Source organism: Stomoxys calcitrans, chromosome 3 (assembly GCF_963082655.1).
Source record: "Stomoxys calcitrans chromosome 3, idStoCalc2.1, whole genome shotgun sequence".
Taxonomy (NCBI): domain Eukaryota; kingdom Metazoa; phylum Arthropoda; class Insecta; order Diptera; family Muscidae; genus Stomoxys; species Stomoxys calcitrans.
In genome coordinates, this window is record NC_081554.1 from 159,849,917 (window position 1) to 159,922,005 (window position 72,089).

General features: G+C 39.2%; 1 protein-coding gene across 3 annotated transcripts; it reads left to right on the plus strand.

Annotated features, from left to right (window-relative positions):
* The first annotated feature begins 4,608 nt into the window (after window positions 1–4,608).
* Window positions 4,609–33,423, plus strand: LOC106091584 (lysosome-associated membrane glycoprotein 1). 3 transcript variants are annotated; one of them, XM_059364856.1, is made up of 5 exons: window positions 4,609–4,863; window positions 4,974–5,061; window positions 27,933–28,286; window positions 28,355–28,576; window positions 32,064–33,423. In XM_059364856.1, the coding sequence occupies exons 2-5, from the start codon at window positions 5,001–5,003 to the stop codon at window positions 32,399–32,401; spliced, it is 975 nt and encodes a 324-aa protein (XP_059220839.1). In that variant the 5' UTR covers window positions 4,609–4,863; window positions 4,974–5,000; the 3' UTR covers window positions 32,402–33,423. The 3 variants fall into 3 exon arrangements, with proteins under 3 accessions (XP_059220839.1, XP_059220840.1, XP_059220838.1); XM_059364857.1 differs by having other exon boundaries at window positions 4,609–5,061; window positions 27,936–28,286; XM_059364855.1 differs by having other exon boundaries at window positions 4,610–5,061.
* Window positions 33,424–72,089: the final 38,666 nt, after the last annotated feature.

Sequence of the window (72,089 nt, forward strand, 5' to 3'; positions counted from 1 at the left end):
AGGGGAGTGGCATTGAAAACAATTAAGGATTTTGTAAGTAGCACGGAATTCCTCAGGATTCACTGAATAAGGTTAAGCCAAGCGATCAGCCGATATACTTTTTTTTTAATATTTGGCAGTACTTGGCATTGAGGATGTCAACTTGTTCTCTTTTTACATTCATTCTTTGTTTACGTTTTCTCCTATATGATGAGGATGTCAGATTTGACATCCTTAATGATGTTTATGGGGCCTATCCACTTTGTGTTTTTGCATGTGACCTAACCTTCTATTAGTGAATCCTGGGAATTCCTAACTTAAAATTTTCTTTTTAGAGGTTACTTTATAGTTTTTAGAGCGCAAGACAAGTCGATTACTGGCTTAGGTGTATGTCCATAGTGGCATGGGGCGAATTAATATCTGCACCCTCTTTTCAACCTAACCTTACCCAACATATGAAAATCAGTTTTCAAAATAGCAATGTAATTTTTTTCGCTCTATTCCTTCTGACAAAAACATAAAGAAATCAGCTATTTTTGTTGTCAATCGAATGAAATCAACCTTAAATTAAATTATGTTCACAAATTTATGATTTAACTAGCTTTTTCACAATTTTAACATTTTTTGCGCATAAAAAAATCAGCTTTTGCTCAAATTTTTAGGTTATGTCATACGAGAATAACATACAGGTGTGATAGCAAAAATGATGAATCGTATATAAATTGACAATTTTGACAAACTTTTTCAATTATACGTGAATACAAAAAGTGACATATTAACACTTTTCCTAATTAATTGTGCATATTTTATTTAAAGTTTTGATTTGTATACCCTCCACCATAGGATGGGTGTATACTAATTTCGTCATTCTGCTTGTAACTCCTCGAAATATTTGTCTAAGACCCCATAAAAATATATTCTTGATCGTCATGACATGACAAGTCGATCTGAGCGCCTTGATGTCGCTACAAGCGCCATCTACCGAACATTGACCGAACATAGTCAGCTGCTTAGGCATGAACCACAACCCCTGTCTGAATGACAGTAGGGGAGTTGGTTGTGTGTTGTCAATTGTCCCATCTGAGGAAATTATGGCTGGGAAGAGCGCCATGATGGAAAAATTGACAACGCAAGCCACTGGAACAGGAGGAAAAATCTTTCTTTTTCCTTTTGAGACGTTGAAGCAGTCGGAGGTGAGAACGAAGTGACTACCAATAAAAGTGCAGTGCCATTTATCAAGTGACAACAACAACAAAACGCGTAGAAGAAAGTTAAAAAAATAATCTTACCCTTCGGTCGACAATTTTTTTTAATTGTTGATGCTTGCTGTTTGCTAAATAGCAATACAGTAATCCAATCTGTGGATTTGTAAATTATTCGTAAACGAAAGTAAGGAAAGTAAACGAAAAAAGTGAAATTAACTGAACTGAACTTGAGTTTCTGCCCTTGTATATAAGGTTCCGGCCGGGCCGAACCTTATATACCTTCCACCATGAATCGCATTTGTCGAGTTCTATGGGCGGTATCTCTTTTTAGGCAAACATAGAATATTGAATAAGAACTGTTATGCTATTGAAGCTATTTCAAGTTATAGTCCGATTCGGACCATAAATTAATGCTGAACATTGTAGAAGTCATTGTGTAATATTTCAGTTCATTCGGGTAAGAAATGCGCCTTGCTCAAGAAGCAAAATCGGGAGATAGGTTTATATGGGAGCTGTATCAAGCTACTGACCGATTCAGATCATATTAGACACGTATGTTGAGGGTCATGAGAGAAGCCGCTGTAAAAATGTCTGCCAAATCGGATGAGAATTGCGCACTCAGATCGGTTTATATGACAGCTATGCCAGATTTTGAACCGATATGAATTATACTTAACACAGTTGTTGAAAGTGATACCAAAACACCACGTGCAAAATTTCAGTCAATTGATTTCAGTATTGCGCCCTCTAGAGGCTAAAGGAGTCAAGACCCAAGATCAGTTTATATCGCAGCTATAGATTACGAACCGATTTTAACCATACTTACCACAGTTGTTGAAAGTGATACCAAAACACTACGTGCAAAATTTCAGTCAAATCGGACGAGAATTGCGGCCTCTAGAAGCTCAAGAAGTCAAGACCCAAGATCGGTTTACATGGCAGCTATATTAAAACATGGACCGATTTGGCCCATTTACAATCCCAACCAACCTAAACAAATAAGAAGTATTTATGCAAAATTTTAAGCGGCTAGCTTTACTCCTTCGAAAGTTAGCGTGGTTTCGACAGACAGATGGACGGACATGGCTAGATCTGTCCTGCCCTGGTCCAATGATTTCCATGTATTCCGGTGCACTACTAGCAAAGCTTGTCGCATTTGGTGTCGGCAATGGATTCGTTCGAATTATTTCGAGCTTTCTCAGAGATCGCACTTTTCGACTCGTTATAGATGGCTTCTCATCCAATAAGCATAAATTGACCGCAGGTATACCCCAGGGTTCTATTCTTCCTCTTTTTCTTTTTCTTATTTTCATCAACGATCTGTTGAGTCAGACATCGAATCCGATCTAATCATTTGCGGATGACAGTAATCTCTGTCATTTGTACACATTCGACCATAGGCCGAGTCTTCAAAGATTGAGGATAAGAAGCGGGTTATGGATAATACACTCTTCCAGGATTTGCTGGCTATTTCTGAGTGGGGTCGAATGAATCGAATAGATTTTAATGCACGGAAGACTCAGTGCTGCTTGTTGTCACACAAACGAGTCGTTGACCCATTACGATCTTCTTTGTCTATTAACGGTATAGATGTTGAGCAATCAGAAGTTCTTGATGTTTTGGGCATGAAAATACACAGTGATGGGCTAAACACATACTGTAACTGTCGAAATAATCGTTCAAGTGTTAAGGCTTCCTTAAAAGGTTCCAAGAACTACTTCACTTTTTCTGATCTTCTAAACATCAATAACAAGGAATTGGAGGAGAATATTATGCATATGACTAATGACTAATAAGAGGTATGATCATGTGGGGATCGAGAAGTGTATGAATCAGATCAAAAGGCAATAGTGGTTCTTGGGCATGAGGGACAAGTTGAATAAGTTTATAGGGAATTGCTTGAAATGCATTTTTTATTCGGGGCCCTGTAGAAGGAATGAACGGAATTTTTACAATATTGAGAAGACTCCGCGGCCATTCGTGACTTTACATATTGATCACTTCGGTCCACTGCCGTCAGTGAGGTCTAGAAGATAGTATATTTTGGTCGTCATAGACGCGTTTACGAAATTCGTCAAGCTGTATGCGGTCAATACACCAGGCACGAAGGAAGTCTGTTGTGCTTTGAGGAGGTATTTTGAGTATTAAAGTCGTCCCAGGCGCGTGATCAGTGACATGCATAAGACCATCTTTTTAAATCCACCTTGCCCCACAGGCAAGTGCATGACATAATTAACAGGTAGTGCACCGAAAAACAGCTGAGTAAAATTTTTTCTTGCGAAGTGCACTATCCGTCAAAGAGTTTTGGTTATGTGTGCATTACAGTTAAGAACCATAACACACAAACGAACAATGTAAGATGGGGCGAACTATTAACATACCAAAAATCAGAGTTGCACTAATCACTGATTTTGACAGAGAGTGCACTCAATATTTTGTTGTTGGGCAGCTGCCACTACGTGTAAATGAATATATCTTGTGCAAGTGACTTAAGTCCTGGTTAAGCTCTCATAAACGTACCATAATTTTAGAATACATGTATCGTAAATGTAAAGAGGCAATTATGGTTATTATAAAACGTAGCATTTGACATTATAAACGAAACAATTTTATTAGCAAAAAAGACTTGACTTTATTAACAAAAAAACTTCAGGCATACCTCAAGTGTGGATGAGTGTTTGTCCTTTCAGACAGAGCTCTGTGCCATAACGATAGCCGCAAAGGAAATGTTGGGGAGGGATTTACAGTTTTCGAAATCAGTATACATATATGGCGCCCCTCAAGACCGTGGGTTCTAGGACAGTGAGGTCGAAGTTCTTGGCGGAATATGTGGATTCCCTGAACAGACTCCAGTTTCACGACATAGTGCTAACATGGATTAGCGCATACAACGTAGCCGTATTGGCGCTTACCTTCTTTCTCTCCTCTTGTAAATTCTTTTTATCACAAATATTAAATCTTTTCATTTTCTTTCACCACAGTTCAGACTGGCCACCGAACGAACTCACCTTTTCATGGTGGGCTAGCCATTCAACCTAAACTATTAACAATAGATTGTGATAAATTCCACAGAGTAATCTTAAAGTAGGAAAAAAGCAGTTTTCTAAATAAAATTTTTGGTTTCGAAATTTGTGCAAACTTCAAATTTTGTCAGCTGACACGAAAACAGAACATAAAATTTTGTTTTTACTGAATTCTACTTTCCGGTTACGGTCGACAGACGTGTATGTGTATTCATAAGCCAAAACAAAACAGCTGACACGTTTCCTACATTTACGGTATGTTTACGAAAGCATAACCAGGCCTTTAGCCTTCTTAATTCAACCATGACCTTTTCGTGAATAAACTCATATGGCAACACTCTCTAAATTTCGTTTGTCATCAATTAACGCCGTCAGCACATATCATAGAACGACTTTGCTCTGTGGAGGCCACAATCCATTCATTTGCATATATTTTATTGCTAATTGTTATTTTAACGAAATCGCTGTTGCACATCGCGTCGTGCTGTGAGAAGAGACAGAAAAAAGAAAATAAAAAATAACTAAACATATATTTTTTTGTTGAAAACGCAAAAACACGTACTATTATAATTTAATTACAACGCATTAAATAACTGTGAAAAACACGAAGGAATAGCAACGACGGAATACACACATCAAAGCCCAAGTCTGATTTGGTGCGAAATAGTTTTTTTTTCTATTGAAAAGAAAACAGAAAGTTCAAAGAATTACTTGAAATTGTTTATTTCAAATATATTTTTTTAAGTAAATTAGTATTCAATTTTAGCTGAAAAAAGCAGCGCCAGCCGCAAACATGTTTCATAATAAATCAACGGCGATATTTTTACTTTTGTCATCGGCTTGCTTAATTACAGGTAAGTTTTGTATGAAAAAAAAAACTTTCCAGAATTTTAACGACCCAAAATTGGGGGAAAAGTGCAAAGTAATTATTTTTTTTACAGAAATTCTTGTTCTTTGTTCGCCAGTTCCATATCTATTTGTTGTTGTTGGTGTTTGGTATTTTTTTTTATCTTTCTACAAAAAAACTAAACTCTTTGTGTGGATAAAGGGAAATGATGATGAGAAAGGTGAAAAGGGGTTAAATAATAAAAAGGTTCTCTTCAAACTCTCTCTTCATTTTTGTTGTTGTCAACCAGCTGTTAGTGAAATGCATTCTATTACTTTTGTTGGTGTCGTCGTGTAATTTCAGTACAACAACAAATTCAATTGCCATACGAACTCAACACTTCTCTATTCTTTGTCATTAAGGAACAGCAAAAAGTAATTGACGACAATTGAGGGGCTGCACAAACAACAACAAAAATTTAACTATTGAAGTTAAAACAACAAAATTTCCAGTTATTTTTTATTCGTTTGCTTCTCTTTGTTATTCTGTTTTCCTTCGTATTGCCATTTGCGTTTGTTTTTTAAACAGAAATTAAGTTTCGATGAATTTGTCATCACACAGCTAGGGGACTTACCAATTTTTAATAACTCCTAAAAAATGAAATCATTTAAATACATGGTCCGAAGTGGTAATTTATTATGTTTTTTAACGCCATAGATTTGATACCGATGGTTCTTGTTCTTTTGGGTGGAAAAAATTCGTACGTACAATGTCTATCGACGGACTCGATGCCAAGATGTACATAATGGCTGTATTCATTGCTATCAAGGGAGCTTTTTATAATTTATAATGTGGAGACGATCGAATTTCTTCGAACAATTTGATCAGGCTCTCATTAAGTAGACGGGATATCGTAGAGCTCCTCGCAGGGGCTTATTTTATCTCAGCTCCTGCTGATGACAACTATGAACGGCCTGCTAAAGATCGTCAGCATTCAAGGCAGATTTTAAAAGGTGGTCTCACGCGAACAGCTGTTAACAGCCGGTCGGGTTTGACGGAATTAAGATGTCAGATATTTGTTTGCATTCACTTTGTTGTTATCTTCTTTCTCGCATATTCTTCGCTCATGCACGCACACGTATACATACAAAACGACGATCACCTTGATGGAAAGATGGCGGATTGCACCATATGATTTGTGGTTGTTGTACGAATGAGACCACCTTTAATTGTTTCGCCATGGTCAGCGGTATTGAATTTGGACTATTACGGCATTATAATAGGTTTGTTTGCGTAATTTTCATGTTAAAATTTACAGGAGAGTAAGAAAAATTTTTACTCTCCTTTGCTATTTATTTGCATTAAACAGCTGGATTTCATAAAACAGCTGTTCGATGCTGCAAATTTTTGCTAGGAAAAACATCCAGCAGAAATTTTCAAGCTCTCAATTAAGTTAGGCAATCTCCCGCTCTCTTCTGCTGGCAAATAAAGTACACGAACAACTTCCAGTAACAGTTTGGCAAATTTTCACTAATTTTTGACTACGCGAACACTCTTAATGCATCTATGGGCTAGAAATGTTTTTGCAGAGAGGTCCATTGGCTTTTGGGAAGGCATGTCACTGGGACAGTCCGAAGGATAATATCGATAATTATGCAATGCACTGGGACTAGTTGGGCACTCAAATAGCAAACCTCGGCTTCGCACAAGACAAAAGGTAGGAACTCAGGTGGACTAGAATGGCAAGAGGAATAAGTGCTTGGAGGGATTACAGTCTTCTAGCAATTGTAGGGGTGTGAAACAAAACTGCTGACTGTCTGAGGCTCCTGCTCGTCATCGCACACCTTGCTGAAGTCTGCATCACCTTGTGTCCATCACAATTGACCGTACAGGACTCCTATTAGCAGTCCGAGCAAGCTCGCACAGCGGAGAGCGACACCTCTTTGGAGAGAAGTTTTTTTTACATTGCATAGTACCTCACAAATGTTGCCAGAATTAGGAGAGGAAAGCCACCGCTAAAAATTTTTTTTTTAAGGTCTCGCCAGGATTCGAACCCAGGCGTTCAGCGTCATAGGCGGACTTGGTAACTTATGTGCTACGGTGGGCTCCATAGAGTATAATAGAAACTAAGTATTTATGCGAGACCCTGTTCCGCCCGGACCCTCAATGAGACTCTACTCGATACTGCTGATTGTTTCAGTTTCGTGAAGACCTGCGCCGGAAAGATGCTACATTCTTCGAGAGGACTGTGCGATTCTCTGATTTCAAGATATTCAAAAAAGACTTATCTCGGTCCACCATATGATTAAAACCCATCCGTGTATACAGAAGTTCCCGAGAAGAGAAGGGTACTTTCAGCCCAGACATCTCTCTTTTGGTATATAATTAGTCACGCCGAATATACGATGCCTCCACGTCCTATCAGCACCTTCCAGCAGAAAAGACACGGGATAACCGTGCACCACAAGGTTATAAATTTTTGAGCTCCGATCTGTGTGGTCTTCATTGTTGTCACGAGAAGCTTAGCTGGGAGCAATAGGGCGCGCCCACAGGTGGAGGATAGTGTAATGCTCCATTCATCAGATGGAGTCTCGGGAGAGGAGAGCCGCCTCCGGCTATTGCTTATATGGTCGAATTAACAAGAATAAAGTTAACAATAGCTATCACTTTCCACGGCGATCGGTCTTATGGACTTCCTCATGCAAATGTGGCTACAACAAGAACAACAAGAGAAAAATGCCCAAATTTTGAGCAGCCCCAAATACTTGACCCCCTCCTTCTTAGGGCGATCTTCGTTGCCACACATTTAATATACAGCTGTGAAGGCTTAAGATCGAGAATAGCATACATCGCCTTTCTCGGCCAGAGATCAGCACCACAGCGGTACCCTGCACCTTCTCGATCATCTTGCGGAGGGATCATTGCACAAAGACCAAAGTCACACATCCATACCCCATCCAGGACAGATCTCTTTCTGTTTTTCTGTCTTTCCCACGTCCACCAGGGCTACATGTATGGACTCAAACTTCACAATATTAAAAGCCGCTTCAATGTCCAAGAAGGCCCCCAAAGTGAAGTCGCCTATCATCATGAAGGGCACTGTCAACCGTCCAAAGTTTAGAGTGGTGATAGCCTCATACCAGTGAACGGCTCGAGACGGTCCCTAATAGTCTTTTCGGTATGAGTATTAGTCTTTTCGGTATGAGAGACTGATATGTCTGTAGATCTTTGGCCGAGAGTGGCTTGATTTCCCGGCCTTTGGGGTAAAAATCATCCCTTACTTCCCGTCGCTTAATCGTAACAAAGTCCAAGGGTCTTATGGCTTATGGTCCTGAATTTTGCAACATAGCAGTAGTACACAAAGCGGTTCCGTTAACTTGTAATGTTCAAACGAATTCACTGTCCAGACTACCTTCCTCCCCGGTATCATGTCCCCAACCAAGGACTGTGGCTCGGCATTGTTGTTGTTGTAGTAACAGTGTGTGGTACACAGAGGCGGCAACCCTTGCCGATGAATAAATTCATCGGATCAATCTGGTACATACAACCGGCTTCCATGGGATTGCACTGTGGTATGTCAGAGGGACATCGATATCATTTGGCTACATCGTCGTAATGCGTCGCAGCCGTTAGCTGAATCGTCTTAGGGCTAAACTCCGCCCAGGTTTTACTCTTTCAAAATGCTGCCAACAGGTTTCGGATCCTTAGAGACCAGCTTGCGAAACCTGGATGACTAATTTACCCCCACTACTAGACTCCGTCGACTTTCAAAATGCTCCATAGTGGTTTCAGATCCTTAGAGAGCTTTCTGCGAAAACTGGAAGACACATTTAGCCCATCCATCGACCCACAATAACAGACCCATGAAGACCTCTTTCACAACTTTGCCTCGCTCTTGTTGTTGTTTGGGGATTTCCTATATACTTTTCCATTGCCACTTCATAGTCTGTCTATCCATAAGTATCTGTTCCACCAAACAGGCCGCTATCTTTTACCAGGATAGGTCAAAGGGTAAACTCCTCATAACTACTCAAGCTGGCTCCTGTCAGCAACTACTGACAATTCACTTAAAAAGGTTTATTCACCCGATTGGGTTTGTCGACTTTCCCATAACCCCTTCCGTTTACCCAAACTTGCTCAGCACACATGCAATTAATCTGTTATATGAGAGAGTTGTACAAAATCTGTTCTGTACCCTTTGATGATTAGTTAGTTGGTGACTTGTTTTGCATTCAATGATACCAACGATACCGCAATTTGCCAAACAAACAAAAAAAAACATCTGGTATTTACATGTTATTCAACTGCGATTAAACAACTGAAAAAAAGGGAGAATTAAAATAAAGTTTTACTAAAAAAAATTAAAACAAAAACTTTGTACCAGCCGCAAATGGTGGGTATATAAACTGAAAACAAATGCTTGTGTATGGGGCTTATCAGTCATTCATATTGCCTGGCTTTCTGCTGGAGCATGATATTCATGTGAAAGAAATATTTTCAAAAAGCAAAAACTATGGAAAAGTTTTCGATTAATAGCCTTTACAAGTCTTAGAACAAAGTCAATGGACAAACGACCTTAGGGATCGATTGAAATGTACTGATTTGGCCACAAAACTTTTATTTGAAAAAAATGGTGGGGAAAACCTTTTAAGAGCGACACTCTTTTTGTAGATACACACAACATATTTTTTTGCATTCTCTGGAATATGCAGAAATGACTATTAATTGGATTTAATTAAGGTAGAACACCGAGGCCTCTCTCATATCAATGTATTTTGCCTAATTCAAATTATGGTCCATTGATAAGCGGCGGCATAACGACACCCCTTGGTAGAGAAGTCTTTCAAAACCAGTGTGGAGAGACTTTTCTATGAGTATATGGACTTGTGTTTGTTAGAAGTCAATATAATGGATCAGCTGTGCATTGCCATAAATGCCTAGCTTCAATCTATGCCATTAGTGGAGGTTCTTGTGGAAATTTTAGTTTTTAGTTATTTTCATAACATAGTTTATCTTTAAAACTAATTTGAAAACTTTCAAAAAAAAAGATCCGAAGTCTGGGTATACACAACACATATGACAAACACCGGCATCATTAGCTACCCTCATCTTGCATGACCAGATGGAGGCAAGCAGATTAAATAACACAAAAACCAATTATGTGTTAAATTTTGTTGTGAGGATTTGTGCTAGGCCAGAAAGCATGCAACAACAAAAGGCCAAACATTGTTTGCTGTTTTTCCCCATGTTAGACAATAGACCACCATAATTATTGCAAAGTATCTGTGGCGGGATAGTCATAACATTTTTTTTTAGATAACTTAGAATTAGTAGGCGTTTGTTTTGCTTGATTTGTTTTTTGTTTTTATGAACCTTTTGCCAAGTTCAGGGTGTATTGATAAATAAAAACAAAATTTCGAAATATTTTCTATGGCGGTGTTTGATGGAAAATATTCACCATATTATTGTCAGACAAAGCAAGCGTAAAAATACCAATAAAAAAAACAATATCTATCCGAGTGGCAAGAAAGAATTTATTTCTGTTTTACCACCCCACAATTCCTCACAATTTTTCATTAATTTTTTTGCTAACATTTGATGAACAGTCATGCAGGTTTTAAATTACCTACCTCTTTTAGCCATATCTAATCGTTATGTCTTATTCTGGGCTATTTTTTTTTCCTTTTTTTTGCTTATAAGTTGAACCTTGTGGTTTTTTCACTTGTCTTGATTTCCAACAAGCTATTTTAAATGTCAAGCTTTGTTTTTATTGTTTCAATGAGACACAAAGTGACGTCAAATGTGGTTAGACTAAGGTTGCATATAAGGGCTATACTTTTTACAACACCATTCACAATGAACAGTTTGATGAATTGTTGTTGTTGTAGCAGCGTTGTACACTGAGGCGGCAGCCCTAGTCGATGAAGGCATCCATCGGGTTAATCCGGTACGTACAACCTGCCATGGGATTGAAAATGAATTGCAAAAAATCAAAGCAATTGTATCTGAGTGTTATTAAAATTAGATTAGATTAGAAATTTAATATAAAAGTATGTATTTACCTATTAGCATATTGTATGTCTGTATTAATAAACCGTTAACTTCAGTTATTGTTCGGCGCTTTGTTTCTTCACTTTAACAACATGCTGCAGCATTTGTTGTGAATATCACCTCATCCTCTATTGTGAATGGTTTCTAGACAGCTGTTGTATTTGCGACTACTACACTCACTTAAGAGCCCGCAAGCAAAGTTTGAAAAATAAGAATAGGACAATTCGTGTTTTATTAAAGGCGAAACATCGTCATGGATTGATCATTTAAACAGTGAACAACTTACAGTACCGGTCAAAATAATAGCACCATTAGGATTGATTACCTGCATAATGGACAACAATATACACATTTAAACTCTTTTTATTGCGATTAATGTGATAGGGAAGTTAGTTAAATATGGTAACCATTGAAAACATATACATTTGTGCACTGTGCATTACCGCAACCAAAATAATAGCACCAAAAGGTGTTTCTTTCACAAATGCCATTATTTTTATTGTATAAATGCACGAATCGGTAAATTGTATTATACATTATTAGCGTTAAATATAAAACACTTAAGCTTTTCATTATTTCCCCCGGCACTGGATAGCTGTGTGCACTACACAAGCTGGAACTTTGAGGTCCGATCTGTGTGGTGTTCTTTGTTGTCACGAAAATATTAGCTGCGAGCTACCGGGCGCGTCCACAGGTTCCGGTAGTCGAGGACAATCAGCAGTATCGAGCGGAGAGTCTTAGTGAGAGATCGGGTGGCACCGGCTCTTGCAAAAATACTGAGAGCCTATGATGATCGATATGACAAGGCGAGTTATTGGCGCCTTTAAATAACCAATGGCCACTCTGTTCCCGCGGCGATCGGTCGTTTGGACCGGAATGATCTCACCTTTGGGCGAAACGAGATTGCTCACACAGGAGCTTGATGAGAATCGCCACCTCAACATTTAGACATGTGACAACAACCATTTCACATTGTAATGGCACATGAAAAGCACCCCAGGGATGAGAACCCTAAATTTTACCAAAAAGCTGGTATCTGACGGAAAATAGACCTAATATGTTAATAATGCCCTAAGAGTTTCCTCTTACACTTTTCCCCATCGGAAGCCTTAGCGCTTGTACGCTCTGTTCGCTGCTTTGAACTTTACTCTTAAACTGAGAGATTTTGAACTTCCATTGATTCTGGTTCTAAGTAAGGTCGAAATCGGTCCATAACCTGATATAGCTGTCATATAAACCGATCTGGGTTCTTGACTACTTGAGCCGATAGAGGACGCAATACCTATCCGATTTGTCTGAAATTTTGCATGGCCTGTTTCGTTATTTCTTATAACAATTGTTCCAAGTAGGGTTCAAATCGGTCCATAGCCTGATATAGCTGCCATATAAACCACTCTCCAATCTTGACTTTATGAGCCTCAAGAGAGCGCAATTCGTGATATAGCTCTAATAGCATAGCAATTCGTTTCTTTTAACATTTGTTTGCCTTAAAATAAATACCGGGAAAAGAGATCGACAAATACGATTCATGGTGGATGGTATATAAGATTCGGCCCGGCTGAACTTAGCACGCTTTAGAGCGATGCTCTATTCCTTCTGACAAAAACAGCTGGTTTTGTTGTCGGTTAAATGAAAGCAATCCCAAATTAAATTGTTTTTAAAACTTTATGGTTTAAACAGCTTCCTCACAGCTTTAACAATTAGTACATGCATGCTAGTTTGTAAGCAAAAATGATAAATCGTATGTAAATTGGCAATTTAGACACACATAATGAAATACCAATGATACATAAAAAGTGACATGTCATAAGACAAGAACATATAGTCTGATAACACCTTTAATAACGTTTTCTTATTGACACCAGAGACTGCGTGCGTTTCCAAGGCACCATGGCGCAGAGACTAGCATGCCGGCCTCTGACGCCAAACGCCTGTGTTCAAATCCCGTTGTTGTTGTTGTAGCAGTGTGTTGTACACTGAGATACCTCACATTTGTGAGGTATCTTGCCATGTTTAAACTTTTCAACCAAGTGGTGTCACTATAGGGCACGCCGTTCGGACTAGGTATAAAAAAAGGAGGCCTTTTAACATTGAGCATAAACTTTTATCGGACTGCATTCATTGATATGAGAGAAGTTTATCATTTTCCTTAATGGTAGGTTCATGGGAAATTTAGTTAAAGCGTGAACGAAACGTTTTTCAAATTGAGCTAACGTGATAAAGAATATTCGATGTATTTCCTTTACTGTCTTTTAAATAAATAATAATTGTTACCATATAAAGCTTTTTCACTTTTAGTTTTTGTGATAAAACTAAGCAAACACAAATTTACCAGAATAAATGGTGGTGGTAAAAACATATGATGGGAGGGTTGCCAATATGTCTTTTTATTAAAAAAGGCAGTTTTGAGCATTTCTACTTTTCACAATGAGAGAACGAAATACCTACCTACCTTTAGTTATTAAAATCCGACGTTAGTTTTTCGTCACTAAACTTACCGAAATTATTGATAGCATTTATTTTCTGAATAGCAGGCATTAATTTTTTTAAGTGTAAATCTTCAAATAATTCGACTAATTTTAGATTTTAAGTACATACTTTCCATAAGTGATGTATGTTTGTTACCCCAACCTCTTGTCTTCTTCATCTCTGTGGGATGCAATTATCTTAATTGGACCAATGTAGTTATCTTTATAGTACCCATGTTCTTATCTTTAGTTAAATAAGCTGTTTTGTCACTTAAACTTTGACTAATAAAGGAAGGCGGTGATCACTACACAAAAGTACTAGCAAACAAGAAAGTGAAGATTTATCCAAATACTATATAAAAATATAATAGGGTGTAACGAAAAATAAAGCAAATATGAATAAGTGCATCAAAATATGCTAGGAATTTTATGGGAGTATTTACAAATCTGCCAAAAAAAATCTTTGAATTTTCCCCCACAAAAGGTTACAGTTACATCCTTATAAATGTATGCAATCAATTTAAACACTCTCAATCAATGTCGTTGTTGGTGAGTTGTTTTTAACACCCAATTAATAGAGACCGTATCTAAGTTTTAGTCTATACGTATATGAAATTTTCACTGCAATCCATACCCATCCTCCAAAAGGGAAAAGCAACGTTTGCGTCACAGCGGCCTCTAATATAATATTACTGAAGTATTGAGATGATGCAAAAAAAGACTTGATTTTAGCTTTGTTTTTTTTTCATTATTTTAACACAGTCATCGAGCATTCATAGATTATTGTATAAAACAAAGACATGTTTATAACGTTTGCTCTAGAAATGAACCAATCATTTTGCTGAATCAGTTGCATAGGCAATTTAACTGTTTAGTAATTTTCCAAAGAATTTTTTTCTTACAGTATTATTTGAAATAAAAAAAATCTTAAAAATATACAATTTAGGTTCGTTTTTTAATAAAAAAATGCATTTGGAAAAACATAAAATTCAATCAATGAAAATATGTCTTCTTTATAAATTTTGATGAATTTTGGTATGGCGTTTATGGCTAAATGAAGGTATTGACTTCACTGTGGAAAGTTTTCACAAAAAATAGTTTCCCTTAAGGTGGGTATTAAGTTCAGTTTTCACAGTGAAACTCCATATAAAAAATAGTGAAAAAAAAATCTGTATAAACATTTTCATTTGAGCGGAAATTTTACATGCACCAAGAGCGTGGACGAAACGCTTTTCAAATTGGGCCAACTTTATGAAAAAACAGAAAAATTGGTTGCATTTTCGTTCATTGTCTTTTAAAAAATAGCAATTTTTAGCAAATATAGCTCTTCTATTTTAATTTTTTACGATAACACTACGCAAACAATACATTTTATCAAAATAATGCTGGTGGTAAAACATATGATGGAAGGGTTGCCGTTATAGTTTTTTTATTGTAAAAAAGAAAGAAACGCTTTTGTGAGGATTTCTGTTACAAGGGAATTAATTACTTACTTTAATTGGCTATGACAGACGAAGAATAGCGTTCCAAGCGCCCCGATCTTCTGCGCTCATTCTAAAATCTCTGACACCAAGTTTCGAGGTGTCTCCCACCACTTGATCTTTCCATCGGGCTTTTGGTCGTACTTTCAAACGACTTCTTTGCTGGAGCTTCTTCGTCCATTCTGATAACATCACCTAGCCAACGCAGTCGTTGTATTTTGATACGTGTAACTGTTCTATCGTCGTCATACAGCTCGTGTTTCATACAACGCCTTTATTCTCATTTAACTCGAACTGGTCCATATATTTTACGAAGAATCTTTCTCTCAAACAATTCAAGCACTGCCTCATCTACTGTCTTAAGTAACCATGCCTTAGAAAAATATAACAACACGGGTAGTATCAGTGACTTTGTATAGTGTAATCTAAGTCTGTCCAGGGGTGGCCTTGTTTCTTAATCCAAAGTAGCATCTGTTTGCCAGAATTACTATTCGCTTAATCTCAAAACTGGTGTCATTTGTTTCGGTTACGGCGGTGCCGAGGTAGATAAAGTTACTGACTATTTCAAAGTTGTGGTTCCCAAATTTTTCCATTTTCTTTATCTGCTCGTTTGTACAAGGCGTTTTGGGAGTTGATACCATCCATTTTTGTTTTATCTCCATTTACTCTCAGACCCAATTTCACTGACTCTTTCGATTCTTTCAAGCAGTTACTACTTCCAATGGCCGACCTATGATATCGATGTCGTCGGCATAGGCAAGTAGCATGTGTTATCTTGTGATTAGTGTGCCATATCTATTCACATCTGCATCTCGTATAATCTTCTGCAGTACCATATTGAGGAGATCACACTATAAGCTGTCTCCTTGTCTGAAATCTCGTTTGGTATTGAATAGTCTGGAGAGATTCTATCCTAATCTTACAAAGCAACGTGTATCAGCAAGAGTCTTATTAATTTTGCAGGGACACCAAACTCAGACATGGCTTGAAATACCTTTGAACGTAGAGGGCTGTCGAGAGCGACTTTGTAGATGGTAGGTGTTGATTTGTCCTTCTCGGTCCTTTCCATGATTTGGCGCATGTCCCCTACACAAGAAAGCAGATCAATCCCATGGCAGCAGGTTGTACGTACGGGATTGACCCGATGAAGTCCTTCATCGGCAAGGGCTGCCGCCTCAGTGTACAATACACTGCTACAACAACAACAACAACAACAACAACAACAAGAAGAAAGCAGACAAGACGGAATGTGCCAACTACAGAAGAAAAAGTCTCCTCCTCATCGCATACAAGATACTCTCGAGCGTATTGTGTGAAGGATTAAAATCTACAGTCAATGAGATAATTGGGCCCTCCTCATCGCATACAAGATACTCTCGAGCGTATTGTGTGAAAGATTAAAATCTACAGTCAATGAGATAATTGGGCCCTATCAATGCGGCTTTAGATCTGGTAAATCTTTCATAGACCAGATATTCATACTATGGTGAATTTACCAGGTCTCAATCCGCATTGATAGGGCCCAATTATCTCATTATCTTTAGGTTTTAATCTTTCACACAGTACGCTCGAGAGTATCTAGTAGGCGATGGGGAAGAGACGTATCCCTCTGTAGTTGGCACATTCCTTATTGTCTCCTTTCTTGTGTATGGGACATAGTATACTGAGGTTGCAATCATCGAGTATGCGTTCTTGTAGCCCGATTGCGTAGACAAGCTGATGCATACGCTTAATCAGCGTTTCGCCTCCGGTCTTAAATAGTTCTGCGGGTAATCTGTCGGTTCCTGCTGCCTTGTTGTTCTTCTGTCGGGTTACAGCTACTTGGACCTCAATCTGTCTAGGAGGTAAACATACTATACCATCATCATTATATATTGGGTTGCCCAAAAAGCAATTGCGGATTTTTCATATAGTCGGCGTTGACAAATTTTTTCACAGCTTGTGACTCTGTAATTGCATTCTTTCTTCTGTCAGTTATCAGCTACTATTTTTAGCTTGCTTTAGAAAAAAAAATGTAAATAAAGTATATTTGATTAAAGTTCATTCTAAGTTTTATTAAAAATGCATTTACTTTCTTTTAAAAAATCCGCAATTACTTTTTGGGCCACCCAATAGATATGTATATATCTAATTAAAAAAATAATTGTTGAATTTTCTCAAAGCTAAGGCCATGGTATACTCAATTAGCCCAAAATAATGGTAGTTTATTTAAACGCGTCAACTGTTTATTTATATACTCTTTGTCGTGTTTTTCATTGTTATCTTTAATTCATTTTTAAAAAATGTCTTTTAAAAGGCATTTTTAGTAGCTCTTTATTAAAGGTGCTATATAGCCAAATCCATTCATCCATCGCTTTGTAAAGAACTCACTCTTAAACATCTAACTTTGATAAGATAAGTTTATCGCTTCTAAATCTAATACTCATATAAGATTTGTTTTTTTTTTATTGTTCCTATCATATGCGGGTTGGGGGCATGGAATTGAAAAACAATAATTGTTGATTAAGACAACTGCGTGATTAGAAATAAACAAAAAAACAGTAACGAGTTCTGCTTATATATAGGGCAATACCACAGGCACAAATATGCATTTTATAATGTTAGATTTTTCCTAGTTTGTAGTTCATCAAGCTGAAATGAAAATTATGAATTAAATTCACAGAATTTGCATTAGTAGGAGCTCAGTTTTTTTTTCTTCTCAAGAGAAAGCTTTCTCAGCCGCTATTATTTATAATGGTGGATATTAGAATGCTGCTTCATTTTCATTCCACAATAGCTAGTCATGAGAAATATTAAATGTTTGTATGTAATTGTATTTTGTTTTGCTATTGACATGACTAATTGGCTATGCACTATTTCATTTATCGCGTAGAACTTAATGCTAAAACTTGGAATTAAAACAAAAAAAAATTAAAGTACAAAAATAAAAAATCAATCGAAACAGATATAAACAAGCAAGGATAGGCCAAAGTCCGGCGAAGCCGGAATTTTGATACCCTATACCACCATACCCAACTTTAATAAGCGGGGCCTGGCCCTCTGAACTCATGAATACAAAGGACCCAATAACACTTAATATTGGTAACACCGCTACCTTTGTTAATAGGAGTAGGGGGGAGAGCCTAATTGAGATTTTTTTTTTCGGGATCGGTTAACTAATGACCAAATCATTGGATTATTAGTCAAAATCGGACGATAATATATGGGGGGCTATATCTAAATCATAACAGATTTTAAACAAAATCGGCACCCAGAAAAGGACATTTAGGGAAAATCTGTTAAGAAATACGCTGACAAAGGCTCTAAAATTGAAAATAGTCTGATACATATATATATTAAAGCTAAATCTAAATATGAATCTATTTCTATGAAACTTAACAGCAATTCCGGGAGGCATAAAGGAATCCTTTAGAGTATATAATCCTCATAAGGTATATATATTCTTGATCGTCTCGACGTTCTGAGCCATGCCCGTCCGTCCGAATGCGTTAAGTTAGCCGCTTGAAGCATTTTGCACAGATATTTAATATGAATTCACGATTTCCAATCCCATGGCAGCCGGTTGTACGTACCGGATTGACCCGATGGCATCCTTCATCGGCAAGGGCTGCCGCCTCGGTTTACAATACACTGCTACAACAACAACAACAACGATTTCACGATTTAACTTCTTGAGCCCCTGGAAGCCGCAATTTTGCATGTAGTGGTATGTTAAGGCTTCCTACTACTGTGCCAAGTACGGTCCGAATAAACCGATCAGGCCGATTTGATTTTGAGCCCTTACAAGCCGCAATTTTTGTCCGATTTGGCTAAAATTTTGCATTTAGTACGGTACGGTCCAAATCAGTCTATTACCTGATATAGCTCCCATGTAAACCGATCTCCTGATATGGCTTCTTGAGCCCCTGGAAGCCGCAATTTTTGTCCGATTTGGCTGGAATTTTGTGTGTGATGTTCCGTTATGACATTCAACAACTGTGCCTAGTACGGTCCAAATCAGTCGATTATCTGATATCAGCTCCCATGTAAACCGATTTACCGATATGACTTCTTGGGCTCCTGGAAGCCGCAATTTTTGTCCGATTTGGCTAAAATTGAGCATGAAGTGTTTTGTTATGACTTTCAACAACTGTGCCAAATACGGTCCAATTCAATCTATAATCTGATATAGCTCCCACATAAACCAATCTCCCGATTTGACTTCTTTAGTCCCTACAAGCCTCAATTTTTGTCCGATTTGGCTGAAGTTTTTCGTGTAGTGTTTCGTTATGACTTCCAACTACTGCGCCAAGTACGGTCCGAATCGGTTTATAACCTGATATAGCTCCCATATAAACGGATCTCCTGATTTGACTTCTTGAACCCCTGTAAGCCGCAATTTTTGTCCGATCTGGCTGAAATTTTGCATGAAGTGCTCTGACTGTGCCAAGTTTAGTCTTAATCAGTCCATAACCTGATATAGCCGCCATATAAAACAATCTCCCGATTAGACTTCTTGAGCCTCTAGAGGAAGCATAACCTATCCGATTTGGCTGAAATTTTGCATGACGTGTTTCGTTTGACTTCCATAACTCCGCTAGATGCTCAAGAAGTCAAGACCCAAGGTCGGTTTATATGGTACCTATATCAGGTTATGACTGATTCAGACCATATTTGCAAAGGAATTGCAACTTAAAAAAAAAAAAAACTTTATGCTAATTTTCAGCAAAGTCTAATAATAATTGCGCCCTTTAGAGGCTAAATCGGTTTATATGATAACTATATCAGGTTATGAACTGATTTGGACCATACTTAGCGCAGTTGTTGGAAGTCATAGAAAAGCACCTCGTACAAAATTTCAGCCAAATTGGATAAGAGTTGCGCCCTGTAGAGGCTCAAGAAGTTCCCAATCCCAAATCCCAAACGATCTACATAACAGGGACAAAAATTGCGACCTGTACTTTGTGGCGGATTTACCAGGTCTAAAGACACATTGATAAGGCCTAATTATATCATTCAATTGAATCCCTCACACAGTATGCTCGAAAGCAGAGCGCGAAGTGAGTCTGTAAAGGACCGCCACTCTTACCTAACCATGCTCGTAAGCATCTGATATGCCATGGGACTTATTCCTATGCAGTTGGCACATACCGTCATTTTTCCTTTCTTGTGTACGGGACATGGTATGCCGTTTCCAATCATGGGGGGTTTGCGTTCTTCTAGCCAGAAGTCGTAGTCAAGTTGTTGCGTCTCTTCAGCACGTTGCCTTCAGTCTTAGATAAATAGTTCAGCAAGCAACCAATCCTCTCCTGCCGCCTTGTTGTTCTTTAGAAGGTTTACTACTTCTTGACCTCATTCTGACCAAGCGGTATATATTCTATACCATCATCAGGAATTGGTTCTGCGGTGTCCTTATCGACGCCATTATCGGATATGAGCAGCTGGGAAAATTTTTCTATATATTAATGCATGTTTCTAGACGGTGTGCCTGTACCAAAGTCATCGATTTGATGTTTAATCTTTGGTAGAATTTGTGGGCTTGCTGATTCCTGAACATTTCGATTTGTTTATACTCACCCTTTGTCAATTCTTTTTTTCTTTCTGCGGAATAGATCTTACCTCGCCTGACACGTTGTTATTGACTGCAGTGTTGCACTGTATGCCGCATCACAAAACATCTGGTCGTAGCATTAGTTCCTGGATGGGAGGCTTTTGGGCTTTTGATACCTAAGTAGAGATTTTTCATAAAGTGGGCAATAGGTTATCATTCGCATTTTATTGTAAGGCGGTAATGTCGGTATAGTATCATTGAAATAAATAGATTTTGGATATTCGAGGTGCAGATTCACAAATCATGGTCCTTAATTTGGTGTCAATATTAGGGGGAAACCGTTTTTCTCTTTTATGGTTTTTCACAGTATTTGGTATTTTCTGCAAGGGCGAGTATGTACCGGATTGACCCGATAAATTCCTTCATCGGCAAGGGCTGCCTCCTCCGTATACCACACACTGCTACTACAACAACAACTAGCACAGCGCCTTGGGTTACACCACGGGGAAATCAGTTTTTATAATTGGGATAAGGGAGGAACAAAGATGGGCCTGGATTTTGCCAAGTTAAAACCTCTCAGAATACCCTACAACACCTGTGTGTGGCATAGCAATTTATTCCTCTTGTTGCCTTTTTATTATTTTTCATTCACAATAAGATGTAGTTTACTCATATTTCTTATATGCGCCACTCATATATGAAAAACATATGGCAACCCTAGAAGTGCTTAAGCTGTCACCTCTATCCCCTTTAGGCTGGGGTGAATGATAATATGTCAGTATTTACAGACCATATATACGTTGCCTGGTCGTTCACCAGTACATCCAAGACCAATTAACTGAAAACCATAAGACTATGTGATCTGGGGCCGAATTACCGCATATGTGATCGAGAGCGCTTTCGTATCGAATGACATTTTATATCGTACTTAATGAATATTATACCACTCTTATACACATTTTTGCATTCTTAAATATCAAAAAATTATCTATCAATAGAGAAATACATAATTCACAATAGAGTGATTTCGAACGGTTTTACTCGTTCACGTATGTGGCAATTCGGCCTCTGGAAGTTTAAAAGTTCCTAGATCTAGATACATAATGGCAGTCTTGGCCAACAGCATATTGAGTAAAAGACAACAATAAAAGTGAGGGGCGGACAAAGTAACAGCTATGAATAACTAAATAGATAGGCGGATGACAAAAAGATAGACAGCCGTATATAGTCGTCTGTGGAATTTCTAATCAAAAGCTATTCCAATTCAAGGATATGAGTATATTTTTAAAGTGTTTAGGGCCTTTGCCCGTAGGTCTTACGTTTTTACCCTAAATCCTTAAAATTGTGATTGGAAATTAATATTAAATCGGTAATAATAACAATAAAATTGTTTGGTTTTGAACAATAGCCTTGTATACCTTGTAGTTTGAGTCAACTTTTTTGTATTGAATAATTTTTTTGTTTTCGTTTCGTTACAATTATAAAAAAATTTAAGGTTTTTTATTATACTTGGCAAGCAGTTGGCAAATTGTTGGACCTTTTTTGTTTATGTCTATTTAAATAAAGCTTGAAATTATATGTCTCATCAAAATTATCGGCGTTCAAAGGGCGGGAGACTCATATGAGGGGGCAGTAGCTGTGGTATTTGGTGGATTACTGACTCATTTTTGATAAAAAAAAGCAAACAAATGAAAAACAACTATTGCTGTATGCATGCGAGTTTTTGATGACAAACAAAAAACGCAACTTCAGTCCATTTATTTGATTTTGGCTCTATGCCTTTGTTCTATGGTATACCCGAGCGATCGTTTTGCTTTTTAAACAAAGAAGGGAGTTAATGGCTTCATATAACTTCCAAAGATAAAATTCATTTACGAGTATATATGTATGTATATGACGAAATCAAAATTTCTTATCACAAGCTTTTCCTTGTTGCTGAATGCTAAAATGACTTTCTTTTGAAGATTCATTTAATTTTTAACCCTTTTGTTGGCATCGTTCGGAATAAATACATATTGCGAAAAGAGTAAGATTGAGAGGGAGAGAGGAAAGCAATGTATTAATCATTATTTAAAAATAACCTTCAGTTAGTCATATATGAGTAGTCTTTAATAAACGAAAAGCTAAAGCAAAAACAGTAGATTGAAATGATCATTTCTCAGGAGTAGTGTTAGTATATACCACTTTGTAATCGTCTATACTAATTTAATTCACTGCTATACTAAGTGTGTTGGACTGACGTCCATACATTAGCTACCCCTTATGATATATTGACGCCAGTATCTATTCATTTGTTGGAAGTGTTTCAACCAGTGTTGCCGTTTTTAGTAGGTTCCTACCAAAACTGTTAGGTTTTTATCCTCTTGGTAGGTTGGCAGGCTGACCTCAATACATAAAAAACAAAGTTATTGTTGAAAAAAATCGACAGGAATAACTCAAAATTTATTCACTTCTTGTCGGGGCAAAAATACGATTTTAAGAAATCAAGATTTCTTATCGGTAGATCGGTATTAAAGGTGCTATATTAAGATACAGGCCATCTTTGAACTTTAGGCTGACGTGCCTAGATCGTCTATATAACGACGATCTAGTACTTTATTACGTTGAAAATGTGTCCTTTGACATGTTCCAAATGGAATGGCAAAATGTCGAACTCTTCGCTATATAAAAACATATTGGGTTGCCCAAAAAGTAATTGCGGATTTTTCATATAGTCGGCGTTGACAAATTTTTTCACAGCTTGTGACTCTGTAATTGCATTCTTTCTTCTGTCAGTTATCAACTGTAACTTTTAGCTTGCTTTAGAAAAAAAGTGTAAAAAAAGTATATTTGATTAAAGTTCATTCTAAGGTTTATTAAAAATGCATTTACTTTCTTTTAAAAAATCCGCAATTACTTTTTGGGCAACCCAATATAAAGCATTTTTGCTAGTAGGACATTTAGTAGGTTTTGAACAGAATTGGTAGGATTTTTCTTAAATTTTGGTATGAAATAATTTTCTTGGGTGGCAACACTGGTTGCAACCAATATCTTATTTAACAGCTTACTGCTCACCATCATGAAGCTGATGTTTGCATCTCGGTTATGGGTTATTTGCTGACTTTGTGACTTGTTTTACAGTTTTTTCAAAGTTCCTGATAATTTCCACTTCAAATTCAGTGAAAGGTTAGGTTAGGTTAAAGTCCACTTGTCTAGCAATCTCAATCGTTAGCCGCTCCACTCGGAGACCTAGAACACAAAGGTTCGTTCTAGAGAATAGAAGAAGAGTATAAGGAGAAGAGTAAAAGGAGAAGAGCAAAAGCAGAAAAGTAGAAGGAGAAGAGTAAAAGGAGAAGAATAAGAGGAAAAGAGGAAAAGGAGAAGGAAATGAAGAAAGAGAAGAGTAGAAGGAGAAGAGTAGAAGGAGAAGTGTAGAAGGAGAAGAGTAGAAGGAGAAGAGTAGAAGGAGAAGAGTAGAAGGAGAAGAGTAGAAGGAGAAGAGTAGAAGGAGAAGAGTAGAAGGAGAAGAGTAGAAGGAGAAGAGTAGAAGGAGAAGAGTAGAAGGAGAAGAGTAGAAGGAGAAGAGGAGAAGGGGAAGAGAAGAAGGAGAAGAGTAGAAAGAGGAAGGAGAAGAGTAGAACGAGAAGAGTAAAAGGAGATGGTAAAAGGAGAAGAGTAAAAGGAGAAGCATAAGAGGAAAAGAGTAGAAAGAGAAGAGTAGAATGAGAAGAGTGGAAGGAGAAGAGAAGAAGGAGAAGAGTAGAAGGAGAAGAGTAAAAGGAGATAGTAAAAGGAGAAGAGTAAAAGGAGAAGAATAAGAGGAAAAGAGTGAAAGGAGAAGAGTAGATCAGAAGAGTAGAAAGAGAAGTGAAGAGTAAGAGCAGAAGAGTAGAAAGAGAAATGAAGAGTAAGAGAAGAAGAAGAGAAAGGTAGAAGGAGAAGCAGAGAAGTAGAAATAGAAGAGTAGTAGGAGAATAATAGAAGGAGAAAAGAAGAAGGAGAAGAGTAGAAGGAGAAGAGAGAGAGAGAGGAGAAGAGTAGAACGAGGAGAAAAGTGTAGAAGCAGAAGAGTAGAAGCAGAAGAGTAGAAGCAGAAGAGTAGAAGCAGAAGAGTAGAAGCAGAAGAGTAGAAGCAGAAGAGTAATAGGAGAAGAGTAAAAGGAGAGGAGTAGAATTAGAGTAGAATGAAAAGAATAGAAGAAGAAGAGTAGAAGGGGAAGAAAAAAGAGAAGAGGGAGAAGATGATCATGAAAAAGAAAACAAATAATAAAAAGGCATTAAGTTCAGCCGGGCCGAACTTTGGATACCCACCACCTCGGGTATACATGTAAACCCCATTTCGTTACAATCCGGTGAAAACTGGATAACTTAAGCACTATTAAATTTTGTAGAACAAAATATTGGTCTTTTTGGCAGATATATCCAATTATAAACCTGATAATAATAATCTGAACCATCTTAATGTCGGATATTGGGAGGTTTTAACCTACTCACTCTTCAAAATTTCAGCGAAATCGGGTAGTAACTAAAACTTTTATGGGCTTTAGTCCCCTTATCGGCAGATCGGTCTATATGGCATCCATTTCTAAATATAGTCCGATCAGAACCATATTAAGGTCGGATGTTGGGACGTCTTAACCTACTCACTGTTTCAAATTTCAGCGAAATCGGGTAATAAATAAAGCTTTTATTGGCTTCACACCCCTTATCGGCAGATCGGTTTATATGGCATCCATATCTTAATGTAGTCCGATCTGAACCATATTTGGGTCAGTTGTCGGGAAGCCTTAAACTACTCACTGTTTCAGCAAAATCGGATGAACAATAAAGTTTTTATGGGCATTAGACCCTTTACGGAAAATCGGTCTATATAGCAGCTATATCCAAATATGGTCCGATCTGGCCCGTTCAAGAACTTAACCAGTGTGCATCAAAAATACGTATCTGTGCCAAATTTCAGCTTAATATCTCAATTTTTGAAGGCTGTAGAGTGATTACCATAGACGGACGGGCCGACACAGGGACATCGTTAAACCGTCTTAGAATTTTACGACGATCCGAAATATATATACTTTGTAGGGTCCGAAATTGATATTTCGATGTATTGCAAACGGAATGACTTAATGAATATACTCCCTATCCTACGGTGGTGGGTATAAAAGGAAGGAAGAAAAAGAAAAAGGAGAAAGAAGAAAAATACCGATAGTGTTCCACCACTGTATGGTTCACGGCAGTATAATGAAACCAGTAAGGAAAGGCAAAAGTCGAGCGGAGCCGACTAAATTATAACCTATACCACCGAGTATACGTACTACTTTTAATACATACCACCTGTGCATAAATCTAGTCAGACTTTAATTTAGCATACCTATTGAAATATCGAATAGAACTTTATACCCACCACCATAGGATGGGGGTATACTTATCTAGTCATTCCGTTTGTAACACCTCGGAATTTTCGTCTAAGGCCCCATAAAGTTTATATGTTCTTGATCGACTCGACGTTCTGAGTTGATCTAGCCATGTACGTCCGTCAGTCTGTCGAATCACGATAGCGGTCGAACGCGTAAAGATAGCCGCTTGAGATTTTGGGGACCTATTTGATTTCTTGGGCCCCTGGAAGGCGCAATTTTTGTTCCCATATAGACCGATATCCCGATTTGATTTCTTTACCCCTTACAAGCCGCAATTTTGATCCGATTTGGTTGAAATTGAGGATGTAGTGTTCTATTATGACTTTCAACAATTTGCCAAACTGACATAACCCCCTTATAAACCGATCTCTCAATTTGACTTCTAGAGCCCTTACAAGCCGCAATTTTTGTCTGATTTGTCTGAAATTATGCCTGTAGTGTTCTGTTAAGGCTTTACATAACTGTGCCAATTATGGTTCAAATCGGTCTATAACTTGATCATCTTTGGTTCTCGATCATCTTTGCTTCGGTTCCTAGAAGCTTTAATTTTTGCTGGTTTGACAAAAGTTTGGTATGTAGATTAAAATTATGCCCTTCAACTAAATTTATTTTGTCAAATAAAACACATCATACAAAATTTTTTAGAAATCGGACCAAAATTGTGCCTACTGCACCCTTAAAAGTCCATATAGGATATGTGGGAGCTTTTACGAAATTTTGCACTTGTATTGGGACTTCAAATATAACTCCTCACGCTAAATTTTTTAGAAATCGAACTTGTATTCTGCCGACTACAGTCCATATCGGATGAAAAATATATATGGAGGCTATATCGACATTTGAACCGATTTTGATGAAATTTTGCGCACATACTGGGACGGCAAATGAAACCTCTCTCATACTTTTGTTAAGATTGAACCAAAATTGTGCCTCGTTCCGGTCCAAAGGACAGATCGCCGCGGGGACAGGGTGGCTATTGGTTATTTAAAGGCGCCACTAACTTGCCTTGTCATATTGAGAATCATATGAACTGAGTATTTGTGCAAGAGCTTGTGCCATCCGGCCTCTCACTGAGACTCCGCTTGATACCGCTGATTGTACGCGGCTGCCGTTGCAGCTACTCCATATGAAGCTTTCTTGAATTTCTTGCTCCCAACTTTTTTCCAGTTAGGATGTTATCAATCAATATTGCTTTACCGGTGCCTTATTCTGTCTCCTTTTCGCCGCCTCATGACCCTCTTCATCTATTCTTTTTTAACAGCGATTTTTCGAAAGTGAAGCAACTTTGCCGTCAAGTAGAAGGTCCCTCGCAAAGTCGTAGGGGACTTTACCAGGTCGAGACAGGTGTCTTATTTGCCGTGATCCTGGTATATTCAGGTCCATGCCCAGATTTCGTTCCCCCTGCCTCGGTTGGTATCGGAACTACTTTAAATGGTCCAATGCCTCTTCTAATGTTTCGCCATACCCAGGTTCATACCCAGATTTCGTTCCCCCTGCCTCGGTTGGTATCAGAACTACTTTAATTGGTCCAGGACCTCTTCTAATGTCTCGCCTACCCTCTTGTTAGATTTCTTGGTAGATACCATCCCATACTCCGAATTTATAGATTCCTCAGATCGTGGAGGTATGTTCTTTCTTGGCCGCGTTCCTCAACTTCGGCTTAGGCGAGGAGAATCAGCCTCAAAGAAAATTGGTCACAGTAGGTTAGATTTCTTTCCCACGAATACCTATTTGTTGTCATTACTTCTAACGGGGTAACCTATGGTCGCCTTGTGTTGTTCGTCGTTATAGGCGGAACTCGATAACCGTTAGCCTCCCACAATCATTTTTCCAAGCAATCATTTTTAAGGCTTAAGTTCTTACATTCCAACCAAATCGTTACCTTCGGTAGAGATACCGAAGTAGAAGTACAACTAACTCCCTAAAATGAAGATCCTATAAGTTATTAATCTCTATTTTCCTTTTTCTATTTTTAGCAGCTCAAATCAGTGTTAATTTGAGTCAAGCCGAATTGCCCTCGAGCGTAGAGCCCCTTTTACCTGAAAAACATAAAACAACGATCACCACCTCCACTACAACACCATCAACAACTACACCCACAACCAGCACTACTACTACCACCACAACCACAACGACAACTACAACTCCAGCTCCTACCACAACTCCAGCTCCTACCACAACTCCTACTACTACTAGTAGTACAACGTCTGCTCCTATCACAACTACCCCAGCACCTAAACCCTTCCCAGAGCCCGATATTGTAACATGGAATTCCTCCTGCATTATGGTAAAAATGGCCGCCCAATTGAACTTTACCTACGAAACCAAAGGTAAGTCGTAATGAAGCATCACTTGTAGAAAATTGGATTTTTTATCACATGTTCTCATATTTCCACAGATAACAAAATTGCCCGTGGTCTTTACAACATACCCAAGAATGCCGTAGTTGATGATCAACATTGTGAAATGAATACCACACAATTTTTGCAAATTAATTGGGGACCTGATAAGGCCCAACATATAATGCTCATGCAATTCGATCGTGTCAAGACCACCGCCAATATGACCATGATTATGTTCACATTGCCATTGTTGAGTGCTGATTTCCCAAATGCTAAGGGTGAGTATTTGCAGATTAAAAGGGAAAAATTAAAGATAAACTTGGCCAAGAATAGAAAACTAGTAAGGAAAGTCAAAGGTCGGGCAGAGCGGACTATGTACCATATACCTATATAACTATCACAATGTTTTAAAGTTCAGACCAAAGGATAATAATCCCTAAGTTAACGTTGTATTTCTGCCGGACAGGAACAAAGACGGTGTTAAAATATCTCTTTGTGGCAGCTGGAGGCCATCGAAGCGCAGAGGTTATCATGTCCGCCTATGACGCTCAAAGCCTGGGTGCGAATCCTGGCGAGAACACCAGAAAAAATTTGTTTAGTGGTGGTTATCCCCTCCTAATGCTGGCGACATTATCACTGAGCTTAAATTTGAATCGGACAGCACTCATTGATATGTGAGAAGTTTGGCCCTGTTCCTCATGGGCAAATTTGCATTTGCAATTATTTGGTCTTTGTAATCAAATTTGCTAAGTCTTGCGTGATTTCCAAGTGGCTACTAGCCAGTTAGCACCGAGGCCATTCTCCCATTTACTATGACTAATCAAAACCTACATTCATTACATGCTGTGAAGTGGCCAGATACAACCAGATCGGACCTATCTGAGTCCTATTCTACTTAGTGTTTGTTTTTTAGGACTGTAACGAAGGATGTCGTTGTAAATAACACACATCACCATTGCGATTAGGGCCATTTGGAAGTCAGCAGAGGTTTGTTGAGGTTAGGTTGGGGAAGAGGGTGCGTATTATTAACCGCCCCATGGCACTATAGATATCAATCCCATGGCAACCGGTTGTACGTACCGGATTGACCCGATGGATGCCTTCATTGGCAAGGGCTGCCGCCTCAGTCTACAACGAATTGCTACAACAACAAAAACTATAGACACACCGAAGAAAGCAATCGGCTTGTTGTGCGCTCTAAATATCGAAAAGTTATCTACATCGGGAAATCCGTGCAGCTGACAAAATCACTAATTGTTCTCTTTTCCATATCCTAAGTTGGTTAAAGTCTGATATCGTATCCTCACCTAAGTTCCAGAGGCGAAATTAGGGACATAGAGAATGTTCCAACGTCTCATAATCTTCTCCACATGCCTTACACTCGATGTCCATATCCTATGTTCGTTAAAGTCTAGTATCGTATCCTCACCCAAGTTCCGGAGGCGAAATTAGGGACAACGAACATAGGAAATGTTCCAACGTCTTATAATCTTGACATCGTGTAGGACACACACGATGTCAGCCGCTGTCAAAGTTGTTCCTATTTAATCTCTGTGAAAGACTCCTCTTCGTACCATCAAAATACCTAACCATAGGAATTGTTGTTGCTCTTGTGGCCACATTTTTATGTGTGGAGGTAGCGATCCTCGTGAAGCTCTATAGGTGAGCAAGCTTTTTTCAGGTCCATAGCACCGATCGCCGCGGGAACGCTAGGGCCATTGGTTATTTCAAGGCGCCAGTAACTCGCCTTATCACATCAAGAGTCGGTGCCGCCCGGGCTCTCATTGAGACTCTTCTCGATTCGGCTGATTTTCCGCGACTGTAGTTGCAGTTACTCCTTATACACAGGAGGCACTCCACTATCCGTAACCTGTAGAAGCTGGCACTCGTCGCTCACATTGCTAACTCGAAATGCGTCGTCCTGAAAGGTTTTGCATTCATCAAGTTTATTGACGACAGTTCTCTGACACTTGCAGTCAAATCTTCGGTCCTCCCATTCCCCCTTACTCCGATATGACCCGATACCCAAATCATGCGGTTCACAACAGCCACATTTATTATCCGATTTTGCTGAAATTTGAGACAGTAAGTTGTGTTAGGCCCTTGGACATCCTTCGTGAATTTCGCTTAGATCGATCCAGATTTGGATATAGCTGCCATATAGACCGATCCTCCGATTTAGGGTCTTAGGCCCATAAAAGCCACATTTATTATCCGATTTTGCTGAAATTTGTGACAGTAAGTTGTGTTTGGCCCTTGGACATCCTTCGTGAATTTCGCCTAGATCGGTCCAGATTTGGATATAGCTGCCATATAGACCGATCCTCCGATTTAGGGTCTTAGGCCCATAAAAGCCACATTTATTATCCGATTTTGCTGAAATTTGAGACAGCGAGTTGTGTTAGAATCTTCGATATCCTTCGTCGATTTGGCTCAGACCGGTCCAGATTTGGATATAGCTGCCATATATACCGATCCTCCGATTTAGGGTCTTAGAACCATAAAAGCCACATTTATTATCCGATTTTGCTGAAATTTGGGACAGTGAGTTGTGTTAGACCCTTGGACATCCTTCGTGAATTTGGCCTAGATCGGTCCAGATTTGGCTATAGCTGCCATATAGACCGATCCTCCGATTTAGGGTCTTAGGCCCATAAAAGCCACATTTATTATCCGATTTTGCTGAAATTTGAGACAGTGGGTTTTGGTAGAACCTTCGATATCCTTCGTCGATTTGGCTCAGATCGGTCCAGATTTCGATATAGCTGCCATATAGACCGATCCTCCGATTTAGGGTCTTAGGCCCATAAAAGCCACATTTATTATCCGATTTTGCTGAAATTTGAGACAGTAAGTTGTGTTTGGCCCTTGGACATCCTTCGTCAATTTGGCACAGATCGGTCCAGATTTGGATATAGCTGCCATATAGACCGATCCTCCGATTTAGGGTCTTAGGCCCATAAAAGGCGCATCTATTGTCGCCGAAATTTGGGACAGTGAGTTAAGCTAAGTCCCTTGACATAGTTCTGCATTATGGCACGGATCGGTCCATATTTGGATATAGCTGCCATATAGACCGATCACTCGGTTTTAGGATTTTGGGCCATAAGAAGCGTATTTATTGTCCGATGTCGCCGCGATTTGGGACTGTGAGTTGTGCTAGGCCCTTCGATATCATTCTTCAATTTCACTTAGATCGGTCCAGATTTGGATATAGATGCCATTTAGACCAATCTCTCGATTAAATGTTTTGGGCCCGAAATTTGGGACAGAGAGTTACGTTAAGCTACTCCACATATTTCTGCAATTGGTCTAGATCGATCAAGATTTGCATATAGCTGCCATTTAGACGCATATCTCAATTTAAAGTCTTGGCCCCAAAAAAGGGCGCATTTATAATCCGATTTAACTGAATTTTGACACATTGACTTATGTTAGGCATTTCGACATCCATGTTGTATATGGTTTAGATCGGTTTATTTTTGATATAGCTACTAAAAAGACCAATATTTTGTTATACACAATTAAACAATGACTTGTACCTTTTAGTATTTGGTCCAAATCGGATCATATTTCAATATAACTGCTATGGGATATAAGGTATGCAATTTTCACCAGATTTTAATGAAAGGTGGTTTACATATATACCCGAGGTGGTGGATATGCAAAGTTCGGCTGGGCCGAACTTAAAGCCTTTTTACTTGTTTTTCTTTTTTTTTTGCTTTTTTTCCTACATTTGCCTAATTTTTCCCTATTTCTTTGCAGAAAACCAAACCATCCAATTGGTACATCGTTCGGGTGAATTTAGTGCTCCCACCAAGATGTCCTACCATTGCACCCGTCCACAAGTATTCAACCTAACTAAAACAGTTGAGGATCCTGAAGTTGTGGGTACCGTTCGAGTGCACGATGTTCAGGTGGAAGCTTTCCGCAGTTCGAAATCGGCAGGATTCTCAGCAGCCCGTGACTGTGACAGTTCGGGCACTTCGGATGTGGCCCCTATAGCTGTGGGCATTGCTTTGGGAGCTTTAATTTTGATTGTTTTGATCTCGTATCTGTGTGCTCGTCGCCGTTCCTCATCTCGTGGTTACATGAGCTTCTAAGCCACACCATCCAAAGGAGTAATAGGCAAAAAGCAACATCTTATATTAGAATGGAATTTTTTGGCAGAGAGTTACAATTTGAGAATGCTTTTGTGGGTAGGGGTTTTATAGAAGGGAATATTCTGATATGAGATTCTGTTTACAAAAATTCTATTTTTTTTTATTTGTAACTTTAGATTTTCAAAAATTTTTAATTTCATTGATAAGAAAAAAAAGGAACAAGAAATATAAAACAAAGACTAATTGGCTTTCACAAAAGCATTGCTAAAACGGGAGAATATTCTGAAAACTTCCAGAAAAATGTAATCAAACATCAAATTTATCACTAAGAGTTTTAAGAAATGAAACAATTTTTGTTATAATCAGAAGTAAAAAATTTAAAAAAAAAAATTAAAAACAAAAACATTGATTATTCTCCAAAATGCAATAAATTTTTATTTTCCCTGGCTAATTTTCTTTTAGAATCTGCGTTTAAAAGATTTTTTTTTATTTTTTGTTTTAAGTTTTTTTTTAATTTTTATTTTTTTTTCCTGTCTCCTTTTTGGTTAGCCAAAATTTATTATAATTTAAAAATTTTTCTGCTTTCATTATTCTAACTTTTTTATTAATATTATTTTCTATTGATGTATTATTGTTTGTTTTATATAGATTTTTTTTTAATTTACTTTATTCTCCTAGCTCATGTTTATCATCATCTTTTAGTATTAATTAAAAATATTTTTTTTTGTTTCTTTAAAAATTTTCACCAGAATCTGAAAATTTGCTGTTTCAATTTAATGTTTAGTTATTTTTATCAAAAAAACAAAATTTTTTCGGTTGCTGGAAATAGTAATGTGGAATTATTTTAAAAATTTCTGTAATGATCTACCATACATGCATACATACGCATCTACATATAAATATATATATATAGAAATTTAATTTTAATATTATTAATCATGTACAAGAAATGATATCAATTTTTAAATTGGCCTTAATTTAAAATCGATTTAATAAAATAAATAAATAAAACCAAAAACCAATCATACGTCTATAAAATCAATTGATAATTAAAATATAATATTAAATATAATTAAATAAAGAAAAGTGTGAGGAGATGAAGAAAAACACAAAAAACCTTCATTTCTTTAAGGCTGTACCAAGTTTGTTTTGGGTGTGGCTGGAAAATGGTCTATGTATCGGACGATTTTATCTTTCGCCTTATGCCGAGGCGCATAAGTGTTGCCGGTATCGGCTAAAAACTTAACCTATATACAATGCAAATTTCAATCCCATGGCAGCCGGTTGTACGTATTGACCCGATGAAGTCCTTCATCGGCAAGGGCTGCCGCCTCAGTGTACAACACACTGCTACAACAACAACAACAACAATGCAAATTTGCTTTAGCATATTCCTGCTCCTTAGCAGGAGCTAACGTCTCACACATCAATGAGTGGTGTTAAAGATTCAAGTTAAAGCTCAGTGATAAGAGATGCTTTTATAGTCGAGTCTGAACGGCGTGCCGCAATGTGACATCTTTTTTGAGGAGAAGATTTTACATGGCATAGTATCTCACAAATTTCGCCATCATTAGGATAACCACCAACGAAGATTTGTTTCTGATGTTCTCGCCGGCATTCGAACCCAGACGTCAAAGGCCGATATGCTACCCTCTGCTCTACGGTGGCTGTATCCAGTATGATCTTGGGGATAAACTCCATCTGGAAATTACTTGCATTACTTTTGAGGCGGACCCACATATTGTTGTTGTAGCCACGCGTTGCATTTTTTTATCTTTGTTGATTTTTATACCCACCACCATAGGATGGGGGTATACTAATCTAGTCATAGCCATGTATGTTTGTCGAAATCACGATAGAGGTCGAATATTAAACATCGATGTGGGTTGTTGGGGATTCCAAATGGCCAATATCGGTTCAGATTTAGATATAGCACCAATATAAACCGATCTCCCGATTTGAATTCTTGAGCATCTGGAAGCCGCACTTTTGGTCCGATTTGGCTGGCAGGCGGACAGTTGGTGTATTCTCCTCATTTCTCGAGTTTTTAGTTTATAGGTTTTTATATCTTTTTTCATATTTGGTCTAAGAAGAGTAGCGAAAAGTCCCTCTTATTGCAAAAGTACTTGCAAAGTATGCAATTACTCGCCGAGGTGGCCAGGTACCAGTCATGCTTCATACGAATATAGTCCAAGTCATTCTTGGAAGGCAGTCCGCTGCGCCGCCCATATACCATAGCTATGCTGAAACTGTAGTTTTCAGCCGAATCGAGGAATGTTTTCTGGATTCTAGGTTACTGACTATCTCAGTGTAAGGGCATCACTCGTCACACTTAACCTACAAGTCTACATTCTTAACTTAACCTACAAGTTTTCATTCGGAAACCCTTGAAAACTTTGGAATGTCCAAAAGTATGTAGCCGGATAATGTCTTGACATTAGGAGTATATTTTTATGGTAGAGGAGTGCTAACAGCTAAAGCAGGGGAGTTTTGGAGTTAGCCTCATAAATTGGGGAAAGTCTCCCAGTTCCACTCCTGTCACAGGGTAAACTTGGGTTCCCTTGAGTTGACTGTTGTAGGTTAAACTTTAGGGGGAGCCCTGTATCCTCACATCAAAAATTCTTAGCAGCCAATTCAGGGCTTGAGTCCCTACGTCGCATCAAGATTGTTACTCTTCGCAGAGGGTTAATTTGTTTGCTGCTTTACTATTTTCCTACATTTGTTTACTTTTTCCCTAGAGGTCGAATACCTAACATCGAGATAGGTAGTTGGGGATTGCAAATGGGTTATATCGGTAGAGATTTAGATATAGCACCCATATAAACCGATCTCCCGATTTGAATTCTTGAGCATCTGGAAGCCGTACTTTTTGTTCGATTTGGCTGAGATTTTGCATGTAGTGTTCTGTTAAGACTTTCAACAACTGTGCCAAGTATGGCCCAAATCGGTCTATAACCTGATATAGCTCCTAAATAAAGCGATCTCCCGATTTGACTTTTTGAGCCCTTACTAGTCGCAAATTTCCTATTTGCTGAAATTTTGCATGTAGTGTTCTGTTAAGACTTCCAACAATTGTGTCTATTACGGTCCAAATCGGTCTATAAACTGATATAGCTCCCATTCAACCGATCTCCCGATTTGACTTTTTGAGCCCTTACAAGCCGCAAATTTTGTCCTATTTGGCTGAAAATTTGCATGTAGTGTTCTGTTAAGACTTCCAACAACTGTGTCTTATACGGTCCAAATCGGTCTATAACCTGATATAGCTCTCATACAAACCGATCTCCCGATTTGACTTTTTGAGCTCTTACAAGCCGCAAATTTTTGGCTGAAATTTTGCATGTTGCACGGTCCAAATTGGTCTATAACTTGATATAGCTCCCATGTAAACCGATATCCCGATTTGACTTCTTGAGCCCTTACAAACTGCAATTTTTGTCCGATTTGGCTGAAATTTTGCATGTGGTGTTTCGTTATGACTTCCAATTACTGTGTTAAGTACGGTCCGAATCGGTCTATCAACTGATGTAGCCCCTATATAAACCGATCCCCGGATTTGACTTCTTGAGTCCTTACAAACCGCAATTTTTGTTTGACCTGGCTGAAATTTTGCATGCGGTGTTCCGTTACGACTTTCAACAACTGTGCCAAATACGATCCCTATATCAGTCTATAACCTGATATAGCTGTCATATAAACCGGTCTCGATCATCCTTTGTTTTTTTAGTTTTTATGTTTGTTGGTTTGACAGAAGTTTGGTAGGTAGAATAAAATTATGCCGTTCAACTAAATTTATTTTGTATAAATTTTTGGCAGAATCCATGGTGGAATCCAAGATTCTCCCCGGCCCAACTTAGCACGCTTTTACTTGTTTTCTCTTTTAATTTTGCAAATGGCGGAATTTTTTCAAAATATCGATAGAAAAAAAAAATAACAATCGATATTTAGCCAAAAAATTAAATATCGATAATACCATCGATATTTTGCCATCTCTAGTCCCCAGGTCTTGAAGATGTATCATCGGTTGAATTACAAGCTGTGTCTGATAGACTGGTTCGCGACGCCATGCGGCCTATGGCACAGTGTCCGGTTATGACCCCTGTCAAAGTACTCATCGACCTCTTATCGAACGCGAGAAACTCCCTCGTCCTCCTCCGATCGATGACCGTCCATAGAGCCTTCGCAGTCCGGCTACAATCTATCGACGCCGCCCTTGCCATCTCATCTACTGTGTTCAGTAGCTCGACTAATGGCATGACCGATGACTGGTCTGTCCGGCGCAGACGAACCCCTCCTGGCACACTCATCCGCCTTCTCATTTCCTGCAATCCCCTCATGCCCAGGAACTCATGTCAGCATCACATTGAGGGCCCGGAGCCTATGCCGGGATTCCAAATAGTTCGCTACGCATCTCGACCTCATCATCCTCGGCGCCGCCATACTGTCCACATAAATTCTGAGGGCGGTAAGCCCCTTGCAAGAATTTCTCTTGCGGCTGCTGCAATGGCACAGACCTCTGCCTGAAAGACCGTACACTCGTCCGGCAGTCTCAGAGACATTCCGACGTTGAGTGCATCAGAGTAGACCCCCATGCTGTCCCTGACTCCATCTGTGTAGATCGAGTTCTCATCTTCCTCAAGTACACCATCCGTCCCTCTCAGGAAAACGAATCGCGAATGCCCTCACTCCAGTCGGCACTGGTGCCAGGTCTACCCTCCATATCCTCAGTCTACCCTCCGTATCCATAACACCCAGAATCGAACTATGGCCGCAACCATCCTCCTTCAGCATGCCAAACTCTCTCAGCCTAAGCGCGACCCTGGCGGCGCAGTTCCGAATATAGTCCCCAATGGGCTGCATATCCAACATTGCCTAAAGGCCTGCCAGTGGTGCGGATCTCAGCGCCGCTGTGATCCCGACGCAGGTCAGTCTCTGGTATAGCCTTCTCGAACTGGTATGGCGTCCCACCATACCAATGCTCCAAAGGCCAAAACTGGTATCACGATGACCGTATACATCCAATTTATCATCTTGGGTGTCACCCCCACTTCCTACCAAATATCCTCCTGCAGGAGTAAAAAGCGCACAGTACCTTACGGCTTCTTTCCTCCCTTTCCTTTCCCTTTTTTCGAATCGAGGACTATGCTTAGGTACTTCGCCTCGCCCGAAAGCCGCAGGGTTACCCCGTCAAAGGGCGGGAGTCTGAACTCAGGAATCTAATATCTACGCGTAAAGAGGACCAGCTCCGCCTTCCCTGGGTTGGTCCTCAACCCATTTCTGGTAGCCTATCGCGAAAACTTCCTCAGTGACCTTTCCATGATCTCGTTGATCGTCGACATAAATTTGCCTCGGACCAGCAGCACGACATCGTCCGCATAAGCGATAATCGTCGTGCCGTCCCCACCGAGATCCATCAGGTGTTCGGTAATCACGAGATTCCACAGTATCGGCGAGAACAACCCTCCTTAGGGCGTTCCTCTGGTCACCCGCCTTCTGACCACACAATCTCCCAGGTTTACATTAATAAAGCATATTTTTTGTCCATTGGGAGATTAAGGGGTGAATACCCGTGCGATCCAGTGCGGCGACTATTGCCCCAATCTCCACACTATTGAAAGCCCCCTCAATATCTAAGAAGGCAGCGAAAGTGTAATCCTTCTGTCGGAGAGACATCACGATCTCCTGTACCACCTCGCGAAGGGCCGTCCCCACCGACCTGCTTTTGAGGTATGCGTCTTGTGCCCCACTGAAGTTCTCCGGGATCAGTCCCCCTCTTACCTTCAGGTCAATCAGTCTTTCCAATGTTTTCAGCAAAAACGATGACAGACTAATAGGCCTATAATTCTTCCTCGTACAGTGGTTTATTCTTCCCGCCTTGGGGATAAAGACCACCTTGACTTCCCTCCATGCCTGCAGTATGTAGGGCCATGCCAGCCTTGCCCTGAAGATCTGCTCAAGCTATGGCCCTATACACCTGCAAGAGAGCCATTGGCAATAGTTGGGGGTTAGGATCGCGCGTCATGCGCTTAAAAGTCCACCTACTGTTCAATAGCAATCTGGATCCAAAGGATGGCTTGTTTGTGCATTACAACCGCACTGAGGACGACACCATCTGATGCACTGAATTTAATGATACATCTTACGCCGCTGTACATTGTGGCTAGATAAATTGCTGCGACCACTGCCGTGAGGCTAAGGGAGCTTTCGCACTGGTCATGTGGCGGCTACGGAACCTGTTATCCTTGACACAATGTCCGATGTTCCAGGCAGTGTGAATTACACCCTACCTAATCCGCTTATTGATAACAAGTAAAAGCGTGCTAAGTTCGGCCGGGCCGAATCTTATATACCCTCCACCATGGACCGCATTTGTCGAGTTCTTTTCCCGGCATCTCTTCTTAGGCAAAAAAGGATATAAGAAAAGAGTTACTCTGCTATTAAAACGATATCAAGATATGGTCCGGTTCGGACCACAATTAAATTATATGTTGGAGACCTGTGTTAAATTTCAGCCAATTCGTATAAGAATTGCGCCCATTGGGGCTTACGAAGTAAAATAGAGAGAACGATTTATATGGGATCTGTATCGGGCTATAGACCGATTCAGACCATAATAAACACGTTTGTTGATGGTCATGAGAGGATCCATCGTACAAAATTTCGGGCATATCGGATAATAATTGCGACCTCTAGGGGTCAAGAAGTCAAGATCCCAGATCGGTTTATATGGCAGCTATATCAGGTTATGAACCGATTTGAACCATATTTGACACAGTTGTTGAAAGTAAAAATAAAATACATCATGCAAAATTTCAGCCAAATCGGATAGGAATTGCGCCCTCTAGAAGTTCAAGAAGTCAAATCCCCAGATCTGTTTATATGACAGCTATATCAGGTTATGAACCGATTTCAACCATACTTGGCACAGTTGTTGGATAGCATAATGAAATACTTCGTGCAAAAATTCATTCAAATCGGATAAGAATTGTGCCCTCTAGAGGCTCAAGAAGTCAAGACCCAAGATCGGTTTATATGGCAGCTATATCAGGTTATGGACCGATTTAAACCATACTTGGCACAGTTGTTGGATATCATAACAAAACACGTCGTGCAAAATTTCAGTGTGATCGGATAAGAATTGCGCACGCTGGAGGCTCAAGAAGTCAAGACCCAAGATCGGTTTATATGGCAGCTATATCAGGATATGAACCGATTTGAACCATTCTTAATACAGTTGTTGGAAGTCATAACAAAATACGTCATCCAAAATTTCAGCCAAATCGGATAAGAATTGCGCCCTCTAGAGGCTCAGGAAGTCAAGACCCAAGATCGGTTTATATGGCAGCTATATCAGGTTATGGACCGATTTGAACCATACTTGGCACAGTTGTTGCATATCATAGCAAAACACGTCGTGCAAAATTTCATTCCAATCGGATAAGAATTGCGCACTCTAGAGGCTCAAGAAGTCAAGACCCAAGATCGGTTTATATGGTAGCTATATCAAAACATGGACCGATATGGCCCATTTACAATACCAACCGACCTACACTAATAAGAAGTATTTGTGCAAAATTTCAAGCGGCTAGCTTTACTCCTTCGGAAGTTAGCGTGCTTTCGACAGACAGACGGACGGACGGACGGGCGGACGGACGGACGGACGGACGGACAGACGGACGGACATGGCTAGATCGACATAAAATGTCACGACGATCAAGAATATATATACTTTATGGGGTCTCAGACGAATATTTCGAGTAGTTACAAACAGAATGACGAAATTAGTATACCCCCCATCTTATGGAGGAGGGTATAAAAATTACTGTACCACTATTCCTGATAGAACCGATTGGAACTACGATATCCTTGGTAACAGAAGTTACATAGACTTCTATACGGATGGTTCCGAACTAAACGACCAGCTGGGCTTTGGGGTGGACTCTAAAGATCTAGAACTGGTCAAATCGAAAATATTACCCGAATGAGCTTTAGCATGTTCCACTAATTCCTTGTCGGAATCCATGCAGTAGGCAGTTCAGTTTTCAAAATAATCAACGCTAACTTCTCGCTTGCGCATCTGATTTGACTTTCACCCCGTCTTTCCAATGGGTTCCTTCAAATAGCATGCCGCTACTATTCTACCTATCCAAGAGCAGTCATCAGCTTAGGGTCCAGCAGTTTCTAATAGGCTGTGCTGTTTTACCGTCAGCTTCCACAATAGCCTCCTGGCTGGAAGTCCTTACTGTCTCATCTCCCCCAGCCCTTCATGCTGTCGCATATATGGCTTCAGTTTCTGGTTCTAAGCCTTTTTCTCGGAGGGAATTTGCTTTCTGCAATGCTCCGTCCATATGATTCCTGCTAAACAAGCGAAACTGCCACTGCCAGAGACCATGGGTCTCCTCGCCACAGATGAGTCTCCTCGATTGATCTGTTTCTTGTTGCAAGGATTTGCTATAAGGCAGTTCTCGTAAGAGAAGTATCCACAAGGACTTCCGGAAAGTAGACGGTTCACATCCATATTTGGTTACCCATGTTCTGTTGGATTCGTGACTACTGGGATTAATCTAGAACAGTGATGGGCACACTAACACAGTTAAAAATAATAAATTGTGTTTGTATGAGTGGCAGTAAATCCCGACCAATAAACCAAGTTTAAAATAACAACAATGCTATGTAAAATTAAAGCACATCGACAGAACGAAGGCACACGAGTTCCTTACACTGTCAGCGAACTTAGGAATTTATATGCGGTTGTATTTTGTTGGCCACCTATGGTCTAGAAACACTATTTACAGTATTCATACTCCCCACCCCATTAGATGGTTTATGGTTTGGAGGATTGGCTGCGACTTTTTTGGTTGTGTTTTTAACTCGCAATCCCATCGTGTCTAGTTGAGTCAGATTATTCCCATCTTCCTGTGTGAGTTTGGCTTTGCTCCAAGGCGATTTTATAAAGCTGGTCTCACGCTAACAGCTGCTCTCGCATATTCTCTGCTCACGTACGCACATGTGTACACACATGCACACAAATTTCTTTGAGTGTGTTGGCAAAACGTTGATCAGCTTGATGGCAAGATGGCGGATTGCACCATATGATTTGTGGTTATTGTACAAATGAGACCACCTTTAATTGTTTCGCCATGGCTCCGCTCTTGTCTATCGGTCAGACCTTGGCATGTACTTTTTGTGAACATTTTCGCTCAGGATCAAATTTTCCCTGGGAAAATACCATTGCGGCTAAATTTTCTGTAAAAATATTGTCAATGATTTTTTACTTTTTCTTCTCCTTTTCCCGATACTTTAATTTTCGCTTAGAAAATCAATTTTACTCTACCACAAATGTTGCATACTTTTAGGATATAAAATCAATTTTATTTGCTGCACAACTGTCGAGCTGAGTTGCTTCTTTGAATTCTTGAAGCAAAACACACAAATATGCAAAAATGTTGGCAGCCAGAAAAAATACAACACACATTGTGATTCTAGCATCAGTGTCTCAACCTGAAGGAAAAGCTCTTTAAGTGGCTAAACGTGACATGAATACATTTTAAGGAATATTCTACCAAAGCCAATATGACGTCCTACATGATGAAGAAAGAAGAAAACATAAATGAACAGTGCATTGTGTTGACACTTAGCAAGTGAAGTGATGATGGGAATGATGGGAATCCATTGTAACCAAAATTGAAGCGCATTCATTCATGGTCGTCACGATGAATGGAATGCCTAAGAAAACGAGCTGGAATTTCAAAGAATCAATCAATCTGAGTTGTTGCATACTTTTGAGTGGGGGTTCACAAAAAAAGAGGTAACACTCATGGCATACCCACACAACTATATATGATTCGAAGGGACATGGACTGTTTATTGCATACCTTTGGGGATAGTTTTTTGTAAGTTCAATTGTGTAATTTTATAAATAATTTTCATTGTCATGAAAAGAAAAAAAAATAAAATGATCAAATCAGCGTAAAAATAAAATTAAATTGTATGTTATTATAATTTGCATACTTTTGGGCTTATTTGCTGGAAATTTTAACTGAACTATCAATAACTCAAATTGTATTTGCTGAAAATTTAAACCTCATTAGCAATATTTATATCTCCTATGTGTGCGTATAATTAACGTTCTTTCTTATCTGTAGTTATTCGTAAATCATTGCAATTTGTATTTCATATTTTAGCAGACTCTTTCGTATACAAACCGCACAATTACGTTTAAATCGAACCACATTTGAGTTGACCAATTGCAATGATAAATGTTTGACAGAAAATCTATGGCTCAGTATGAAAGCGTATAATAATAATAATAATTTAAAATTAATGCTTTTCAGAAATCTGTTCTCTTCTTATACATTGCATACTTTAAGGCGCAAAATTTCAAGCTATACTTTTAGGGCTATTAAAAAGGTAAAACAGTCAAAAAAGTCACATAACTTTTATTTCAATAGAAATTTTCTACCAAACTGATTTCTAGAAAAAAATTTACTTTTAAAATAAAATTTTGGAAAAATTTTGAGAAATATAAAGAAAATAACCTCGAAAATTAAATCAAAATTTGACTTAAATTTTTTTTATACCCACCACCATAGGATGGGGGTATACTAATCTAGTCATACCTCGAAATATTGATCTAGGACCCCATAAAGTATATATATTCTTGATCGTCCCGACATCCTTAGTCGATCTAGTCCGTCCGTTTGTCGAAATCATGATAAAGGTCGAACGCGTTAAGCTAGTCGCTTGAAATTGTGCACGGATATTTAATGTTTATGTATGTTGTTGTTGTTGTAGCAGTGTGTTATACGCTGAGGCGGCAGCCCTTGCCGATGTAGAACTCCATCGGGTCAATCCGGTGCGTACAACCGGCTGCCATGGGATTGATGTACGTCATTGGGGATTGCAAATGGGCCATTTCGGTTCAGATTTGGATATAGCTCCCATATAAACCGATCTCCCGATTTGACTTCTTGAGCCCCTGGAAGCCGCAATCCGATCTGGCTGAAATTTTGCACATAGTATTCTGTTATGACTTCCAATAACTATGTCAAGTACCGTCCAAATCGGTCAAGTACCTGATATAGCTCCCATATAAACCGATCTCCCGATTTGACTTCTTGAGCTCCTCGAAGCCTCAATTTGATTCGATTTGGCTGAAATTTTGCACATAGTGTTCTGTTATGACTTTCACCAACTGTGCGAAATAATAAATAGAGTTCGGTTATGACTTTCAATCAAATCGGTCAAGAACCTGATATAGGTCCCAAATAAACCGATCTCCCTATTCGACTTCTTGAGCCTCTAGAAGCCAAAATTTTCATCCGATTTGGCTGAAATTTTGCATGATAGGCAAAGATTTAATATTGGAACATCGAGCAATGCAGGGACGGGAAACTCAATACAGCCTAACGACAGGGACCCGAAGATGGAACCACTACCGACTATATCAAGATTCGGAAGCCTACGATAGGCAAAGAACCTAATACTGTAACATCAGGCAGTTCAGTGACAGGAAAGTCAATGCAGCCTAAAGAACAGAGAGCGGACGATGAGACCATCACCCACTCCCAAAAAGCCCAGCTAATGGGGTCAATGGGGTCTGACAAGGTCAAATACTTAGGAGTGATCTTGGATAGGAAACTTAATTGGAAGTGTCACATTCAGGAGCGTACTGAGAAGGCTCACAGATGTTGGGCACTGTGTAGATGGGACTTAGGCTTGGAATGGGGCCTGAAGCCGAGGATAGACCACTAGCTCTACAGCAGCGTGATTAGACCGATACTGACTTACGTCTCAGTTGTTTGGTGGACTGGTGGAGGAAAAGTGCAACGTAAGGATAATACAATAGGTCCAGAAAACATGTTGTCTTGGCATAGGCGGAGCGATGAGGACCACGCCCACTAGGGCCCTGGAGACTATTCTAGGTATCCGACCCTTAGACATACAGATTAAATGCGAGGCAGCCACTGTGACTACGAGACTAATGGCGATGGGAGAATGGATTGAGGATAGGAGCAGCTCATACCATCGTGGTATAATCGAGGCAACGATAGGAAACCTGGAAGGAATGGAAAAGGTTCCGATCGGATACCTGAGACGACACTTGAGGTCGAGTACTAGGTAGCCTAGTATTGCCACCTGGAAGAACATGTAACACAGATGGATCAAAGCAAGAGGACAGAGTGGGCCTGGGGGTCAACACTGAGAACCCAGGGACTGAGTTCTGTCTTAGACTGCCTAATCAGAAAACAGTCCAGCAGGCGGAAATCGGGCGATTACAGAATGCGTGATGTGTTGTGGTATCAACACGAGGACGTCGAGTGTGAACATCTTTACGGACAGTAAAATTGCCATAAGGGCAACAAAAACCAGGAGCGAAAGGTCACGAACAGTCTTGGAATATAAGAAGGGGATGAACGCCTTATCTGAGGATGGAACAATCCACATCGTTTGGATGCCGGGCCATAACCGAGTAAGCGGAAATGAAAGGGCAGACGATTTGGCGGTGAAGGCCATAGGACTGCCGTCAATAAACTTAGTTAACCCGAAGCCTTTCGGGTCGACGCAGTCCGAGTTAAGGCAGTGGGCGACGAATGCGCATGCAACATTGTGGAACGGCGAAACGATCGGTAGGAGGGCGAAAATCCTATGGGGGAATTCAGATCGTGAGAAGACGATGGTTTTACTGAAAGGAAGCAAGAAGGAGGTCAGTATAGCTATTGGTATCATAACGGGACACATAGGACTACGAGCTCACTTATGTAAAATCGGTGCGGCAAGTGAAAGCATGTGTAGGGAATGTAGGAAAGATGATGAGACGTTGGAGCATTTCCTTTGTCACTGCCCGGCTGTCGCGTCTAACAGATACCGGCATTTGGGTGGAGACACAATATCAGACATGAACCAACATAGTGGAGTGGTATGGAGAACAATTAAGGATTTTCTAAGTAGCACGGAATTCCTAACTTAAAATTTTCTTCTTCGAGGTTACTTTTTAGTTTCAAGAGTACACAACAACATGATTAAGGGCTTAGGTGTATGTCCATAGTGGCATGGAGAGGATTAATATCCGCACACTCTTTTCAACCTAACCTACACGGTGGAGATTGTCCCACTTACGGTGCAGATTGTCCCACTTAAAATCAGCAGATATCGGCAGAAATAGTTAAGATCCATACGAAAAGACGGTCAGACATCTTTCAGAACAAAAATTCCCTCCGAATGTCGAACAGAAATCGGAACGAACTCGCTAAGAATTTGTCGGAAGACTTCAGACATCTGACATTTGGTTCATTGGGTAACTACAGCATTAAGCATCACAAATTGATTGAGACTCACAGATTGTGTAGGTTGGTCTGAAAGTAAACATAAGCTATACAATTTTTTGATATCGGGAGGGGGCGGACCCTCCCCCTACCCCAAAAGTACTACCCAAAAATAAAAGTGGAGCGATCAGGACAATATGGGACTTAAATGAAAGGTATTTAAGAGTAGAGTACGAATTTCATAGTAAAAATTGGGTCCAACTACCTGCGGGGCCGACCCAGGCCCAAAACCTCTTAAAATAGGTTTATTTAACAATCATGACAATATGAGACTCAAATGATAGGTATTCGGGAGTAGATTTAGAATATGGTCAGGAAGAAGAAATATGTCTTATAATTCGTTGATATTGGAAGGGGGCGGACCCTCCCAACCTTTACCCCAAAAATACCAACCTAAATCACAAATGGACCGATAAAGACTATATGGATATTAAATGAAAGCTATTAAAGAGTAGAATACGAATATGGTAATAAAAATTGGGTCCAAGTACCCAGGAAGTCGCCCTAACCCCAAAATATCAAAAAACAGACAAATTGGTCGTCCATATCAAAATGGGGCTTAAATGAAAGTTATTCGGGAGTATATTACGAATCTGGTATACAAAATCAGATCAAAGTGTAGAGGGTCACCCCATCCCCCAAAAAACTTCTCAAATGGGCATATGACCCATCGTGACTATGTGGGACTCGTTTTGTTTGTTTGTTCCGTAGATTCAAAAAAGGAAAACACAGGTTATATAATTTTTAGATATCGGATGGTGGCTGACCCACCCCCTTACACCATAAACGCCACCCAAATCCAAAAGAGGACTGATGGGCACAATATGGGTATCAAATGAAAGGTATTGGAGACTAGAAAATGAAAATCATACTAAATTTTGGGTCCAAGTACCCAGCGGACCGCCCCAACTCAAAAACTCCTCTAAGCAGAAATATTCGGCGTTCCTATCAGTGTGGGACTGAAATGAAAAGTATTCGGCAGTAGATTAGTAAGTAGTAGTCCAGATTAGTAGTCCAAGTAAAGGGAGGTCGCCTCATCCCCAAATAACCCCAAATGGGCATATCAGCCGGCCATGGGTATATAGGATTCAAATGAAAGATATTTGGGAGTAGATTAAAAATATGACATTAAAACTTGCGTTCAAGTCAAAGTGGCTCTTTTCCTCCTAAAAATACGTCGAATAGATTAATTGACTTTTTATGGCAATATGGGACTCAAATGAAAGGTATTTGAGAGTAGAAAACGAATTTGATATCCAATTTTGAAAGTACGTTCTAAATCACGCCTTAAACTGAACTTTATTTCCGACTATAGCAATATGGAGCTCAAATCAACGCTATTTGGGAGTAAAGAACGAATTTGAAATCTATTTTTAGGACAAAGTGCCGGTGGCCTCTCCAGCCCCAAAACACCCTTCAAACGGTTCATACATACCGACCATGACAAAATGGAGTTCAAAGTAAGGGGATTTGGGAGAGGACACGAATTTGATATACCTAATTTCAAAAATAACAGATCTCGGAGATTGGTAATGCGATTAGTTCGAAATTTTTTGCACTCTAACAATCATCAAAAAAAACATGGTTTCTATTGTTGGGGACGGGTGCCACGGGGACAGCCCAAAACCCGGCAAATGGATATATAGACCAATCACGGCAATATAGAGCCATGTGTTTGGGGAGCCGGCCCCCTCAAAATAGAGGGGGGCTTATTTGGTGAATATTTATTGATTTTCGGGAAATTTATATTCATTTTCGGGATAAAGACCCTGGGGTCCACCCCACCTTCAAACACAACTTATTTACCGATCGTGCCATTATGGGACTCTTACGAAATGTTTCTGAAGGGACCTTTTTTTATTGCCGAGTACGTACGGTATGCCATAGTGCGACACCTGGGGAGAATTTTTTACATGACCATGCATGGTATGGTACCTCGCAAATGTCGCCAGCATTAAGAGGGGATAACTACCGCTTCAATTTTTGTTCCGTCAGGATTCGAACGCAGGCGTTCGGCGTCATAGGCGGACATAGGCTACAGTAGCACGATATCCATATTCAGGGCGAAGTGTCCCCACCCTAAATAGATATTAGGGAGTTAAAGAAGGCGCAGCGGAGTGGGCCCTTTCAAATAAAACACAGCAAATGGAACAACAAATTTGGATTAAAAATGCAATCTATTAAAAAACATCTAATTGTCCCCACCCCTCTTATTTCCCCTCCCAATCACTTCTCCATATTCCTTGAAAAAGGCCTTGAAAGGAAAAGCAAAGCGATTTTCTTGGCAAATATTTTACTTTTCTCTCCCTCCTACTTTACTTTTTCATCATCAATACTTTTATAATAAAATCCCATTTGAAACCTCCACTGCTCCCACTCTCCCACTTAAGCAACAGTACGAGCACATCGAGTCATGTTAAGCTTAATAGGAATTTTCCTATAACTCTTGTGTTTATCAAACCGTATGGTGCTGCTGTTTCCCTTTTTTCCCATTTTGTGTTATTTCTTATTTTCAAATTTAATATGTTTCCAATTTTTTGTTCCTTAAGATTTGGTTTCTTTCCTTTATCCTGCTCAGCTGAAGTTATATTGAAAATGTGCTGTCATGCATTAAAATTGCAATTTCTTTCAATGATGTTGGTTGGTTGGTTGGTTGTTGGAAAACAGTTGCAGAGGAACATGTTCTATACTTATCTATGGGTTTTGGCTTAACTTTAAGGATAACAAACAAGAAGCTTAATGAAATCAAATTTTGTGAAAAATGGAAAAAACAACAAAATATATGGAAAATTGGAAAAAATGAGCCAACATTAATGGTGAAATTGTTTTTTTAGAAAGTCTTTGTTGGCTTGCCAAAATTCGGTCTATTAAAATTCAATCCAGAAGTCCATAATATTCAGCTTACGGACAACAAAACTGCTTTATTGATCAATAAGATGGAAAATGAAAGCAACAAGGGAAAAATAAATTCAACAAGGCAGTGGATAGGTGAATGATGAGCTTAACAATGTTCCATGACAATTTTTTCCCTCAATAATTATAAATTATGAATTCTATACCCACAGTACAGGATGAGGGGTTTACCAATCTTGTCATTCCGTTTGTAATACCTCGAAATATTGATGAATACATATTTTTGATCGTCTTGACATTCCGAGTCGATCAAGCCATGTCCATCCGTTCGTCTGTGGAAATCAAGATAGTGGTCCAACGAATAAAGATATTCGCCCGAAATGTTGCACAGAGACTTCTTATTGATGTCTTCAGGTAATTGGGGATTGTAAATGGGCCATATCGGTTCAGATTTGGATATATTGGGTTGCCCAAAAAGTAATTGCGGTTTTTTTAAAAGAAAGTAAATGCATTTTTAATAAAACTTAGAATGAACTATAATCAAATATACTTTTTTTAGACTTTTTTCTAAAGCAAGCTAAAAGTAACAGCTGATAACTTGCAGAAGAAAGAATGCAATTACAGAGTCACAAGCTGTAAAAAAATTTGTCAACGTCGACTATATGAAAAATCCGCAATTACTTTTTGGGCAACCCAATAGTTCCCATATAAACCGATCCCCGGCTTTGGCTTCTTGAGTCCCTAGAGGCCTCTATTTTCATTGGATTTGTCTAAAATTGGCACAAAGACTTGCGCTATGACTTCCAACATCCGTGCTTATAATGACATAGGTTAGGTTAGGTTTAAGTGGCAGTCTGCCATCAGACTCATTTAGACGTTTTCGTCCATTGTGATACCACAGGAACATGAGAAGGGAGTTGCCTTCTAGTTCCTACCGTTGAACTATCCAGATCGCTTTAAAAGCCCAATAACTTGCGAATGTTCACATCCGCTAAATCAGACAGGTTCTCAAAGAAATGAGAACCTTAAGTGGAACTCCTTTTGACCGCTAAATTAGACAGGTTCTCAAAGAAATGAGAACCTGAAGTGGAACTTCTTCTGACTGCTAGTGTGGGACACACACATGAAAGGTGTTGTATAGTCTCTTCTTCTTTCGATGTCCTCATAGCTTCTGCAAAAGTCGTTGCTGGCAACCTTCAGTTTGTCAGCATGTTTTCCGATTAGACAGTGACCTGTCATGACGGACACAATGACTGAAGCGTCTGTTCTAGCCAATGACAGCAAAGCAGTAGACCTCTTCAAGTCTAGATTAGGCCACATAGTTTTGGAATGCTCACAGCCCCCTATTTGTGACCACCTATCATTCGTTGTCCTTCGGGCCTGGACCTGAAAACTTAGCTTACATGTCGCTAGAGGCATATCCACAGATTCCCGTATCCCTGGAATGTGTAGGGTAGTTCCTAGTCTCGCAATTTTATCCGCTTTACAATTCCCTGTGATATCACTGTGGCCCGGTACCCAAAACAGGTGAATTTTTAACTGTTCAGCCATCTCGTTGAGAGATCTGCGATATTCGAGGGCGGTTTTTGTGTTCAGAAATACGTTCTCCAGGGATTAAATGGCTGTCTGAGAAGATATTTATGCCAATCGTCGTTATGACATTGTATCTAAGCCATTCCACCATTGCTTTAATTGCAATGATCTCCTCTTGATACACACTGCAGTGGTCGTGTAACTTTTTCGATATGACCAGTTCTAGATCTTAAGGGTACACTCCAAAGCCCGCTTGGTCGTTTAGTTTGGAACCATCCGTATAGAAGTCTACGTAACTCCTGTGGCCAGAGGCATAAGATGTAGCATTAAATTCAATGCATCAGATAGTGTCGTCCTTAGTGCGGCGAGGATCTCCGCTTGATAGATACTGCAGTGGTCGTGTAACCTTTACGATATGACCAGTTCTAGATCTTTTGAGTAAACTCCCAAGACGCCCTGGTCGTTTAGTTTGGAACCATCCGTATAGAAGTCTATAAAACTTCTGTTACCACAATGTCCAGAGGCATATGATGTAGCATTAAATTCAGTGCATCAGTTGGTGTCATCCTCAGTGTGGCTGTGATGCACAAACAAGCCATCCTTTAGATCCGGTTAAGTATTGAGCAGTAGGTGGACTTTCCAAGCGCCGTCCACCAGAGCACAACATCATATAGCATTGTTGGTCTGACAACTGCAGTATATACCCAATGCATAGCACGTGGTCTAAACCCCCAACTTTTGCTAATGGCTCTCTTGCAGGTGTATAGGGTAAGAGTGGCCTTTTATTGTCCTTTCCAAAATGTTGGATTTGAAGTACAATTTCCTGTCCAGCGAAACACCCAGGTATTTTGCGCTTTCTGTAAATGGAAGATTCTCTCCACCCAAGGATACAGGTTCCACTGTAGACAGCTAGTATCTCCTGCTAAAAAAAGAACTACTTTACTGTTACACGTAGAGCTTCCTGAAGTATATCTCTTAGAGTGCTGGGAAACTTTCCTGCTTAGATACAATTTCCCCAATAACCTCCGACAAATGCATACCAGTGAGAACCTCTTCTGGAGCCACATTGCCCGTTGAAGAGTTTCCCCGGAAATGTGTGTCAATGAGTAGTTCTGGTGTTTCATCATTGTCCATAAATTCTCTGACTTCTGAATATACCCCACCGCAATAGGTCTAGAGCATAGAATATTCCTTAGCCTAGAGGTCTCAGATGTTTCTCCACGGAGCCGCAGAATTCCTCCCAAGATTTGTTCTGAGCCTTTATCAGCTCGCCTTTATATTTTCTTAGCTCAGACTTATATTGGGTTGCCCAAAAAGTAATTGCGGATTTTTCATATAGTCGGCGTTGACAAATTTTTTCACAGCTTGTGACTCTGTAATTGCAGCTGTTACTTTTAGCTTGCTTTAGAAAAAAAGTGTAAAAAACGTATATTTGATTAAAGTTCATTCTAAGTTTTATTAAAAATGCATTTACTTTCTTTTAAAAAATCCGCAATTACTTTTTGGGCAACCCATAGATAACACAATTGCGTGGTGCTCTTGTGGCTTTCGCCCTGTTAAAGATTTTTCTGCAGTCCTTCCTTAGACCGATCAGCTCTGGGGCCCACCATAGTGGTCGCTGTTTGCCCCTTGGCTTGGCATTAGGGCATGCTGCCAATCCGCCTTTCTTTGTTTAGCCGAGGGACACTACTTCAGTATTTTCTCCAAAGCTGAAACTAATGTAACGATGATCAGAGAAGCTGTGGTCATCTAACTTTTCCTTTTCCTTCCTTCCTTCCTTTATTACAAATCGCCAGATTGCAATTTACAATATATTCAATAAGCAGCTCAACCCTTTCGTTGACATCCGAAATTCCCCATATCTGGTGATGTGTGTTAGCATCACTTCCTACAATGAGGCTTTTCTTCCCTACAGAAGCGGCTTCAACCAGCGACTTAAGGTTTGAAGGCGACATCTCTAAATCGTGTGTCATATATAGGGAAGCCAGCCAGTAATTAGAGTTGTTTATTTCAAGGCTGGCTACTACTAAATCTTCTGCTGGCTACTACTAAATCTTCATTTAGACTACTCCTTGCAAGAATACAGGCTCTGTGCCTCTCATTCCCTATATTTCCGGAATTCTTAGCCCACGAGCTATTCCTCCACACATCCATGGTCCCTGGATAAGAATCAAATCCCCCAGCCATCAGGAAGACCTTTAGTGCCGTCGACGCGGCCTTACAATGGTGGAGATTTTTCTGTAGAAACCGGACCATAGTCAGGATTCAGAATTTCCACCACTGTTGTAATAGTCTCGTCTTCTGATTCCACCAGGAGTTCATCCTCACAAGATTCGTTAGAACTTGTTATGATGACCTTCCGTACGCATCCAGGGGCAGGTGAGAAAGTTGAGGAACCAATCTACCTCAGGCCACCAGACACTTGCGGTGCGAACGAGTTCTCCTTATATGCTTCACTAAGTGCTGCTGTCGAAGTACTTTTTGAATTCCGCTCTTCCCCGCTGGCGCACACTTTGAGCCCAGTCCAACTTTGTGATCCACCCGCACAGGGCTTGTCGGGTCCCGTTTAGATGCCATCCCCTCCTGTCTCGATCGTGGAAGGCGGATTTTAAGTCTCCTGCAATCTGCCAGACTTTAGCGATGTGGTCGATAGTTACTCAGGCAAGTGTTCAGCAACAACAGCTGAGTCGTCTCCTGATTCCCCAAACCCACCGCTTTAATACAACTTCAGCATTAACTTTTTGAATTCGTAGGATACAACTGCGTCAGACTTGATGAGATCAACTTTTGAATTCGTAGGATACAACTGCTTCAGACTTGTTGAGGTCTGCGAGACAGCCGAAGCTTAGTACGAATACTTCATGCCTCCGGTCAGTCATCAGCCTCAACCGAACTACCGCTCTTCCAATCTGTGGTTGAAAGTATGGGTTCAGGATCTGAGGAATCCTTCGTATCCAAGCATGTGCCAATGATTGAGAAGGAATATCTTCCTTCTTGACTAAATCCAGTGCTGTGACTAGCCAGATCTTGCCATGTCTTCCTAGGGCGCAACGATACATTTCAATAGAGCGTTAAACCCCAAAAGCAAATCGCTTGTATCGGCCCCGATATAAGCCTCCATCGTCACAAACCTGGGCCTCCTCCACCCAGGCAATTCCGCAAGGGCATGGAAGTAAATATATAAGGGTCCATTGACTGACTATCCCACTCCAATTGTTCTTCGGTATGCAGCTCTGTTCTTCTCCCTTGTCGACAACTACCGTCACTAAGCTGTTCTTAGCGACATTAGCAAAGATTTTGTGACCCTTGTTACTATTATTCGCCATAGTTCTTTTGGTCATGGGATGCCTTCCACATAACCGCTGCATTTTGGCTGACTGCGTTACCGTTTCCGCACCTAGACCTGTAGCCTTTGGGATAGCCTGCGGAGCTAATCTCCGAGCCCAATTAGGGGGTCTCTCTCCTTATCGGTGAGAGTTTTAGGATCATTCGCACCAAGCCTTCCAATAAACCTGAGAGAGATGCGTCTTTTATTATTCCAACCTCTCAAAAAGAGCGTATTGGTTTGGCAGAGAAGTCCAATGGCCTAGGGAAATTAAAGACATGTGAAGATAAAATAGGTTCGGCCTTGTCTTTAAGACTCGAACCGGGTGTTTTCGTCAAAAGTCCCTGCTGACCAGTCGTCTGTCGGCTTGTGGAGCCTGGCTCTGCCGCTCCACTCTACGTGCACAATTTCACCCCAGTCTCAGTATCAGACAACTTGCTATGGCCAGATATCACCACCGCAGCTATTGGGTCTTTCGAGTCCATTCTTAGCCTACTCCCGGGCTCTAGACCTGCCGCTCCACCGGAAACAGGCACAGATCATTAACCGCCTTGAGTGCATTTGCATTACGAGTTACAGAGTTGAGTTGCACTCATCGGTTCAAACAAGAAATCTGGTATGGTCCGAATCGCTCTAAAAACTCATTTAACGCCCATAAAAACTGATGCCCCGATTTGAATTCTTGAGCCCTTAGAAGCCAAAATTTTCATCCGATTTGTCGGAAATTTCGCACGTGAAGGGTACTTACTTTACTTTACTTTCATTGCAACAGAACATTTGTTCCACTAGCCGAAAGTAGCATAGCGTTCCTAGCGCCTCGATCTTCTGCGCTCATTCTAAAATTTCTGACACCAAGTTTCGAGATGTCTCCCACCACTTGATCTTTCCATAGGGCTTTTGGTCTTCTCGGTTTGCGTGTACAACCGTGTTTGCCTTCAAAAGACTTCTTTGCTGGAGCTTCTTCATCCATTCTGACAACATGACTTAGCCAACGCAGCCATTGTATTTTGATGCGTGTAACCATGCAATCGTCGTCATACAGCTCATGGTTCATACGTCGCCAATATTCTCTATTAACGCAAACTGGTCCATATATTTTACGAAGAATCTTTCTCCCAAATACTCCAAGTACTGCCTCATCTGCTTTCACAAGTACCCATGCTTCAGAACCATATAACAGCAAGGGTAGTATCAGTGTCTTGAATAGTGTACTCTTTGTCTGTCGAGAGGTGGCCTTGTTTCTAAACTGCTTACTTAGTCCAAAGTAGCATCTGTCTGCCAGTATTATTCTTCGCTTAATCTCAAAACTGGTGTCATTCGTTTCGGTTGCGGCGGTGCCGGAGTAGATAAATTTGCTGACTATTTCAAAGTTGTGGTTCTCAACTTTCTCCATTTTCTTTATCTGCTCGGTTTTACAAGGCGTTTTGGGAGTTGAAACCATCCATTTCGTCTTATCCCCATTAACTGTCAGACCCATTTTCACTGACTCTCTTTCGATTCTTTCAAAGGCTGCAGTTACTACTTCCGGTGACCGACCTATGATGCCGATTTCGTCGACATAGACGAGTAGCATATGTTTCGTGTTATTAGTGTGCCATATCTATTCACATCTGCATCTCGTATAATCTCGATATTAAAGAGATTACACGATAGGCTGTCTCCTTGTCTGAAACCTCGTTTGGTATTAAATGGTTCGAGGAGATTCTTTCCCATTCGTACTGAGGAACGCATATCAGCAGGTGTCATCCTGTGTGAAGTGTACTTACGCCCTCCAATACTCACAGCACGTCCCCAAAGCCTGTTAAAAACCGTTACCACGATATGACTTCTCGAGACCATAGAAGCCTCAATCAATACCCGATTTGATAGCTGCAAAATAATCTAAATACAAACTGAGTTAATAAGCAAACATTTTTAACGGTATCCATGGTGGTGGGTACCCAAAATTTGTTTTCATTATTTTTTCACCGAAAACTTTTCTATAGTCCTTTTTAAATAGTCATAAATATTATGATTAATTTTTTCAAGCATTCAAAATCCATAAAAACCCACAATAATAATATTGCCCACGTAATTTGAATTTTCGTCTTTTTTTGTTTTTACTTTGGAAAACAACAACAACAAATTCCAGAATCTAAAAAGGCAAAATCAACTAAGCTCGATAGGCCAAAAAAGGCTTAACTCACATTTCGAAGCATAATGCAGCTTTCCGTGCTAGACATAAACATTGTGGGTGGCAGACAGTTGGTTGGCAGGATGTATCGATAGGGCCCTATCGAAAAACCCACAAACAAAAACAAACAAAATTGCCAGACATTGTATTCATAACACATCTATGCAGACACTTAAACATATGAGGCATTTCAGACGAGCATGATTTCGCATATATAAGGATCGAACGAGAGAAGAGAAAGTAGTGTCGCTTTGACATTGAATTTCTGGATATAGTGTTGTTGGGAAATACAGAATGGACTGTGAGAAAAACAAATTTTGGCGGGTAGGGTATGGTTCGATCAGCAGGCCAATCGATCACTAATCGTTAGGAAAAATGCTAAAGTTTTAGCCTCAAACTGAAAAATCTTGACTAAGTGCACTTATTTGAAACAATACAAATTTTTGTCTAATCGGTCGAATCTTGGGACCAGCCAACATGGATTTTGTTGAAAGTTTATATAAACGACTTGGACCGTACATGACAATCAGGAGATTGTTTTATATGGGCGCTATATCGGACTACACACCGATTTGGATCATAGTTGCCACAATTGTTGAAAGTCGTAACGAAAAACTTTGTGTAAAATTTCAGCCCAAACAGATAAGAATTGCGTTTCCTAGGGCCTCAAGGTGTCAATTTGGTTTATATGGGAGCTATATCATGTTTTCCTCAAACGGACGGACACGAGGTAGGACAGACTGACATGTCTTTATCGACTAAGAATGGCAAGACGATCAAGGATATATATAGTTTATGGGTTCCCAGATCAATACTTTGAGGTGTTAGAAACAGAATAACAAGGTCAGTAGATAGAAAACATTATTGTCCTAATTTTAAAAATTCCAGCCAAAAATTAGCAAACTTAATTTAAAAATTAAAAATTTTCCAACATTTTAAGGAAGCATTCCATTTGGCGAAAAATGCTTTCTTCATATTAAGGTTCTTTTAAAGGGTGAGTTTTTAGCTATTATCTTTTTTGGCAACAAGCTCATTTTTGGCTCAATGTGTACGTAAATAAGCAGAATTGTCGATTTTGGATCAAAGATCAGTCAGAAGCATTGCAAGAGCTACCAATGCATCCAGAAAAAGTCACAGTTTGGTGCGGTTTATGGGCTGGTTACATCATTGGGCCGTACTTCTTCAAAGATATGCAATTTGTAATGCACCGTAAGATGATATACAACTTTTTTTTGCCCAAAATGCAAGAGCTTGACTTGCATGACATGTCGTTTTAACAAGACGCTGCCACACACCACGCGTAAAAATGGACTTATTGAGAGGCGAGTTCGGTGAACATTTTATTTGACGTTAGGGACCGGCCAATTGGCCGCCTAGATCGATTTAACGCCTTTAGACAATTTTTTGTGGGTTTATGTTAAAGCTCATGTCTATACAGGCATACAAATGGGCTTCAATTGACGCATTGGAAGACACCATTGAAGCATTTATTCGTGAGATACCGGCCGAAATGTTGGAATGAGTATGCCAAAATTAGACTAAGCAGATGGACCATTTGAAGCGCAGTCACGGTCAAATATCTTCAAACATTAAATTATTGGGTTGCCCAAAAAGTAATTGCGGATTTTTTAAAAGAAAGTAAATGCATTTTTAATAAAACTTAGAATGAACTTCAATATATGGACCGTACTATCGATTAAAATAAAGATTTCAAGTTTTTTCTGAATATTTTATGTTTTTTTTGAAAAACTTTCCTATAACTCTTAAAAAAGGCAAATGCTAATTTTTGCCCATGAACATTCCACTAAGGAACAGGAACAAACTTCTCACATATCAATGAGTACAGTCCGATTTAAGTTTAAGCTCAATTATAAGGGACCTCCTTTTCATAGCTGAGTCCGAACGGCGTGCTGCAGTGCGACAACTCTATTAAGAGAAGTTTCTATATGGCATAGTACCTCACAAATGTTGCCAGCATTAGGAAGGGAAAACCACCGCTGACAATTTTTTCTGATGGTCCCGCCAGGATTTGAACCCAGGCGTTCAGCGTCATAGGCGGACATGCTAACCTCTGCGATACGGTGGCCTTAAAAAAAGCACCCTTCATAAAATATCACTATGCAAAATTTCAGCCAAATCGGATAAGAATTACGTCCACTGGAGGTTCACGAATTAAAATCGGAAGATTGGTTTATATGGGATCAGGTTTTAGGCCGATTCGGACCAAAATTGGCACGTATATTAAGGGTTTTAGAAAAGGTCACTTTGCTAATTTTAAGCCAAATCGGATAGAGGCTCTAGAAGAAAAATCTGGAGATCCGTTTTTATGGGAGCTGGATCAGGTTTTAGTCCGATTCGGACCATTATAGACACGTATATTACGGGTCATAAAAAAATATACTGTGCAAAATTTCAACCAAATCGGATAAGAATTGAGTCCTATAGTGGCTGAAGAAGCTTTTATGGGCTACATCTCCCTTTTCACAAAAAAATGATTACTTGCTAATCATTTTTTAATATGTACAAAATTACTTAATAGATAATTATTTCTTATGGAAAATATAAACGTTTTTAATAAAATCTTAAAGTTAAAAAAAACAATAATTATTAATTCTACAATTTAATTAAATGTTATGTGTTAGTTATATTAATTTTCTTAAAATGACAGGATATACATTTAACAAAATTACAAAAAAAAAATTAATAATAAATGCTAAAATTAACTTAATTAAGGTACACGAATTTGAATATATTTAAAAAGAAATACCAAAAAAAAAACTATGAAAATAAATTGGTGAACAGGCCTGTCTCTAATCTATTTTCTAAATATTTTTAATCTATCGCTATGAACAGTAATAGTCTTTTTTTATTTCCGTTTATAATGGTCACCATAGGTAGTAGCGCTACTTTTACCCTATTTAATATCTTCTTGCCCGTTTTCTTGAATAAATCAAGTGGAACAAATTTAAATATTTGTTCGCTTGGTGCCATCTGAAGTTGGGAGATTTTCAGTGCGCCAGCTTCTCTATTAAGCCTGTGGAAAAATTGATCTAAATCAAAATTCCCATTAGCACAAAATTCCACAACATGAATTCGTTTTAAAATCACTTTGCCATGTTTTTAGCAACACTGGTTTAAAGATAACTTTAATTTAACGAATTTTTTAACATCATTAAAATTAATGACGTCATAAACGTTGGGCTCTTCGATTGAAAAATTTCCACGAGTATCGTCATAAACGTGGTTTGGACTATTTCGACGAGTTTCAGATCTTGTCACGACTTTATATACTTTATATACTTGTCACGACTTTATATACTCAGGAGGGGAAATTTGTCTGCTATTACCTTTTTATTAATTTGGCGATAATCAACAACTAAACGCCAATGCTTTTGTTCAGAATTTGGAAGCGCCTTTTTTGGAACAAGAAGTAGTGGGCTATTAAATTCTGATACGGATGGTTCAACTATACCATCAGCCAAAAGTTTATTTACTTGTTCGTTTATTTCTGCTCTATGTGTATGTGGAATCCTATAGTTTTTTATATATACCGGGTCAGAGTCCTTAAGTTTTATCTTTTGTTTATAAAAATTATTAGCTGTGATTGGTTCTGTTTCTAAACCAAAAACATCCGTGTAATCAGAACACAATTTGTGAAGTTGATCCTTAAACTCTTTGGGACAATTCTTTTCCAACCTTGAAAGAATTTCCTCTTTTCTGTCATTTTGTAGATATTTTTGTTCAATCAAGTCATAATTTTTCAAACTCTCAGTCGCAATACTCTTGGTGTTTAGTATAACATTTTGTGAAGTTGTATTCAAAATTCGAACAAATGTGTTTTTAGCATTTACTATAGAGCTAGCGACTAAAACACCAGGTTGAAGTTCCTGATTCATCACTAAAAACTCTTTTTCGTTTGTTGTTATATGTACTTTTCTAATTACTTCAGAACGAGCAGGTAACAAAACGTTATGGTTAACGTCAGAAAATATAATAGGGACTTGAATATTACAATGAAAGTTGTTAGGTCTTAGAATCAACCAATCATGGTGCTCATTGAAATCCAAAATACAGTTGTATTTCTTAATGAAATCCATGCCAAGAATACCATCACAAGGTATACGGAAATTCCTATCCACCACCTGAAAATCATGGGGGATTAAGAATTTATCAATTTGGAGATCCAAATCAATTGATCCAAATGACTTGGTTGTTCCTTCACCTATACCACTTATTATTGTGGTATTAGACTTGATTAATTGACTATATTCTTTATTAAATTGCTTTAATAAGGATATGTCCGCTCCTGTATCTACTAATAATGTGAGAATGTTATTAGAAAAATTGTTTTTTGCCTTCACAAATATGCTCTGACTTAGATTTATATGATGTATAGTTGGATTTTGGACTATTGTTCTCCCAAGGGAAGATTCAGGTTTCCCGAATCATTATTTTCTTCGGTAAGGATACGCACGTTGCGGTTCCTATTACCTTTATTGTTTCGACTGTCGAAATTGTGGTTATTGGAGCCACGTCCTCGATTGTTTCTATAGTAACGACCTCGTCCTCTATAGTGGCCATTACCCCGTCCACGACTATTTCCGCGTCCATACCATTTCGAATTGTAGTATCTTACATCAAAGGTGGACATGCCCTCGGTGCAAGATGATACAAATTTCGACACCGCATCATTCATTGTGCTAAAGTTCCCAGACTCCATTATAAGCCGAACTCTATCGCTGGATGCGTTTTTCGACATCGTTTTGACGGCTACTTGAGTTGAGTACTTCTGTGCTAATTCTACAGGTAGTCCGTCAGAAATGTAGGCGTTAGACAGTGCTTTCGTAAGCTCCTCAATTTCACTCACAAACGAGTTTGCCGTCTTATTTCCTTGTCTAATATTTAAAATTTTTGCTGTGATAACTTCAGTTGATTCGCCTTTGACAGATTTTCTCAATGTTATTATTATGTCCTTGATGGTCCCTTCTGAGCCGATAAGGTTTCTCGCCGTCCCTTTTAATTTTGTCTTAATGACTCTCACTGCAATCTGTTCATGAGTTTCTTTTACTGAATCTATAAGGTCCAGTGCATCAAGAAAACTCTGCAGATTTTCGGAGCTTCCGTTAAAATCCGGTATGACCCTTGTGGCCAAACCCAGAAAATCCGTAACCGATTGTGTCATGTTTCCTGCCTCGTTTGCAATGTCAAAGAGTTTGGTAAGTGATTTACAATCAATGTTTTCGCCAACTTCCTCTAATTTAATGTAGAAAACGACCTCGTCATGGAAACTCACTGACAATCTATTTTCTATGCCCTTAGATTCCAATAAATTTGCTAGTTTATTTCGTACATCCAAAAAATATGCTTCTGCTGCTATTTTGTGGGAGGGGGTAAGATTATCGTAGTACCCTTTTAAAAATGTCCGAATTTTTTCCAGGGCTTCAAATAATATTTTAAGGTGTCGACCTAATGTCTCATTTCCTATCGGTCTGTCTACTTTCAGACTTTTGTATGACCTATCAAAGTTCTGCTCTTTGATTATTCTGGCTACACCGATTATGTCGATCCAGTCCATGTGAGTTCTAAAATTTAAAGATTTTCATTTATTTTGTGTGCTGGTATGGCTGGTCAAGATTTTTTTTTAAGTTATTTTTTTGACATATTGATTCCTATACCTTTTCAAGATCGTTTGCAACAGAAGCGGCCCTTATATAATTCTTCCGTAGAGCCCTCTTATGCAGTTGGTAAAGAGTTACCAATAGCTGGGCTGCCAATAAACTAATTATGATTAAGAAGTAGTTGGTAGGACTTTCTACCTTTACCACAATGTCGTTAATCACATTGGCATTGGGATCCTCTATCTTTGATTCCGTACCACCCATGATTACTATACTCTTAAATGCTTACGCCGATTAAAGTCTAAATATGTTGAACGAATCACTTGTGCAGCGTCAACAACCAAAGGCGGTAAGAAGAGGCTTAATAAAGTATATGGTGTCTCTTTTAACTCGTTCCTTAAGATACGCTTGTTGCAAATGATCCACAAGATAATTTATACCAATGAACCGTCATATCTGGCTTCTGTTTTGCGTTTTGCTAACTCTACAAGAGGTAAACAAGTAATACAAATACGTCATCAATATCGTGTATCTGAACAACAGTTCTTTGTTAATGCTATACGTCTCTGAAATAATCTTCCCAATAGTATTCAAATTATAAGTAATGAACGTCAGTTCAAATCTTTGATTTATAATCATTTTAATTAATTATTTGTTTTGTTTTTTTTATAACTATTTTTTTTTAAATTTATTTTATTAGTAACTTTGATTAAATTGTTAAATTTTCTTTAAAGTTTCTTTTTCTTCTTTTTTTTTTTTTTGTTTTGTTTAAACCTTTTTTAACTTAAATATTGTATCAGTAACTTTGCTTAAATTGTTAAATATTTTGTACCAATTATTGTTCTATTTAAATGAAAACTTGTTGAACTCATTGTATTTATCAATTTACTAACCCATGCTTTATATAAGACACTGTCTTTTGTATGGGTTTTATCATAATAAAATACAAATACAAATACAAAATAAACTGTGTCCACAAATACATAAACTGAAACATGGTCTTTTCTTATTTTGTACATAATATAAATTAAAATTTTTACTTTTTTTTCGAGACAAAAATAGTCTTTCTCCTTAAAAAAAAAATCTATACATATATGTATATTTAATATATGGATTTTACTTAACTTTTGAATGCGTTATTGTTGTTGTTGTCCTGCGAAACTCTTTGCGATGGAAGCAGTTAAACTATTTTTAACAATTAGAATTAGCTTATGCTGGAACATCTTTACGTTTCTGGTTGTGGTGGTGGTGGAAGTTGTAGATGCGGTCCCTCTATTTGTATTGTTGTTGCTGCTACTTGTTGTTGGTAATAATAAAGGATTGGAAAAGATGCAATTAACTGATTGTTGGTTTAGCAACAAATGATGGTTGTTGTTGTTGGTGCAGTGTTTCATTTTATAATTGCTGCTTGATTTTGCTTAAAAAGATCCTTTTTTATTGTGCTTCAGTTCTCATCTTTTTTGGTGTTGCTGTTGTGTTTTAATGTTTTCTTCTTGTTTAATTCTTTTTGTTAGCTTTTTTTCAGTTTTTTTATGGAGTTTTTTGTATTTCATTTATGTTTATTTTCTATGTGTTGTTTTTGCCGTTGAATAATTAAAAAAATCGTTTTTAGTTTTTTTTTTCACTGTGCTCTAAATGGCGGCGAGTAGGGTGTATTTTTTTTTATTTTCACGGTCGCCATGTGAAAGAATTGAGGACCACTTCAATTGGCTGTTGTTCTTAAATTGAATTTTATTTAAACAAAATATTTCTAAGCTAGCTTAAGCCTAGCCAGCATGTTCCCATGCTGTTGGGTTGCTCACCTGTGTGAATATGCAACGTATGTATATTCACACGGCAACGCGGATGGGTGTCCATATGCGCGAATCAGATTACCTAAGCCAGACAATGAACATGACCAAGGCCAGACAATTGTCTCACACATATACACACTACAACTTAATCGATAGATCGATCTATATAGCAGGTACATATATCCAAATATGGTCCGATTTGGAACGTTCAAGAACTTAGCCTGCGTTCAGCAAAAAGTCCTATTTTGCCAAATTTCAGCTCAATATTTGCAATGCTTTTGGAGCTATATCAAGTTATGGACCGAATAGGAATTTCGCCATTTAGGGACTCAAGAGGTTATAACGAAACACGTCATGCAAAATTTCAGATAAATCGTACAGGAATGGCGCTTTCTAGAGGCTCAAGAAGTCCAGACCCCACATCGGTTTATATGGCAGCCATATCAGGTTATGGACCGATTTAAACCATACGTAGAGCAGTTATTGCAAATCATATCAAAACACTTCATGCAAAATTTCAGCCAAATCGGATAAGAATTGCGCCCTGTAATGACTCAAGAAGTCAAGATCCAAGATCGGTTTATATGGCAGCTAGTTTGGCCCATTCACAATCCCAACCGACCTCACTAATTAGAGGTATTTGTGCAAAATTTGAAGCGCCTAGCTTTACTCCTTCGAAAGTTAGCGTGCTTTCGACAGACAGACGGACGGACAGACGGACATAGCTAGATCGACTTAAAATGACATGGCGATTAAGAATATATATACATTATGGGGTCTCAGACGTATATTTCGAGGTGTTACAAACAGAATGACGAAATTAGTATACCCCCATCCTATGGTGGAGGGTATAAAAACTAAAAGCCCCGAATAGCCTCGAAATCGGTAGACATATTGTGTGATTTCAGCAGTCTTTATACCCTCCACCACGACTGTGTTATAAGTTTGTGCATTTGTTTGCAACGCTAAGAAGGAGAAGAGCTAGACCCATTGATAAGCATACCGATCGACTCAGAATCACTTTCTGATTCGATTTAGCCATGTCCGTCTGTGAGTCCATGTATTCTTGTAATCAAGGTACAGGTCGTATTGGTTGTCCAATCGTCACGAGATTTTGCACAAACCACTTCTTTGGCCCAAGGACGAACGAATTTTATTTTGGTAAAAATCGGTTCAAATTTAGATATAGGTCCCATATATATGTATCGCCGGATTTGCACTTAAATGGCCGTAGTAACTACAATTTTCAACCGATCTGCAGAAAATTTGGCTCTGATTGTTTTGTTAACAATCAATCTTAACATATCTGCGAAATTTCATCAAAATCGGTTCAGTTTTAGATATAGCTCTCATATACACATATATATTGACGCCGACTATATGAAAAATCCGCAATTACTTTTTGGGCAACCCAATATAATTGTAAGGTATTATATAGTCTGCTCCGCCTGACTTAAGCCTTTCCTTACTGATTTTTTTTTTGATTCTATTCCACTGTGCAAAGTATGGATTATGTCTAGAAATGCCGTTTTAATTCCAAAGGCTTGAAAACCGTATCACACCAGGGCAAAAGACTTTCGTCCTGCAAGTCTTCCATCCTTTATGCCAAAACTCTTGGATCACCTGTTCCAACAACAGCATGCTTTAAGCAATGACAAGTTCGTAGAAATGACCCTTCTTGACCTAATTGGTTACATAGAGGGTTCTCACTCTGCAAAATTTTGATCCCCCCACCCCACCTCTTCTATATATTTTTAGCTTCAACTTGTTGAATCCGTAGGATTCCAGTCCTTCTGTCTGCGAGGCAGCTGGAGTTTTGTACGAACACTGTATGTCTCCCAATGCCATCAGCCTTATCCGATCTACCTAACGTCCAGTCGGTGTTTGAAAGCAGATATGTGCCCGTGAGTCATTTTTCACCTAAATTCACGCACGCTGACGAGAAAAAGTGTTACTTACGCACTCACGCTTACGCACGACCCATGCGCGACTCACGAGACATTAGGGCTCTCGAAACACTTGCGAATCACGCGCTCGTTTTATTTTCCACATAAAGAAAAAAGTGTATCTCACGCACTACTAGTGAGTGTTTCGTGAGCGTCTGGCGAGTAGTGATTTTCTCGTGAGTCGTGATTAGTGTCGTGAGCATGATTTCACTCACTCACGCACGAAGAATTTTAATTCAATCACGATCTCACATGATTACTTGATTTAATTTGGATCTCACTCACGGATCACGTGACTCACGCGTGACACGACAACTCCCGTGCACACCTCTTGTTGAAAGATTAGGATTTTTTAGATTCTGAAGGACTCCTTGGTATACAATGCTCCATCTTTACCTCATTAGCCGTGAAATGGCTCATATCGTCTTTTAATGACTATAACATTAACCATGTTCGAGCAAGCCTAATATGACGCTTTATAATGATGATGATAATGACGATGGGAGTAAGGACAACGCCGCCGACTACAACGACAACAATGATGCCTAAAGGCATTCGGAAAACAAACGGTATTTTTGAAAAACAACAACCCAATGTTCACAGCTTTAGTGTTGGTGCTTGCTTTCTTGCGATTTTAAGCTGTTGTAGACATGTAGAGATACCCAACCCAGAAGCCAAATAGAAAGACCGATGATGGTAGGTAGGTAGGGGTAGAGAGCAACAAATTGTACATTTAAATGATTTTATGGGCATTATGAAAATTTCCCGAATGAAAACCAACTTAGCCAATTGGGTGGTGGTGGAAAGGATGGATGGTAGTAAGGATGGGGGTGCTGTTGGCTGGGAAATGTTAAGCAATTCCTTTGACTGACACAGGATTATTACACAAAAGTTAGCTATGTACGAAAAAGTTTTGTTTGGTTCTTAAGCTCGCGTATCGCATAACCACTTGGTGGAAGAACATTTTTTTTGGCTCATAATAGCACATCTATTTGCAATTATTTATAAAAATATTAAGCAAAAACTTTGCCAGTCATGACGATGCTATTTTAGGGATTTTCAATGAGAGCAGATGAATAAGTAAGGTTACACTTTAAAAACGAATTTTTCAAATTTTGTATATAGAATTTACAGGAAATCTTGTTCTTCTTCTTTTTATATATAAAAATCAATTTGTGTTTGTTTGTCGGTTTGTTTGATTGTTCCGTATAGACTCAAAAACTGCTAAACCGATTACCATGAAATTTTCACAGTGGACCCTCCCCCTTACCCCAAAAATACTGCCCAAAAATAAAAGTGGACAGATAGGGACAATATGGGACTGAAAGGTATTCAGGAGTAGAGTACGAATTTCATAATGAAAATTGGGTACAAGTAACTGGAGGGCCGCCCCAACCCCAAAACCCCTAAAATAGGTTTATTAGAAGATCAGGACAATATGGGACTCAAATGAAAGGTATTCTGGAATAGATTGCGAATATGGTCAGGAAGGAGAAATAGGCTTTATAATTTCTTGATTTCGGAAAGGGGCGGACCCTCCCCCGTTACCCAAAAAACACCACCCAAAATCAAAAGTGGACCGATCGGGACAATATGGGTATGAAATGAAATGTATTGGAGAGTAGGATACAAATAGGGTATTAAAATTTGGGTCTAAGTACCCAACGGGCCGCCCCAACCCCAAAATTCCCCAAACAGACATATTGGACGTTTATGTCAAAATGGGCCTCAAATGAAAGGTATACAAGAGTAGATTACGAATCTGGCATACAAAATCAGACCGAAGTATAGAGGGTCACCCTACCCCCCAAAAGTGCCTCAAATGGGCATATGACCCATCTGTACTATATAGGACTCGGTTTGTTTCTTTGTTCCGTAGAATTAACAAGTAAAAAGTTATTGAGTTCGGCCGGGCCGAACTTTGGATACCCTCCACCTCGGGTATATACAGGGTGGCTGATGAATATTGCTACAATGATGAATATTGCTACATTTTTTTTTCGGTGTATGGAATACATTTTTCTTTTATTCATGTTAAATTAAATTATTAAATTAATTATTAAATTATTATTAATTAAATTAATTAATTAATTAATTAAATTAATTATTAAATTATTATTATTAAATAGAAAAAAAGTTATTACATTTTTTTTTGGTAGCGGCTTTCATCAGCCACCCTGTATGTAAATCCCATTTCGTCACTATCCGGTGAAAATTGGATAAATTAAGCACCCAAATTCGGCACGGACATTGAGTGGTCTAATATATATGTCACTATTCAATTTTGTAGAAAAAAATATTGATATTTCTGGCAGATATATCAGATCAGTCTATATGACCTCTATATGTAAATATAGTCCGATTGGAATCATATTAAGGTCGGGTATTAGGAGGCTAAAAATAGCTCACTGTTTCAAATTTTAGCAAAATCGGCTAAAAAATAAAGCTTTTATGGGTTTCAGACCCTCTATCGGCAGGTCGGTCTATATGACCGCTGTATCTAAATATAGTCCTATCTATACCATATATGGATCGGATGTTGGGAGGCTTAAAACCGCGCACTATTCCAAATTTAAGCGAAATCGGACAAAAAATAAAGCTTTTAGGCCTAAAAATAACTCACTGTTTTAATTTCAGCGAAATCGTGTAAAAAATAAAGCCTTTATGGGTTTCAGACCCTTTATCGGGAGATCGGTCTATATGGCAGTTATATCTAAATATAGTCTAAATATAGTCCCTATTTAGGTCAGATGTCGGGAGGCTTAAAATAACCCACTGTTGCAAATTTCAGCGAAATCGGGTAATAAATAAAGCTTTTATGGGCTTCAGATCTTTTATCGGGAGATCGGTCTATATGGTAGCTATATCTAAATATAGTCCGATCTGAATCATATTTCGGTCAGTTGTCGGGAAGCCTTAAACCATTCACTGATTAAAATTCCATCAAAATCGGATGAAAAATAAAGTTTTTATGGGCATAAGACCCTTTATGGGAAAATCGGTCTATATAGCAGATATATCCAAATATGGTCCGATTTGGCCCGTTCAAGAACTTAACCAGCGTGTATCAAAAAGACGTATCCGTGCCAAATTTCAGCTCAATATCTCAATTTTTGAAGGTTCTAGAGTGATTACAACAGACGGACGGACAGACACACGGACATCGTTAAATCGTCTTCGATATTTACGACGATCCGAAATATATATACTTTGTAGGGTCGGAAATTGATATTTCGATGTGTTGCAAACGGAATGACTAAATGAATATACCCCCTATCCTACGGTGGTGGGTATAAAAACGGTTGAACCGGTTTTCTTAATATTTTCACAGATTGTGTAAGTTTGTCTGGAAGGACACATAGGCTATATAATTTTTAGATATCGGATGGGAGCGGTGCCTCCCCCTTACCCCGAAAATGCCATCCAAAACCAAAAGTGGACCAATAGGCACAATATGGGTATCAAATGAAAGGTATTGGAGACTAGAAAACAAATATCGAATTAAAATTTTGGTCCAAGTACACAGCGGGCATCCCTAAACTGAACTTCATTTCTTATTATTTCAATATGGAGCTCAAATCATCGGTATTTGAGAGTAAGGAGCGAATTGGATATCTATTTTCAGGGCAAAGTGCCGGTGGCCGCCCCATTCACAAAACACCCTCCCATCGGTTCATATTTACCAACCACGGCAATATGGGGCTCAAATTAAAGTAATTTAGGAGTGAAGCACCAATTTGATATCCATATTTGATTCGAAATGTCTGAGGTACCATCCCTCCCCAAAAAGGCACTTCTTATTAACCTAATTCTCAAAAACAAAATATTCGGGGATTGGTAATGCGATTCGTTCGAATTTTTTTTTTTTGCACTCTCACAGTCAAACAAAACATGGTTTCTATTGTTGGGGGTGCCTCGGGGGGCATCCAAAACCCGCCAAATGGCGATTCGATAATATAGGACTCAAAAGAAGGCGGACATAGGCTACAGTGGCACGAATTCGATATCCACATTTAAGGCGAAGTGTCCACACCCAAAAAAGATATTAGAAAGTTAAAGAAGGCTCAGCTGGGCGGGCCCGGTTCGGCTAGTTTTCTATGAAAATAAAGTTTTGAATAAGTTTCCCATCAATATCGAATTACGTTACTTTGAATCTTCAGTATATTGGCAGAAAAGCGAAAGAAATATAGACAGTTAAGATAAGGTTCTATAATCTTGGAGCTTAAACAATCCTCAATTTATGACCATTCTTTATCCGTTGGCCTTCGAACCTTATCTAGGAGATTCTGCTTGCATATGTAGAACTAGGACTATATTGGCACAAGTGGTACATTATTGAAGCAACCCCGTTTTATTGGACCTTACGTGGTGCGTCAAATTGGCCCACCTTCGTCTTCCACGTGAACAGGCAGATTCAGTCTTCTCTTGGTTAACATTGAGACCCCTAGGTCTAGCCCAGTCGCATACCATCTGCAAGACCCTTTCGGCCCTTCTGCATAGCTGGTTCGAATACTTATCCCTTAGAAGTATTATAACTAGGGTTCCGATTTTTATGCAAAATCCAAATTTTGCCATCAATTATTTGACATATGCGGTGGTATTTCGCAGAATCGAAGTTCTGAGTTCATTATATGTTTCAAAATTTTATTTTATTGCTGCATTTGGCAAATAAGGAATGCAAATTTTTTTTGTCTGCGTAGCAGGATCTTTGTCTATTTTAGTCTTCTGTGCCCATCATAAGGAAAGTTCCTTCCTCCATCTCCTCCCTGTGGAAGGCTTCCATTTCTCCGAGTCTAAACTTTGGTTTTGCTTAAAACCAAATAAAATCTGCTCGTTAACCATATCCTCCACTAGGGACCCATGATCTGGTGGAATCCTACCGATGACTGCATACATCAGCTCATCTTTGTTGTGCTTGCTTGCCACTCTGGCATAAGAGGGCGGCTCCCTAGCTTTTCCAGAGACCATCTTCCCCTTTCGTGATGGGTGTGGTCATAGTCCTCCATGAAGATTCAGGGTCCATGCGCATATCCTTTGTTACTTTTCTAACTTTGTCTCCCTCCGCAGGACACTGCCTGAAGTCTCCATTGCAGGAGGGCTGGCTTTCCAGAGCAGTTGAAAGTTGAGAGTTATTTTTTCTTTTTCAGCGTTTTAGCAGTGTTATGCTCTACGGGAGATCTGATTCTCTTTTCAGATTCCTAAGAAGTGCCTGGAATGTCAGTTCTATTCCTGCTCTTTTACCCGATTGCGCTTCCGGTGCATATCTCTCTGTCTCCTTCGTCGTGCCCCAGATCCTCATCTCTCGATTCGGCTGCGATGACTATTTCATTGACACTGTCGCTGTCTGAATCTGAAACACCACCATTTCTTAAAGGCTGCGGACAATCTCCGCATCCTTCAGGTTTATCCGTTTCTTCCTAATTTGTTAGCCTGGCGACTGTGATCCTACCCCTGGGGGTGAGGTGGACCGTTATATATCAGATTCGTTCTCTAGTCTCAAATACCTTTAATTTGAGCCCCATATTGTCATTATTGGTATGTATTTCCATTTAGAGGGCTTTCGAGGTGGCGCGGCGCCCTGTCCCCCCCCCCCCCCCCCCCCCCCCCCCCCCCCTTAAATAAGGATACCAAATATCTGTTTTTTTTAAGTTATTATAAACAAACAAAATTTTGAATTGCCTCACCCATCTCCGGGATCAGCAGTTTTTGAAAATAATGTAAGGGGGGAGTCCACCTATTATAGTTTGCATGTAAGATCTACTTCATTCTTTTGGTTTTGGTGGTGGATTGGAGTAGCCAAACTATTTGCCCCGAAAGTGGATATCAGATTCATACTTTACTCCCAAAAATCACGTTTGAGCTACATATTGCTGCAGTCGGTATATATGTGTGGTTTGGGGGAGTTTAGGTGAGGCGTCCCTGAAATACTTGGGCATAAAACAGATATCAGATTTGAGCCCCTTATTGTCATAATCCACATGTATGTCGACTTTATAGGGTATCTAGGTGGGGCGGCCACCCAAGCGCTTAGCCCTGAAAAAATATCAGCATCGTATTCTACTCTCAAATTTTCTTTTATTTGAGTCCCAATAGCCATTGGTTTAGGCGGAGTTAATGGGGTGAGACAACCCCCACTTGGCCTCAAAATTGGATATCAAATTCATTTTCTACTATCAAATACCTATTATTAGCATAGAAGGCAAACACGGCCGGTTTGAAGGGAGCTTAGGAGGCGGACCCTGAAATAATGTCAGCATCGTGTTAGAGAACGATTTTGTTTTGCCCGATAATTTCAAGCATTTTGAAGGTGGCTATCAAGATATTCAGGGCAACGGGTCTCGTTCAGATCCACACTAATTATTATACCCACCACCATAGGATGGGGGTATACTAATCTTGTCATTCCGTTTGTAACACCTCGAAATATTCGTCTAAGACCCCATAAATTATATATATTCTTGATCGTCTCGTAGTTCTGAATCGATCTAGCAACGGCCGGACGTCTGTCAAAATCACGATAGAGGCTGAACGCGTAAAGCTAGCCGCTTGAAATTTTGCACAGATACCTAATATCGATGTAGGTCTTTGGGGATTGCATATAGGCAATATCGGTTCAGATACATATATAGCTCCCATATAAACCGATCTCCCGATTTGACTTCTTAAGCCCCTGGAAGACGCAATTTTTGTCCGATTTGGCTAAAATTTTGCGTGTAGTGTTTTGTAATACCTTCCAACAATTGTGTTAAATCGGTATATAACCTGATATAGCTCACATATAAACCGATTGCCCGCTTGGACTTCTTGAGCCTTTACAAGCCGCAATTTTCGTCCGATTTGGCAGAAATTTGACATGTAGTGTTTTGTTATGACTTCCAACAACTGTGCCAAGTACAGCCAAAGTCAGGCTATTACTAGATATAGCTTCCATATAACCGATCTCCCGATTTGATTTCTTGAGCCCTTGGAATCCCTAATTTTTGTACGATTTGGCTGAATATTTTCATGCGGTACGGTCGAAATCGGTCTATAACCTGATATAGCTGCCATGTAAACCGGTTTCTCCTTGTTCGGCTCCTAGAGGCTTTAATTTTTGCTGGTTTGAATAAAGTTTGTTATGTA

Bases quoted from the DNA above. Each gene is read 5' to 3' on its own strand.
- LOC106091584 (XM_059364856.1), top strand. From the start codon at position 5,001: ATGTTTCATAATAAATCAACGGCGATATTTTTACTTTTGTCATCGGCT. The intron at 28,287-28,354 runs GTAAGTCGTAAT...ATATTTCCACAG, and splicing joins CTTTACCTACGAAACCAAAG to ATAACAAAATTGCCCGTGGT. The intron at 28,577-32,063 runs GTGAGTATTTGC...ATTTCTTTGCAG, and splicing joins TGATTTCCCAAATGCTAAGG to AAAACCAAACCATCCAATTG.